General features: G+C 39.9%; 1 protein-coding gene and 2 non-coding genes across 6 annotated transcripts; 2 read left to right on the forward strand and 1 right to left on the reverse strand.

Annotated features, from left to right (window-relative positions):
* Window positions 1-4,951: 4,951 nt before the first annotated feature.
* On the forward strand, window positions 4,952-5,023 carry TRNAQ-UUG (transfer RNA glutamine (anticodon UUG)). Its single transcript has one exon. It is a non-coding gene; the product is annotated as a tRNA-Gln (tRNA).
* Window positions 5,024-5,340: 317 nt separating this feature from the next.
* On the forward strand, window positions 5,341-5,412 carry TRNAQ-UUG (transfer RNA glutamine (anticodon UUG)). Its single transcript has one exon. It is a non-coding gene; the product is annotated as a tRNA-Gln (tRNA).
* Window positions 5,413-17,961: 12,549 nt separating this feature from the next.
* Window positions 17,962-41,896, reverse strand: LOC131237499 (large ribosomal subunit protein bL19c-like). 4 transcript variants are annotated; one of them, XM_058235309.1, is made up of 6 exons: window positions 41,779-41,896; window positions 41,626-41,688; window positions 37,956-38,210; window positions 37,790-37,876; window positions 37,590-37,723; window positions 17,962-18,533 (listed from the first exon to the last, which is right to left on the reverse strand). In XM_058235309.1, the coding sequence occupies exons 1-6, from the start codon at window positions 41,809-41,811 to the stop codon at window positions 18,431-18,433; spliced, it is 675 nt and encodes a 224-aa protein (XP_058091292.1). In that variant the 5' UTR covers window positions 41,812-41,896; the 3' UTR covers window positions 17,962-18,430. The 4 variants fall into 4 exon arrangements, with proteins under 4 accessions (XP_058091292.1, XP_058091291.1, XP_058091290.1 ...); XM_058235308.1 differs by having other exon boundaries at window positions 41,626-41,699; window positions 41,779-41,892; XM_058235307.1 differs by having other exon boundaries at window positions 41,600-41,688; window positions 41,779-41,881.
* Between the last annotated feature and the right edge of the window lie 17,150 nt (window positions 41,897-59,046).

Consider the following 59,046-nt stretch of genomic DNA (forward strand, 5'->3'; position numbering starts at 1 on the left):
ATGCATGTGCCCAAAACAATACTTTGTTGAGTCATTTCATCAAACACTTGACCAGCAACATCAATATCAAAATAACCAAGTCACCAAGCTGATTCGATCCGAGTCAATTCAAGTCTCAAACTCAGATTGAGATTTTTTTGAGCTCCAAAAACCAGCTTGACTTGGCCAAGACAGTTGAGCTTTTCCAGTTGAGTTGAGCAAGCTGACCGAGCTAACTCGACTCGTGTATAGCTCAAGGTGCAGTGAATTCTATAGTCTATGCTGTTAGAGTTGTGTAAAGATTTTTGAATGGTTAGCTCTTTAATAAGTCTTGCCAGTGTGGTAGAGTCTAGAACGATTCTAGAGTATTCTTGACCATTGGATGAATGGCGCTTGGCTTGATCCTAACCATTGGTGTAAAGTAGCGAGAAGATTTCCAAGCCTTTATTAGGAGAGTCCCACAAGATGTAATATTTTCTCCAACAGTGCAGTATAAGCTTTTACATTCCAATCTACTGCATTCTCTTGCATCATAGGTAGTATTTGGAGTGGAAGTTGTTTGGCTAGTGATGCTGGCTATTGGTCGGTGCTCTGTGGGCCCCACCATGATTGTGTGTTTTATCCACTCCGTCCATCCAATTTCCATATCATTTTAGGGTTTCGGGCTCAATCAAAAAAGAAAAATAGAAAAAAAAAAGGAGGTAGGTCTAAATCTTAGGTGGGCCACACCACATGAAAATAGTAATGATTGAATATCCACCAATAAATACCTCTTAGGGCCCATTGTGATGTTTATTCGACATCCAACCTGTTGATTAGGTCATACAGACCTGGACAGAGGGAGAAAACAAACATCAGCTTGATCTATTACTTTTGTGGCCTCCAAGAAGTTTTTAATGATGGGCGTTCAATTAACACTGTTTCCTGTAGTGTTGCCCACTTGAGATTTCGGTCTACCTCATTTTTGGGCTCATGCAATAGACTGGTCTAGAAAAATGGATGGACGGTATGGATGAAACACATATCATGGTGGGGCCCACAAATCAGCAACATCAGTAGCCAAACTGTGGCCATTTGGAGTATTAACACATTGGTTGTGCATGTGGGAGATATGCTGATTAAAGTAGCGTTGGAGCATTGCATGAGTACTACTACTGCATAGATGGATGAGCTGAATTAGCTACTCTTTAATTTACTTTAAAAATCATGCCCAAATAGCCATTGGTGTGCTTTTCTAAATTAGACCATTGTTCTAGATAGCTATTATCGGGGTTCTATGACTGGGTTGAGTCTTATGCAACTCGGATGGACCATGGTTCAGTGATTTTAATTGATGGATGTAATGGAACCCACAGTGGATGGTCCATGCACTGAAAATCTCCAAAGTAGGAAATTCCACAAAGAAATGGTTAAGAAACATAAGGCTTGCCAATTGATCTATGGCTAGGATCTTTCTATCTGTGGGACTTAAGTTCATGGGCCATCCATGGTGGGTTCTATAATATCGAGGTTTTTCCTGGTGGGTCCTATCACAAATGGACCATACTTAGGAAGACTCATCAGATAATCCCATCATTATGAACATTAGTTGGGGGCCATTCGCTTTGGTACTTGTTGATTTGTAAGCCCTGATTGGATGGTTTGGATTGTCTGATTTGGGTTATTTCTGTGCTTTGGCCCATCCAAAGTAGGGCCCACCAGATGAGAAGTCTGATGTGATAATGTGTTATGGATTACGTCTTGAATTGCATATTGCATGATCTGATGTTAGGATGCCTACATTCGCAGCCACTTTACTCGGTTGGTATTTCACCACCATTTTCAAAATGGTTCATCCTCCTTACATGTGGCACATGTGTACGGAAATCTAGACCGTCCAAATTATGGTGGACACTGTAGAAGGAGCATATATTGAAACTCTCACTGATAAACCATTCCTAATCATTCAATTCAATTGGAGGATACCAAGTGGATGGTTAAAAAGTAAAGTAGTTAGTGGTTAAAATTCAACAGCGAAATCAGATGGTTACAATAATACGAAAGTGTGATTATTTTAGGTTACGGTCCATGAAATCAGTTCAATGATTTAAGTTTGCCATATACGATGGATGAGTCACCACCATGTTTAAAATGGTGGTAAACTACCAGAACGTCAATGTCCCCATTGGTCTAATGATGTATAAGTGAGATCCACTCCAACCATTAGATGTGTAATTCAATGTTAGTCCCTGGTAAAAATATAAGCTGAACCTATGATTTATGTAGGCTACACCAAGGGAAATAGTTGGTAGAGAGAGAGGTCAACCCTAATTTTTATAGGCTAACCATGGTATTTATATAAAATCCACTCCAATTATTAGATGCGACACCAAAATTTAAGCTTGAGGTAAAAAATCAGGCCCATTTATGATTCAAGTGATACGGAGGAAAACAGTCCCCAGAGTGAAGGTTGCCCTGTACAATGTTTCTAATCGCGTGGTCCACCTAAATCATAGAAGGGGCTGATTTTTCAACCTTAGGCCTAACAGGGGGTAACACCTGGTGGTTGAGGTGAATTTCAAATAAACATCACTTGTGGGGCCACCCAATTTATTAATATTAATTAATCACCAATATGTTGAGGTGCGATTGATTAGACCAGAGAGTTAGCAACGTCGAAAGTTTGGCACATACAGTGACCATTATTGTTTTAAATCATTCATTCATTCATACACTTCACTGTTTGCCACCCCCACTAGGGAATCGATGCCAAGACCTTGGTGTTGAAAAGAGGTATCTTTCACTCAGTCTACCACTTGATCTATGCATCTGGGTGACCTCGGTGTTTAAACCATTCATTCATTCATAGAACTAGGAGCAAGACTAGGTGTAAAAATCACACAAATGAGGTGATCCTAAGGGTTCCAACAACAGTATGGAAAATAGATGGCCAAGATTGAATAGGAACAAACTATTTCCAATTATCACCTTGAAACATTTAATGAATAAATCCTACTTTGCATTGCTTATGATTCCAAAGTAGCACTTTAATTTGATGATTTTAATTATATGATTTGTAGCTCATAAACAATGGATGATTGTAATAAATTAGATTCATTCAAAGGTTTGGGGTGATATGGTTGGCATGATTTCGCACAATAGCTTGCTGCTGTTGGTACTATCCTCACCAATGTACTTTTCTAGTGGAGTACAGTAGAGGAGACATATGACAAGAGAATAGAAAAGTTTTATGAACTCTTCGCTAGGGCTGAAAGTGGGGCGGGTCGGGTTGGTGCTCGACTCTGGCTGAACCCAAGGTTCCTATACCTCAACCATAACCTAACCTCAGGTTGGAAATTCTCAACCTAAGCCCAACCCAAGCAAGCTTAGTCCGGTTGGCCGGATTGGTCAAGTATATATATGCTAATATTTTCATTATTACATTAATCTATTATATTTTCAATACACGTCTTATTTTTTGTACCTACAATTTTATTAACTATATATGTAGTTATTTATTGTAAAGAAGTTCATTTTTTTGTCCTAAACAAACAAGCTAAAATATAGGACCACTACTCTTTTAAAAGTCATACTGTGTATCAAGCAATATATTTGGGAGAGAGAAGTCCAGCATATCTTGTTAGTTTGAATCATCGAAAATGATGTGAACCAATGAAACCAAACGGCATTGGAATTTATTGGGCCTTCAACATAGACGATATGCACTCAAGTATAATTAATTTATGAGAAACTTATATATTGATTGGGTTCGGGTTGGGCAACCCGAGACCTCAACCTAAGCCCAACCCAAGTTTTAACGGGTTGGTGTTTGTATGGCCCAAGCCCAAGACCAAACCTAATACATTTTGCCCAAGCCCAACCCAGTGTTGGGTTGGTAGGGTTGAACCCGCCAAACTTTTAGCCTTACTCGTCGCCAACCAAATTCTTAGAATTTAAGATAGGCTAGGTGTCATAGAACCATGATGACCCACATGTTACAATGTTCGATTTAAATTTGAATAACATTGCATGTCTATATTCATAAATTAATTTTGAATAAGGGCCTTGATTATGGAGAAGGCATGAGGCACCCTTCTCTGTGCCTATAAACATATAGTCTCAACTTTACGAGATTTAAGATTATTTGCATATTCTAGTTATAAATTATTACTTGAAAATAAGAAATAAGTAGGGTAAGAAATATAGCAAAACTATAGTACGTATATGAAAAAGGAAAATATAATAACATAATAAGCAAAAAAGCAATGTAAAAGAAAATCGTAAGTCGCTCAGATTAGTGGCGGACTTAAAGGTGTGAGTGAAGAACAAAGAACTTTGATATTCTTTTAAAAAAGAAGATGAGCAAAGCTCTTAAATCTCCAACTCTACTCTATAATAATAATTATTATTATTATTATTTTTAATAATAAGATAGTGGGACTTGATTGGAGATGCAAGTAGGGAAGGAAGAACACCATTACTCATTAGTTAAAAAAAATAATTTAAGCCCGTCAATCTGCACCCTACTTCTTAGTCATTTAGGATTGTATAGGGCATGCTTTTGGATGGACTTATATGAAGCAATCCTTTTGATAGGGTGTAATAAACTATTATATTATAGATTAGATGATCCAGTCCATCATTAATTTGCCTTATTCTTCATAGATATCCTTTTCTCCAAGCATGGATGAGCTTATTGTAAGTCTTTAAAATTATAAGCCTTACATGATGGATCTAACAAATAGATGACTTGAATTTTCGATTGAACCTATTTGTGTAAGCAATTTTGACCATCCATGTGGTGAAAATAAGACCATATGAAAGATTGGACACCATCGATCAAATGATTAAAGATCCAACCACAGACATATGAGCTTAAATTCAAACTCAGGATCTTCATCTAGTGACCTGAACTTGATGGCCCAAAAAGAGACGAGTAGTAAAAAAGCTATGATTCTTTATTAAAGTAATCTCTTAAAAAATGACGTAAAGATGTTCTATGGTGTAGTGGTTAGCACTCTGGACTTTGAATCCAGCGACCTGGGTTCGAATCCCGGTAGGACCTCTTATATTTATTTTTTCTTTTTCCCTTGCTAGATCCATGATGAACGGTCTAGATCGATTATCAATCCATGGGCTCCTCGATCTAAACCATTCATTTTAGATTATATTTTTTTTTACCGGCCAGATTTATTTTTATCTTTTTTCTTCCCTTGCACCATCCATGATGAACGGTCTAGATCCATGGGCTCCTCAATCTAGAGCATTCATTTTCTTAGATTTTTTTATTTTTTATTTTTTAAAATTTTTTTTCCCAGATTGGCTATCTCAACTGATTTTTCAAAGCATAGAATAGATAAATGTCAACCACACATTCAAAGGGGTTCTATGGTGTAGTGGTTAGCACTCTGGACTTTGAATCCAGCGACCTGGGTTCGACTCCCGGTAGGACCTTTTTTGATCCACTCGTGGACCCCATGATCAACGGTCTAGATCCATAATCATGTTTTGTTTTTTTTTTTCCTCGCCCACCAGAGTGGATCAAGGTGATTCTTAACAATCATGGGCAATCTAAAGGGTATGCCTATGATCAACGGTCCAGATTATTGATCTGACTTTCGTACTCTCGTCGATCTAGATCGTTCATTTTCTTAGATTTTTTTCCTGCCCAGATCGTCCATAACAAAGGTCGGTCCACCTTGATGGACCGTTCATATCAATAATTGAAACCTCTCCAATAAAATCGATTTGAACCGTCTACTTTCCTGACCATTGATGAAATGGATGGACCCAATTATCAAACTGCCATTTGAGATGCAGGGGCGATAAATGGTGGAGCAAACATGATGGAGAATCAACATCGAGCATTTCTCAAACCGATCAATCAGGACCGTCCATTTTCTTGTACTACTTGAGTTTGCAGTCCTCATGATTACAACTTGGATTGATAAAAAGATGTTTGGCAGTATGTTAATCCGGAGCATCGATTTTCGTACCTATTGATTGTATGGTTAGGATCGTCCAATCCAAGCGATTCTTTGGGGGCACTGGCGGCAAAGGTTGTACCACAATGTACGGTTCAGATGAATGGCAAAACCTTTTATAGGGTAACGAAGACCATCTGTTTTACTAGCAAAGGTTAGGATCATCCGATCAAAATGGTTTTTAGAGTGATTGGTAATCAAAGTTAGGACCCACCTTGTGCATGGGCTATATTGATGATGGGACATTTTCCAGTAATATCAAAATCAGGACCGTCCGTTTTTTGGCAATTGATTAAATGGGTAGAGTTGTATCATCAAAGTGATTATTGGGAGTCCAGATAATGCAAAGGTGGGGCCCACATAATGGATGGTCTAAATCATGATCAAACCTTTTTTCTGCTATGGCCAAAATGTACACATTAATCTGATTGGTAGAATCAAATCGATGGTTAGGATTTTGGAATCAAAGTGCTTCAAAGGCATACGTAGTAAAGGTGGGCCGCACATGATAGATGGTCCAGATCAGTAACATCATTTGCAGCGTATTCTATTTGGATCATCCATCCAATGATACTAATCAAAGTAAAGTCTTCAGAGTTATTGTCAATCGAAGATTAGCTCCATGTGATCGATTGCATTGAACAACGATCTGACTTTTTCCAGTATAATCGATCTGGATCATCCAGTTTTCCTGGCGGGATTGGATGGTTGGTATTACCCTGTTAAAGTGATATCTAATCACTGTATTCGTCTTTATACGGGAATTGTGTGGACGCTGACGGCAAGGGCCGCAATGTGGCAAGGAGTTGCCTTTGAACTACATGCCTAGCATGTTAGTTATTATGAGATTGAGTTAATGGAGTGAATTGCATAGGCTCCTGAACTGTACCCTTTATGGATTTTGATCCAAGTACTACATGTTTCGTCTCAGTGGTCGTTACTGTTGTTGGTGTTGTCCCCGCTCTGAGATGAACGGTGCGCCTTGAGCGAAGGTGGTACTGTCGTCATCTTCTATTAGATAGGGGGATGAGGATAACGTCATAATCGCTCTCGTATTCGGTAGACTCTTCATCCGCTTGATCCCACTTTTCTGGGCAGCCTGATGTGGCCAGGGAGATATTATCTCAACCCTTATTCCACTTTCAACTTATTCCCTGGCGCAGATCAATTGGATGAAGTTAGCATATGGATACAAGATTAGGTATCCAAATATACTCAAGTTAGTTGAGTGGAAAACCATGGAGATATGCTCTTCATGGTCGATGGGTGTTTTTATTTTGGCGGCCTTAGCTCGCTACCATCCAACGTAAGTTAATAAAGACTCGTTATTCTTTTGTCTTAAAGTAGTAAGATCCGCCCTTTTGGGTGTTACATTTAGATTATACGCACAACGTTTAACGAATGCTTGAGACATGTCTTCCCAAGTCCCGACTTTGTGATGATCAAGCGATGTGTACCAACTAAGAGTATTATCTCTCAAGGACTTTTGAAATGATCGAATCAAAATTCTGGCATCCCCTGTCACGGTATTGAGTTCACGGCAAAATGCTTTTAGGTAGGTGGTGGGACACCCCATACCTTCGAATCATTGAAACTTTAGGACTTCGAAATTGGTAGATAACCTGGCATCAGAAAAAGGATAAAGGTCTTTGAATTGGGTGGACAGGAGTTCAACCTTGTGTTGCTTCTGAAAGTCATTTTGCATGGCCCTGAGTTGCTCCTCGAAAGGTTCTCGGAGCCGATCAATTTCAAAGGGGCCTGATTGGAAAGGGTTGCTCATGCGGAGTGTGTATCGCTTCCTTCTCCCTTGGAGGAGAGACCTGGTTATTGCTCCCGTTAGGGGGATGTGTTGAATTGGAACTGGGATGAGAGATGGTAAATGAAAAGCAATCCTGGTGATGAGTGATGGGGTTTTTTTTCCCTTGTACTCGACCAGTCGTGAGCCTTACACGACCGATCGAGGGCTAGTACAGTCGTGGAGTCGAGTCTTGACTTGACTCAAAGTCCAGCGACTTTGGACTATTTTCTCCGGTGGTGCTCGACCAATCATGGGTGGCGCTCGATCGATCATGGCTTTGTCTCGATCGGTTGTGGTTACGCAGATTCGTTCTGCGATTTTGCGGATTGCGGAAATATGAGTCCTTTCGCAACTGGAATGCGGAAAGGAGTTTCCTAAAACTATAAATAGGGGTTCCTAGGGTTTTTCTATAGATATGAAAAACACAAGAGGGCTATTAAAGGTGTGAGAGAAAGAGAGAAAGAGAGAAAGGAAGCTTGTAGAAGGAAGATTATGCTGGTGGAGGTTATCTACTGTGCAACTTATATCTCAGCGCTTCTACGTCCTCGTAATCGGTGAGATCTCTCCGTTTTTTTTTTTTTAAATTTTCTCATTGTTTATCCACTCCTGTATGAGTGAAGAAGGTTGTAACGTTCTACTTTATAGTGGATTGTTGATCTGGACAAGGTCCCGTGGTTTTTATCTCTTTGAGGGTTTTCCACGTAAAAATCTCGTGTGGTGTGGTTTATGCTTTGATTTATTTCATTGCGTTATTATACCATAATTCTGGTTTGTTTCGGGAGGCTAGATCCTAAGGTTTTATGTAAGGACCCCAACAAAGTGGTATCAGAGCAAGTTCATTGAACGGGTAAGATCGGTTTGAATTATGGAAGGTGGCTCATTAAGGATTATCAGCCTCAATGGTTCTAACTATACTATATGGAAGGCTAAGATGGAGGACTTGCTTTATTGCAAGGACCTATATTTTTCAATTTTAGGCATATCAGCAAAATCCAAGAATATGTCTGATGATGATTGGAAGAAGATGATTTGAAAGGCAGTGGGGTTTATTAGACAATGGTTGGATGATTCTGTGTTCCACTATGTGTCTACGGAGACCTCAGCCGCTAGCCTATGGCTGAAATTAGAAGGGCTGTATGAGAGGAAGATAACAGTTAATAAAATTTTTCTGATAAGGTTTCTTATGAATCTCAAGTTCAAGAATGGTGGTTCTGTGGCCGAGTACATGAATGAGGTTTGCAATATAGTGAATCAGCTCTCTGCTATGAAGATGGTCCTGGATGATGAATTGCAGGCTTTACTATTACTTAGTTCATTGCCTAACAGTTGGGAGATATTGGTGGTGTCTTTAAGTAACTTCGCGCCAGACGGAAAGATATCCATAGAATAGGTGACCAACTGTCTCTTCAATGAGGAGACAAGGAAGAAGTCTCATGAGTCTAGTCAGCAAGAGACCCTTGTGACGCAGGAATGGGGGAGAGGAAAGACAGGAAGGGCGGGAAGGCCCGAGATAAATCAAGAAGCAAGTCGAGTACCAGAAAAGATGTTGATTGCTGGAATTGTGGCAAGAAGGGCCACTACAAGCATGAATGTCGTAGTAAGAAGAACGACAAGAAAGGAAAATGAAAGGAGAAGGAAGATGAATCAGATTCCACTGCAGTCGCTTCAGATAGCGACGTTATAGTTATTCTTTCAGGAGATCATGATGTTTGTCTCATGGCTACAAGTCAGGACACTGACTGGGTGATTGACTCAGGAGCTTCTTTTCATGCGACTCCACGCAAAGACTTTTTTATAAGATATAAGTCTGGTGACTATAGGACTCTGAAGATAGAAAATTCTGGCGTATTGAAGATCGTAGGGGTCGGTGATATTTATGTGAAGACCGATGTAGGCTGCACATTGGTTCTTAGGAATGTGAGGCATATCTCAGACCTTCGCCTTAACTTGATGTTGACGAGAAGGTTGGATTATGATAGCTATGAAAGCCGGTTTGCTGGTGAGCGTTGGAAACTCATCAAGGGTTCGTTGATCGCAGCCAGAGGAAAGAAGTATTGCACCCTTTACAAGGCAAGTGTCAGTGTGTATAAGGGTGGGTTGAACGCGGCGGAAGATTTAGCTATTGACATATGGCACAGGCATCTAGGCCACATGAGTGAAAAAAGGACTTCAGTTACTAACGAGGAAGTAGCTCCTTCCAGACGTGACAGGTATGCCTCTCAAAACCTGTCTTAATTGTTTATCAGAAAAACAACATAGAATTTCATCTATTAAATCTGCTTCTCATGTTAATAAAGTGCATGCATTAGATTTGGTTTATTCTGATATTTGTGGTCTTATGAGGCCAAAAACCTTGGGTGGGGCATTGTATTTTGTTACTTTTATAGATGATGCATCTAGGATGGTTTGGGTTTATGCTTTGAAATCCAAGGACGAGGTTTTTGGTTTGTTTAAATTGTTTCATGCTATGGTTGAGAGAGAGACAGGTAGATCATTGAAGAGCATCCGCACTGACAATTGTGGCGAATACATTGACGACTTTCATGAGTATTATAAGTCCCTGGGTATATGGCATGAACAGACGGTTTTCAAGGACCCCCAGCATAATGGTGTAGGTGAGCGAATGAATCGTACCATTGTTGAGAGAATCAGATGCATGCTATCCCATGTGAAGTTGCCCAAGACGTTCTGGGGAGAAGCAATACACACGACAATGTATCTGATAAACAGGTCTCCATCGGCCCCGTTGAATAGAGAAGTACCTGAGAAGGTGTGGATTGGACAGGATCCATCGTACAGCCATCTCAGGGTGTTTGGATGAAGGGCATCCGTTCACGTACCAAAGGATGAAAGGTTCAAGCTCGATATGAAGATCAGGCAGTGTGTGTTCTTAGGATACAGTGATGAAAAGTTCGGTTACAGATTATGGGATCCTACCGAGAAGAAGCTCGTCAGGAGTAGAGATATGGTTTTCTTTGAAGATCAGTGTATAGAAGACATTGATAAGACAGAAAAGAACTAGCCTAGTTCATGTGAGCTAGAGGACATGAATTCGATTATTCATCCTGTGGTGCCTGATGATGGGAGAGTACAATAAGGTACAGAAGATGAGGGAGTTCCTTAAAAGATGGACCAGAGGAGCAGCCTCCACTTGATCCACCTATTGAGCCACAGGTGAAGAGGTCATCTAGGGACAGACAACCGTTCAAGAGGTACTCGCCGCATGAGTACATTATGCTGATTGGTGAGGGAGAGCCATAAGATTATTCTGAGGTCCTAACTGACAAAGATAAGGAGGAGTGGTTGAAAGCTATACAAGAGGAGATGGAATCCTTATATAAGAACCACACCTATGACATGGTGAAATTGTCCAAGGGGAAAAAAGCTTTGAGCAACAAGTGGGTGTTCTGAAAGAAGGTTGAGTAGAAGAATTCACAGACGAGGTTCAAGGCCAGACTTGTGGTGAAAGGGTTTGGTCAGAGGAAAGGCATAGACTTCGAGGAGATATTCTCATCAGTGGTGAAGATGACATTCATACGGGTGTTGTTTGGGTTGGCGGCTAGCATGGATCTAGAGATAGAGCAGTTAGATGTTAAAATTACCTTCCTCCATGGTGACCTGGAAGAAGAGATCTACATACACCAACCAGAGGGGTTCGAAGTCAAAGGCAAAGAGCATATAGTGTGTAAACTGAGGAAGAGCTTGTAAGGGCTGAAACAAGCTCCATGGCAATGGTATAAGAAGTTCGACTCGTTCATGTTGCAGCATGGGTATGACAGAACGGAGTCAGACCACTGTGTGTTCATGCGCAAGTTCTCAGATGGTGATTTCTTAGTTCTGCTTTTATATGTTGATGACATGCTCATCATAAGAAAAGACATCAAGAAGATCGACAGGCTGAAACAGGAGTTTGGCAAGTCTTTTGCGATGAAAGACTTGGGCACGGTTAGACAGATCCTAGGAATGGAGATAACCCGTGACAGAAGCAGTAGGAAGCTTTGACTGTCACAAGAGCGGTATATTGAGAAAATCCTAGAGTGATTCAATATGAATGCAGCTAAGCCGGTCAGTACTCCACTGGATAGTCACTTCAGATTGAGCAACAGGCAGGGTCCCAAGACGAAAGCAGAGGTGGAAGAGATGTAGAAGATACCCTACACGTCAGCTGTAGGAAGTTTGATGTATGCTATAGTGTGTACACGCCCAGACTTAGCATATGCGGTTGGTGCTATGGTGTGTACACGCCCAGACTTAGCATATGCGGTTGGTGCTATGGTGTGTACACGCCCAGACTTAGCATATGCGGTTGGTGTTGTCAGCCGGTATCTTGCCAGTCCTTGCAAAGAACATTGGGCAGCGGTTAAGTGGATACTGCGGTATCTAAGAGGCTTATCCAGGTTGAGCCTATGCTATGGTGATGGAAAACCTGTGTTAGAGGGCTACACAGATGCAGATTGGTAGGCGACATAGACTCCAGGAAGTCTACCTCAGGGTTTATGTTCACGTTTGCAGGGGGAGCAGTTTCTTGGCAGAGCAAGTTACAAAAGATTGTAGCATTGTCGGCGACAGAGGCCGAGTACATTACAGTCACAGAGGCATGTAAAGAGATGCTTTGGATGAAGAGGTTCTTACAGGAACGTAGCTTGAAGCAGGAGGAGCACGTGGTCTATTGCGATAGTAAGAGTGCTATACACTTGAGCAAGAATCTAAGTCAGCATTCCACGTCAAAGCACATAAAGATTCGGTATCACTGGATCAGGGATACTTTGGAACAGAATGTGTTACAACTTGAGAAGGTCCACATGGACGATAATGAGTCAGACATGATGACCAAGGCTTTGCTCAAGGGCAAGTTTGAGGTTTGTAGAAACCAGGCTGGCTTGAAGAAGGCAAATCCCTCCTGGGTCAAAAGGGGAGAGATTTGATGAGGTTTTTTTTTCCCGTGCTCGATCGGTCGTGAGCCTTACACGACCAGTCGAGGGTTGGTGCATGACCAGTTGTGGAGTCGAGTCCTGACTCGACTCAAAGTCGAGCGACTTTGGAATATTTTCTCCGGGGGTGCTCGACCGGTCGAGGGTGGTGCTGGACCAGTCGTGGGTGGCGCTCGACCAGTCGTGGCTTCATCTCGACCGGTCGTGGTTACGCAGATTCGTTCTGCGATTTTGCGGATTGCGAAAATCTGAGTCCTTTCGCAACTGGGATGCAGAAAGGAGTTTCCTAAAACTATAAATAGGGGTTCCTAGGATTTTTCTATAGATATGAAAAACACAAGAGGGCTATCAAAGGTGTGAGAGAGAAAGAAAGAAAGAAAGAGAGGAAGCTTGTAGAAGGGAGATTATAGTAGTGGAGGTTATCTACTGTACAACTTATATCTCAGCGCTTCTACGTCCTTGTAATCGGTGAGATCTCTCTGTTTTTCTTTTATTCTCTCATTGTTTATCCACTCATGCGTGAGTCAAGAAGGTTGTAACATTCTACTTCATGGTGGATTGTTGATTTGGACGAGGTCCCGTGATTTTTACCTCTTTGAGGGTTTTCCACGTAAAAATCTCTTGTGTAGTGTGGTTTATACTTTGATTTATTTCATTGCGTTATTATACCATAATTCTGGTTTGTTTCGGGAGGCTAGATCCTAAGGTTTTGTGCAAGGCCCCCAACAACGAGATGATGCTGACTACTAGAATATACATGTCATGGTTGACTAACATGAGGTTGGCTCCCATTAGAGGGAGGATGTTGGAATAGATTGGTCACATACAAAGGCGGGATTTGAATCGACAGATTGATTGGATCGATCGACAATTGTGCAAGCATGCTTTGGTTTGATAGGGTGGCTCCGCTTTGAAGGAAGCAGGTCATGAGATTTTCTAGCTTATTCATGTTGATGGCTACGTCGACTATTGAAGAAGCAACCGCGGGTCGAAGGGTTTGCCACCTGGGAAACTCTAAGAGAGATCATGGACCGCCTCCTTAGATCGACATGGTCATTGATGTGCAAGTTCAGGTAGAATTCTAGTACATGTGGGTTGTCTTTGAGGGGTGATGGACCCGTAAATGATTTTTTTCTTAGCATTTACGAAACGATTTACGCTCTCTAAGATTGGTTCACTATACACTCTCTTTTTTGTCTTTCTTTTTTTGATTTTGTTGTTGTTTTTTTTTTAATAATTACAACTAAAAGTAAAGTGTGGCATGTACATATAGAAATGTAAATGGGACCAATATGTACTAGAATGAAGAATGCTCACGAGAAAGTAAAGGATGCAGTTTACACTAGAATGCATGATGATTACCAGAATAGTAAAAAGACCAGTATAAAACTGGAATAATGGATGATTGTTGGAAAGTACATGGACCAGTATGGAATTGGAATGCTATAATACTAGTAAATATTGAAAGTTAAAAGAATCCTCTAAAAGTGCATAGCCCAGCGTTTCGAGTCGGGCCTTGGCTAATGGTTAATTCCCCAGCGGAGTCATCATTCTGTGAACGTTGGCGGAAAATTTTCCCTTCGCCTGCACATTAGGTGTCCGGGTCGAATCGTTTGATGATTGCATGGGTCAAACGAATATATATGAATATTATATGCTCAGTTGATATGGACAATAGCATGTGAAGGCTCAGATCCGAAGTTTATCCCAATACAATGAAACCCATAATTAAGACCTCCATACCCGAACCTCACAGAGGGGCTGAGAAAAGAAGGTTAATGATTTTAGGTGCTTGGTTGATACGGGCAGTAGTGTATGAAGACTCATATCCGAAGTCAATCCAAATCCAATTAAACCCATAGCTAAGACTTTCATACTCGACCCTTACGAATGTGTTGAGAAGAGAAATTAATTATTATACTTATAACGTTCGTAACACTTAATGCAACATGCTTTCTTAGATGCTGAAACCCGGTGGGTGTGAGTAATTTGTAAACTCGATTCGATTATGTACTACCTTTCACAAGGTCAACAAAATGACATGTCAGCACTGTAGGAGTCGCTACTAACCAAAATGAAGGCTCATGAATCCATAGTTCGCTAAAATCCATAGAATCGCCAAGAGATTAGAAAAACCGAAGAATTCCCTAGTCGAGTGACTCTTGAATAGATCTACGCCATGATTCTGAGTAAGGGCATCGGTTATAGATAAGAAAGAGGTTAGGCACCCTTTCATCGCTCATATAAAACACAATTACCAGGTTGTACATTTTTAAAGAGGATTTAATGAACTTCTAGTAAAATACTAAGATTTAGATGCATGAACTACAAAAGATAAATTGAAAACAAAATGAAAATGTTAGAAAAAAGGATTTTTGATAAAAGTACGGAAAATAAAAATAACACAGAGTTTTAGGTTACTCATTTTAAGTCATGTTTTATTATACATAAGATTTTTAAGAGATGCAATTGTAGAATATACTTTACGTGATATCAGAGTATAGCCTACTACCTCATGTGTTCAAAGCAGTGAGATTATAAAATATTGATTGAAAAATGATATATCGATAATACAATGTTGGCTTTCAAGTTGAAATAAAATAGCGCTAGCTTTGAATTTGAAATAGAATGGAAGAGATTAAAAAAATGCAAAATATTCAGAGAATAAATGGGAAGCCGAGCTTCCTGGCTTTGGATGGTAGAGGTTAGAGGTGGAAGCTTTGTTTCTGTCTCTCACTTTCTTTCTTTTTCTGTCACGAAGACCTCCATTAAAACTCTCTTGCCAGACTCTCTCCTCCTGATTCTCTCACCAAACTCCTCTTTTGTAGGCATTTGGAGAGGGACACACAAGGCTGGATGATAAGATTGGGCTTTGATATCAATGCCAAGGTTGGCAAGCAAAGAAAGGATTATATCAAACGAGTTAAAGTCATAGCCAAATCACGCAAATGGGGCTACCACCTCAAAATACTGGGGTGTCTACAGGACCATATGATAGACAGTCCAGATAAATGATCAAACCTCTTTCAGTATGATCAATTTGGACTGTCCATTTGCATTAACAATGATCTGATGGTTAGAATCACCCAATCGAAGTGGTCAGGAGTGAGTGTCTATTAGAGGTGCCCGCATGATAGTTGGTCCACATAAACTCTGTGAGGCCCAGCGTGATGTGTGTTTTATCCAAGCTGTCAATCTGTTTCGCCAGCTCATTTTAGGCCATGAGCCCAAAATTAAAGCATACCCAAAGCTCAAATGGACCACATCACAGAAATAGTGGAGATAGAACTCCTACCGTTGAAAACTTGAGGTTCACAGAAGTTTTGGATGAAGCTGATATTTGTGTTTTCCCTTCATCCAGGTATGTGTGACCTTATCGACAGGTTGGATGACCAACAAACATCACTGTAGGCCGTTGGAAGGTTTCAAGGGCAGATGTCATTATCCACGACCTTCAGATATGCTTCAATTTTGGATTCATGGCCTAAAATAAGCTGATAAAACAGATGGAAGGTATGGATTAAACACATACATCACGGCAGGCCCTCACAGTCCTGCCACCATGAAATCCGCATCCCATTCACACAATACGGTGGACCACACCATAGAGAACAATGGATAACCAACCTCCAAATTAGTTGGATTTTGGGACGTTCAAGATTTCATGGTGGGCCGACCCTGCTGGATAGGTTAGATGCCATACACACCGTGGGCCCCACACGCAGCACTTGTAGAATGATCTTATTGTACAAGGACTTGTATAGGAACCGGCGTCCCATCAAAAAATTTTATTAAAAAAATCTACAAGACTGACCATTGACGATTCAAACCTCCCATCCATATTTCCAACCATCAGTCTTGTATACGGGTCGGATCCTGGTTGGGTCTGGGGCAACCCATATCGACCCGATTATTATTCAAACTCCAACACCTACATCAGGATTTTCAACTTTATACCCAAAAATCTGAGTCCATATTCGGATCCGAGTTGGACCAGGTCCATCAAAACGGTTCAGATTTCAGCAGACCTGCTATGAAACAGAAATCCCACCACGTTAGAAAATGGATCCTAAGGCCTGGATCCAAATCCTATCCACGATCGCACATGGGTCCAGGCCCAGATCATCCGCTGGGTGGGCCAGATCCATTGATGGTCCAGTCAGCAAAAGAATTGATGCCATTTAATAAATGGGTATTATTGGACATGGCTCTTCATTCAGCCTTATCCCACCATTTTGGATTGCACTTGCAACCTCAATCAGCTGCATCATCTGCTATTTCCAAGTCCGGGGCACCGACAGATTGACCGTGCCAGTCCCGATCCCGACGGCCCATTTGGTACACACTGAAAAATTAGCTGTTCTCATTTTAGTTAACAATAATTACGTATTAGAGATGTTCATATCTAACAGAGAACACTTTCTTGTTAACAGTAATTATTTATTTAGAGATCAGGATCTCTAATACATAATTACTGTTAACTAAAAGGGATGCGCTGGTGATGCACACAAGTTGTGAGGGGACGTCCACCCTTGATTTAAATGGAGGGCTCACCAATTTGTGTATATTAAATCCAAACCACTGCCATTTCAACCCTAACTACAATTCATCCACTGATTCTTCACCATTAGCCGGTTCGGACCTCTATTTAGTTTTGCCAAAGCTTCATCCTTGTCATGGACAGATCATTCAGGTTCGAGTCCATAAGTAGTGACAATTGGCTTCCCCTATGGCTCTTCACTTGACCAAGCCACTGCCTATGAGTCGCCGGCTAATTCTTCAACAGACAACACAGTCAGAGATTTCTCCTCCCACTGCTTGGGATCTAGTCTGGATGAATGGTCAGGTTGAAAACCAGGCGGCTTGGGTGGGCATCCCTCTCACATTGTTCCCTCTGTTGTGGCCCACTTGAGCATTGGATCAGACTTCCTTTTGAGGTCATATGGAGTGATGCATCTGATGGACAGGTTGGACGGACTTCATACATCACATGGACCCCACATCTCTGGTACCACTGTATGCTTACAGTGGTATTGGTACCACTCAAGCACACACCCTAACTAAAATGGGATCAACTCATTTTTAGCATCAACCAAAGTATGGTTGTCAAAAAAACAGGTTGGACACTGGCTCACCCATATCAAAAACTTACCCATGTTGAAACCCAAAGAAAATAATCAGAATCAGGTCCGGCCGGGTTCGGATACGGTCACCACATCCAGATCCAGTTGGTTATGCTTCTACCATGAATTAGAATTTGGAACAGGATTTCGAAGTCGGTCTGGAATCATGTCTAATAACCAGATTCAGATTCATATGTGCACTAGAAGCATGCTTGCAGCAAGTTTCTAAAATACCAACGTAATAAAATAAATAATGAAATTAAAAATAAAAATAAAACGTGTACACATATGGTGGATTCAGGTATCTGACCATATTTCTAATCAGATTTGAAGCATTGCACCCACATATAGACCTGATTAGATCAGAACCAACATCTGTGAACAGATTTAGAGATTTTTATTACCCAAAATTGACAGGAATCCGATCCAACTTAGGATCTGGATTCTTAATCAGACCCAAAATCTAGATGCAATCCGATGAAACCATATGTTAGGTATCTGTGGATCCAGGTACCATTTCCCTAGACATCTTGTGTGCAAAAGCATCAGCTGATGCATTCGAATAAAATATGGAAATTGATTCAATCAAATCCATTGGGAAGAAAAATCAGGGGGAGAGTCTCACTTGTACAGCCCTTACTTCCTGAGAGCATTCATTCTGTCCCTAAGGTAATACAGCTTTGCCTTCCTGACTTCCTTCTTGTCCAGCACTTTGAATTCCTTTATGTTGGGAGAGTATCTACAACAGTTGCAGTGAGAAATCAGAGATAAACCAAAAATAAATAGTAAAACTTTATAAGATGCATTGCTCCTAGTAGCATTCTGACATTCAGATAATCCAATTGCTTGATCTAGATTGTACACGTCCAACAAAATTTATTTATTTTTGGTGTGGTACCTAGCATTTGAAATAGTGAATGGTATGAAATGTAGCATTCACCCCTTGGAAGAGTGAGGCATAACCTACACACCACTAGATTTTTAATCAAGGCTGCACTTGGTTACACCAATTTCATGATATACTGTACCAAATTGGATTGATTAATAATGAAATTTAATAAAATTTCTTGATTTTGGTGCAACCAAACGCAAGTGGAAGTAGTAGGAAAAGGGAATGATTTAAGTTTCTTGATTTTGGTGCAACCAAACACAAGTGGAAGTAGTAGGAAAAGGGAATGATTTAAGTATAAAGTTAAAGAAAGAGCAACAGAATTGATTTAATGATGTTATCTTATTTTGCCAAAAGCATTGAAAATATTAATTATTTTTTATTGAAAATAGAAAAATATAACAAATCATTAAAAATATTAATTGATTTTAATGTTGTGGTGAAAAATAGCTTGTAATGTGAGCTACATGGCGTATAGTAAGGCTATAGAGCATGTAGCATATGCAAATTATTATGTGTAGGCTACATGCGACTCAAGCTATTTTCATGAGATATGTAGCGTTAAGGCTAAGCTATGCTCCATAGCGTAAGCTACACGCTACATAGCGCGAGCTATTTAAAACACTGGTGGTATCATACAAATATTGGACTAACCTGACAAACACTGGTGGTATCATGCAAATATTGGACTAACCTGACAATTGTACCTTTTTTTATCATAAGCCTTTAATTTGGACGGTCGAGATCATCTAAAAACAGGTCCTATCAACAGTTTCATTAATCTATTTGTTGGTTGCTTCAGATTCTAACAATCCCAACCATGGCTCAAAAATAAGGATGGTTACAGATAAGGACAAACCAGGGATAGATTGGATTATCCAATCAGTGTGATTTTTGCATGCTAGCCCACAAAAGATAATCCAGTCTTGATAGACAGTTCAGATTGATCAATTGGACTGTCCAAGCAACAGGTGCAACAAGAAGCACTATAACTTATAGTGCTCTGACAGCACTGGAGCATTTCTCTTTAAGAGAAGATGAAGACATTTCTATAAATGATTGGAAGAAATAGATCAGATTCCTTAATGAAGAATGTGCTAGACCCTATGATAATGCACCACCATTTAGAAATGGTAGTGACTCTTGAGCCGCACACAAGGCGTAGCTGTACAGCAGTCCAGGGTCCAGATTGCTGATTGTGGATGGAGCATGACCCGAAAATTACAGTGAGAAGATGAGAATAACCATCTGGTTTTGTTGTTGGAATTTGGACCATCGACTAATTTCACTTTTAATCAATCATTTGATAACCATTAATAGAATGGTTAGGATTGTGTCATTGCTTTAAAGATATGCTTCAATCATAATTTTTGCCACAATTTGGATGGTCTGGATAGCTGTATAGGAATGCATGTGCGAGAAGGATGAACTATCATAGGAGTCTTACGCCAAGAATAGTGCTAGGGTCCACATGAGCAGGTTAGCCTAATTGCCTTTCTAGGCTCAACCAAAAGTTGAACATTGTCCAGACCTAACCTTAAAGTCCCAACCCTAGCCAAACAATCTGTAAGCCCATGAGAAGTTTATTTTAAGATTTACTTCTAGTGGGAACTGTGCTCATGACCAAGGCCATATTGGCAGTGTCTATTCAAACTCCCACTGTACCATATGCCCTACTTTTAAAAAAAGAAAAAGAAAAAAAGAACAAAAGGGGGCCCTTACTCTTACCCGGGTGGTAGACTCCCGGGAGTTTCAACACCGGGTCAAGGGTTCGAGTACCCATCAGTGGTGAAATCCCACGGCGTGCGTGTGTAAAAAAAAAAAAAAAAAAAAAAAAAAAAAAGAACAAAAGTAAGAAAGACCGAAAGAAAGGACACAATTTCAACACTCACAAATGATAACCTAACTTGCAAATAGAGTAGTTGTTTGTAAAATGCATTAAGTGCAAGTCTTAAAATATGTTATCTTTAAACGGAATAAGATCTGCTACATAAACACTAACTCAAGAGGAACTCCATGATTTGCACCTTTTCTTTTAGCATGTCAATTACGAATTAGGTTAACACCCATTGCATTGTGTAATGTCCAAACATTTTCACTAATCCAACCAAAATACTGTAATAGAAAATAAACCCTAGGTGAATAACAGGCGCTTAATGAAACAAATATTGATTAGTGCATGAAATTGACGCTGGAATGCATCGACCCAGAATGTAGATCATGTTGACAATAGTACCATGTATGGAAAAAAAAAAGTATTGGGTTTTCATTTTGCATTCTAATTATCTGGTGGTAACTAGATATGGATACTGGCTAAAGATGGATATAGGAAACAGTTACAGCTCAGGTTTCTCAAAATCCCAGACAGGGATACCACAAGCATCCCATTCATAACATGCTATTCATGTTGAGTTTCTTTAACAGTCAACCCATTCTAGCATGCTAACCTCACATGTTAATGCTTACAGAATTTATACAGTTGGAAATATGACCATAATACAAGAAAGTTTTTGGGATTCAAAAAACAACAAACCAATTACAATAGGATTCACATGAATTATATTTAAAAGTCCAATGCATATGGGGTATTAGTACTATATTTGTTGTGCTCAACATGATACAAGCATATTCAAGTATCTGGGTATCTTAGCTAAACAAAAGATGGTGTGCAGTAAAAATATCGGTATGCAACTTGCATGTTTGGAGACATAAATGTTGCAAACATTTGACATACCTTGTATGTTACAAATACAAGAGAAGAATTCTATTGCAAACGCAACAAGATTACAGGAGGAAGATGACATCCCCTGCCAAGAGCTTTGAAATTGCGTAAGACGAAGAGACATGAATCACTTTTACTAGCTATGGCTTTATGAATCAGGTTGCCACCATGTAGATTCAACCAGCATTCGAAGTATCGGTATCGTTACAAGTTTTGTTGACCAGTGATATGGAAACAATATCGATATTTTTGATAATATCGCCGATAACCGGAAATGTAGGGAAACATGGGGAAAGTGGTGGAATTTTTCAATGAAACTTCAAGAGATGCTAAAATACACATTTGCATATTTAGGAACCAAAAATTTGCAAAAAGGATGCATACATAATAAGTCTCCATTTAACGGGGGCCTAAAAGCATGTGTTGTCGTAGGAAATCAGTTCAACCATCTCATCCATCCCATCTCATCCATCTAACCATCTATCCAACCTTCCATCTCAACATCCATCAATATTTCAGAATATTGACAACAAGATATTTCTCCGCGAAATCCTTGACAATTGGAAAGGAAATGAAAGATTGGGGTCTCGATATCGCCCATGTCGCGATAACGATAATATCATGATATTATCAATATTATCATTGACAAATCTAACACTGCATACAACCATGTGCCCCTAAAGAAATTTGAAATGATTTTTTTTTTTTAATAAATGGATTTATGGCGATATTATTGAAATATCGCCGATACACTAGTAATAAAAGTGGCACTCGGAAATTACACGGTAAAAAATATTGGCGATACATTGGCAATACAAGCGACACCTAAAATTTACACAGTCAAAAATATTGGTGATATTGATACATTGGCAATACTTAGCAATGCATCACTAATACCTAGAATTTATGATACTACCAGTGTTATCGATATCGCTAATAGCATTATCGGTATCGTTGAGTTGGAGATAAGGATAATATCGGAGATATTTCGATAATATCAGGGATACTTTGAACAATGGATCCAACCCATCTAACAAGTGGGCGCCACCATATATACATCCTTGCACAAGAATCAGGTTGAGTGGGAAACAGATAAATGGTAAGCTTAGCCAAGTATTATTTCATGCGTTGTGCCCTGCCTGATAATTGGACCGGCATGATTCGTGGTCTACAGTATTGACACGGTGAATCCCACCTAATTGATGACCAGATGCAGGTATTGGGGGACCCAGGACCTGCAGGCATCAGCCGTGTGGTTTTGGATAGCTTGGGTAAGCCCATTATGGATATCTCAAGCCTGGTGGGACACTGCAAGTGAACCGTGGGAAAAGCGGTTGCTGTTCTTCAGCGGGTTAAGCTCGCGGCAATGCCCTCCTTATCCCTTCTGATTGTCAAAAGTTACTCGAATCTGGTAATCAATTGGTTGAGAGACCGGCAACTGCCATGGATCAGTGTTTTGCCCTATCATTATTCCATACATATTGCACCCTTGGGATAGGGATACGTATCGGTTATCGTATAGGATAAATCGTTTGTATCAGGTAATGTATCACACTTTTTGAGAAATGTGGGGAAACATTGGGAAATCAGTTGAATTTTTCAATGAAACTTCAGGGATTGTTACAAAAGACATTAATATACACTTTTAAATCATAACATCACAAAAAAGTGCACACAATAGGTTTCCTTTGTATAGGGTCTTAAGCTATGTACTGTCTCATTGAACTGATACAACTATATTCAAAGTGAATTCATAACATTTATAATTATATTATAATAAAAAATCATCAACCACTCTTAAATGCTCTAAAAATGCAGTCAATACACCACTAATACAAAAGAAATTTTGGACCACCTACCCTCAAAATTCGAAATTAGAGTGTATGTGATGATGATTTCATCAAACACTTCTACGTACTGTTAAATTGGACCCAATTGACAGCTGATAGAAGTGAAATTTCGAAAAAGAAAAAAAAAATTAAAAATATTTTTTTTTTTTTGAAAAATCACAAAAACTTCATGAATTGGTATGGGATGAAGACTCATACATTTTTTATTTCATATTTAGAGTGTAAGATTGCAACCGATTTGGGAGAAATTGGGAAATTTTCAAATTTTTTCAATTTCCCTCAAATCAGAATCAGACCACCAACCCTCAAATCTCGTAATCAAATGTTCAAATTCTTGATTTTCCATGCAAAACATGAAGAATCAAGAATTTCTAACATTGTGGCACTGATTTTATATGATTTAAACAAAAATATGGATGGCAATGCAAAATCACTCATCGAATAAAAACAGGCCCCAAATCCGCAAAAATCTTGATTCTGATTTGAAATCTATATTTTTCTCTCCAAATATCGCAAAGGATGGACCAAAATCCACCCACAATGTGTTTAGATTAGAGAAAAATAATGGGAAATGATGAAAAAAATGAAGTTTTGAGGATTTTTTTTCGAAGATTGGTTGTGATTCTTGTCGATGTCGACAATAACTATCAATATCGACAAGTATCGTTGAAACCAAGTAACTTTTCTAAAGGAAAAAGTGCGAGATATTGGCAATATCTCATGATACATGCGACACCAAACAATACATTGTGATGCAATGCGATATTTTGCCTGATACTAAGGAAAACTGAGACTCCATGTCAGTTCATATCGCTGACCTGCGACACCGATAATATTGGCCGATATAATCGATTCTGCAATCATTGCCATGGATATATGCTAATCAGTTAGAAGTAGCAGATGTGCAGATGTGGTGGATTCTCTATCAGTTCAAATTTCTCATGTTCCAGAGTCCACCAATTCAAAGCGGATAGTTAAAGCCGATATTAAAACAGAGGGTCTATCTATTTCATTGTACAAGATTTTACTGGACAATTTTCTTCAGGCAAGGTTCTGATTTTATTTTACTTTTTCAGTTTTTTGTTAGAAATTGGTTTGCAGTTGCAGTCTTTTGCTGGAAGTTGGTGTTCACCAGACTTTTTAGGCAGTTTTTCCTCCAGAATTGCTGAGATCTGTTTGCAATGAAAGTTTTCTTCTTATTTTATTTTTTTTTTAAATGTAAATTGTTGTTTGGACGACCTTAATGTCCAGATTGATTAAAGTCTGTGTACGGTAATCCTTATCTTTAAGCTTTGTTAATCCAGCCATACGATCTTGCCCCTCTTCTTGGTTTTTCGTGACTTGGGATTTAACTATTATTTTGACCTTTGTTTTGATCAATATTATGTGGATTCAACATGGCCTCTTCATGAAGGTTTGAGACAATTGATTCAATCAACTCTAAGATGGAGAGATTTATTGCTCATTCTGAAAATCGTGGGTTGTAGATTACAACCCATAAACTTTAAGTCTAGTAATTATCTTCGATGGTCGGAAGCAGTTGAGATGTTTATTGAAGGAATACAGAAGAAGTTAGGTTATATAGATGGTGATCTACTAGAACCTACTATGTCAAATTCTTCTTATGGAGATTGGAAATCAAATAACCTGCTCACCATGTCCTGACTTCCAAATTCAATGGAACCAGAGGTTAATAAAGGCCTTTTTCTTATTATCTATTGTTTGAGAGATTTGGTTGACTGCTTATGAATTGTCTGCAGATCAGAACAATACGGCTCGGATTTATAATAGTTACCAAGAGATTGGGACTTTAAGACAAAGAGTGTTCAGTTTCTAATTATTATGCTAAGATGCATGGTTTGTGGCAGAAATTATCTTTCCTCGATGATCTCTAATTTACTCGTACCACTGATGCAAAGATATAAATCAAGTATTGAGAAAATGAGGATATTTGAGTTGTTAACAGGTCTTAGTTATGATTTTGAACCTGTGCGGGCTCAGGTTCCTAGTTCACCTACCCTACCTTCCCTAAATAGGGTTTATGCTTTGCTCTTAAGAGATGAGAGGCATTGTGCAGCTATGGGACCTGCAGTTGTTGAGGAATTTGTTCTTGTGACCAAGTTTAGAAAGTTTGATAATGCTAGTACTAGACGAGGTAGAGCTATTGGACAAGGAGGTCAAGATGCAGGACGTGGGTATGGTCGTGGTTGTGGTCATGGTGCAGACCGTTTGTATATTCTGTGGTTGATATGGTCATATTGTTGATTGTTGTTGGGCACTTCATGATAGACAACCTTGAGGCCATTTTGCTAATTCAGCCACTACAGATGATAAGACTTTCCGATACTGTTGGGGAAATGGCTCCATTGACAAAGTCGCCCGTGGTTCAACCAGCTAGAGATATGTTCTGTCTCTTACAAAATGACTATGATGCTTTAATAAGGGACACTACCCAGAATAAGACCTCTCCATCTACATCTTTGGCTAAAAAAGGTAATACATTTACTGCACTTTGCACTGCTTATGAGTCCAGTCCTTGGATAATTGATTTAGGGGCTACTGATCATATGATACGTACAATTATTTCTTTTTCTTTGTTTACCTCATATGCTCATTTAGGTCATGTGAAGTTAACAGATGGTACCTTGACACCTATTAAGGGAAAGGATATTGTTTCAGCTTCACCATGGTTTTCCTTGTCTTCTGTCTTATTAACCCCTAACATTGCTTCTAATAATCCATGAGTTAGATTGCAAAGGATCTAAATTGTAGCATGACATTTTTTTTCCTGATCATTGTGCATTTCGGGATCTGAAGATGAAGCAGCTACTTGGTAGTGGACTTAAGAATGATGGGTTATACATTCTTCATTAGAATTCTTCAAGTCGATTTAGTGAGTGTTTTACCATTAAAAAAAATGAGGATCTTTATCTTTGAAATTGTCATTTTGGTTATCCTTCTAATTCAGTCCTAGTCTTTATTGCGCCGGTCAATTGAGTCTAATGATATCAAGAAATTTCAATGTGGAGCCAGTGTTTCGGTGAAACATCATGGGTCTGTTGATCTCTCTATGGGGGAAAAAGTCTTCTTTTTTTCTTTTTCTTTTTTTTTGTTGGTTCATTCTAATATATGGGGGCCAATTCCAATTAACTCAGATGGATTTAAATACTTTCTCCTTCACTGACGATGTTTCTCGTATGACATGAATTTATTTGATGAAAAATAAAGATGGGGTTGATTCAATCTTCAAAGTGTTTCGTGCTTGGGTTAAAAATCAGTTTAATATAAATATTAGAACCCTTCATACTGATAATGCACAAGAATATTTTTCTCATTTTGGTATTACTGAAAGAAAGAATAAATATCTTCTCCAAATATAGAGGAAGACGAGATGGGGAAATTCGCTGAATATTTTTCTTGTTTAGTGGGACGTCTCCCGACTACATTCGTTGGCCTTCCATTGTGTATTGGGAAGCCCCCGAAGTCTTTATGGAATAAGGTTATTGAGATGTTCGAGATGTACCTAGCAAGATGGAAATGTAGATAGTTATCCCCGGGCAACCGTATCACTCTAATAAAGGCAATGCTTTCGAATCTCCCTCTATACTTCATGTCAGTGTTCAAATGCCCGGCTTCGATAGTGGCAACACTAGAAAAGTTAAGACGTGACTTCCTATGGCAAGGGATGGAATAGAAGAAATTTCACTTGGTCAATTGGAAGGTGTGCAAGCATGTCCAAGAAGGTGGGGCAAGCGTAAAAGATCTCAAAAGTATGAATTGGGCTCTGTTAGGCAAGTGGACTTGGAGGCTAGGGACCGAGAATGGAACTCTTTGGAATATGATTGTCAAAAGCAAGTATGGTCGCTGAGAGGGAGGTTGGTGGACCAAGGACTTTTCCAATGATAGAGCATCAGCTCTTTGGAGAGGTGTGGTATCCATAAAGGAGGAGGTTCTTAAAGGAATTGGTATTGCAATAGGGAATGGCGAAAACACTCGCTTTTGGGAAGACATTTGGGTGGGAGATGTAGCATTGAAAGAGGACTTCCAGAGTATCTTCCGTCACACCCCAAATCAGTCCATTGCATAGTTGGATGTTACTCTATAGTTGGGGGAGAAGTTGTGTGGAATCCTCTATGCAGAAGATATCTTCAGGATGAGGAGGTTGAAGAATGTGGCCCTTCTTAATCACATTTATAATTGCCAGCCGGACCGGTCCAGCGCAGACAAATGAGTTTGGAGAATTGATAAATCTAGTGAATTCTCAGTAAAGTCTTTCTCGAATTTATTGGTAAGGATCTTTCTACAAGAGAAGAGGCATTGACAAATCATGTATGGAAATACCAACTCCCACCCAAGATAGCGACCTTTGGATTGTTGGTTGGCAAGAAGAAGGTTCTCACAGTGGAAATTTTGCATAAAAGGGGTATGATTATCACAAATGTCTATCTATGCTGCATGGCAAAAGAAGAATTGGTAGACCACCTATTTGTACATTGTACTTTTATCAATCAAATTTGGCCAGAAATTCTAACTTGTTTCAAAGTCTTCTGGTCCTTCCCCTATTCAACAGGAGAGCTTCTAAAGGCTTGGCATGGAGCAAGATTGGGCAAACAAAGGACTGCTTTATGGAGAATGTCCCTCCTGGCTGTCTGGTGGTCCATGTGGGAAGAAAGGAACGGGAGATGTTTTAGTGGTGTTACCAACCCGACGAAGTCCATAGCTCAAAGGGCGAGGTGGTTAATTGTTGAGTGGGCTTCTAATGTCGAAAAATTAAAGGGTTGTAATCTTCATTTTATAGGACTGTAGCTAGTTTGCTATCTCAGCAGCTCGGCTCTCTCTATGTGGTCTTTCTGTTTTGTTTGATTAATAAAATCTTCGTCATCTTTCAAAAAAAAAAGAATAAAAATCTTCTCAAAATTACTCGTGCTCGTCTCATTAATATGTTTGTTCCCAAGTATCTTTGGTTGAATGATGTCCTTACTGCCTGTTATTTAATTAACCATTTACCTACTATGGTTCCTGAGGGTTAGTCTCCTATTCAATATTTCTCAGCATTCTACTTGACTACTGATATTCCATTGCGAGTCTTTAATGTGCTTATTATGCTTTCTATACGGATACTCATCAAAATAAATTGTTAAATTGGGCTATCAACTGTGTTTTTTTAAAATTATTATAGATGATTAGCTTCCCCAAAAGGGTGTCTTGATCTAGTTAGTAAAAAAACATTATATTTCTCTAGATTCAAGTTTTTTTGAATATGTTCTATATTTTTCAAAAAATCATGAAGAGCACAAGCAATGGTTCTTCCTATATACCTGTTCTTGACTCCAACCAGTTTTTTTGTCCCAAAGGCATGTTTTCCACCCAATGACGTTATAGATAAAGCAGTTTTTAATTCTTAGGCGACTTAACCCGGTTTGAAAGTATATGAAAGGAATCAATCTTCCCAAGAACCAACACGGGAAATGCTCCTTTGAATCTAGGCATTAATTGTATTCCTACCCCCTTGCCCGTTTATTCTTATCCATATTTAGATGCATCTCTTGATCAACCTAATGTTATTAGAAAGGCTAAAAGACAGTGTATTGCTCATCCTATTTAATGCTTTATTTCTCATAATTCCTTGTCTCTTGAACACAAGTTCTTTGCTTCTATTCTTGAGTATTTGTCTACTATTCTTAAAAATTATAAAGAGGCTCTCACTTCTCTATGGCATTAAGCTATGGAGGAGGAGATGGTTGCTCTTGAGAAGAACCATACATGGGGGATGACTACTTTGCCCATTGGGAAGACTTCGGTGAATTTTTGCTAGTTATATGCTCTTAAATACTACCCTAATATAAAGCCCGTCTAGTAGAGAAAGGGCTTTACACAGACATATAGTTAACATTATTCTAAAACATTTGCTCATGTTGCTAAGATGAAATCAATTTGTGTTATTATTTCTCTTACTATTAGTCTAAATTGGTCATTGCACCAGTTTAATGTTATGAACACCTTTTAAAATGGTGATTTGATTGAGGAAATTTATATGCTTCCTCCTTTCTTTTTCTTCTTCTTCTTTTTTCTCTTTTTTCTCTTTTTTTTTTTTTTTTTTTTTTTGGGGGGGGGGGGGGGGGGGTAAGATATGTTATCTTTAAAAAGCAATATATAATTTGAAGCAACCCCCAGAAGCTTGGTTTGACAAATTTGGTAAGGCCTTGATTGGTATTAGATTTACTCGTACCAAGTCAAACCACTCGGTGTTCATTAAGCGGCACATGTAAAGCATTATCATTATCAGTGTGTATACGGGCAATATTATTGTTACAGGTGATTATGCTAGTGGAATTTCTGACTAAAGGCTCTACCTAAGCAAGGTTTTTTACATCAAGGATTTGTGATTGCTCAAATATTTTCTTGACATTGAAGTCTCTCGTTCAAAGAAGGGTATTGTTTTGTGTTAGTGAAAATATGCTCTTGATCTTTTGACTTCAATTGGTAATTATGGTGTCAAACCCTTTAATTCCCCATTAGAGATTAATAAGAAACTTTAGGCTGATGATGGGGAGCTTCTTGATGTTCCTCGCATGTATCAACACCTGATTGGTTAAAAAGAACCACATTCTCACAGTAGATGAGAGGAACGCCCCTGACTAACGTGTGCCTTTTATGTCTCCAAGATGAATCGGTCACTCACCTATTCATCCATTGCTCCTTTGCGCGGGAAATCTAGTCTAGGCTTCTGATCTCAGCGAGAGTTGATTAGGTGTTCCCTTCGTCAGTTGGGGATCTCTTCCAATCCTGGCACGTGGGGGATGGGGGTCTTTTGGGAAAGAAGAGGTGGAGACTGAGCCTTTTGCGATTCTTTGGGCTATTTGGTATGAGAGGAACAATCATTGCTTCTGAGATTCCAGTGTCGCTTTGACATTGGTTTTTTCTAGGGTTTTAGTCTGTTTAGAGATTAGGCCCCTTAGTCATAGTTTGGGTTTCCCTCCCTTGGGGTTGGGTGTTGTATTTGCCTTGTTTTTGTGTTCCTTGCTATTAATGTTTTTTGTGTTTTTTGTTCCTCTTGTTTTCTTCTCTTTTGGCCCTGCCTAATAAAGTATTCATCTTTCCAAAAAAAAAAAAAAAACTATTACTCGTCATGACTTATCTCATGCAATCGGTCTGGTAAGCCAATTTATGTATGCGCCAGACCTCACTCCAGTCATCCATAGGTTGTTTGTCACATACTACGCTAAATCAAGTCTTCTCCAGGACGTGACATTCTATTTAGATGCATATGTTCGCATACTTCATATGAATTTTGAAGGTTATCCCGATGTAGACTGGGCAAGATCTCCTAATGACCATCATTCTACGACAGGATATTGTATTTCAAGAGAATGTTAGTGTAAAGTGTGTATGTTAAGTGGCTCTTTTAATGTAAGTGCATGTGCACACTTTCTTCTTCTCTTGCAATGTACTATATGTTATATTCTAATAAAATATTGTGTGAGGGCATGTTGCCTACACACAACATTTTCTCCAAACTCTCTACTTCTCTCTCACTCTTCTCCACACCCTAGTCATCAAATCATCTCCTACTTAGTATCAGAGCGTAGATTAGGCCATTCTGCATCATACCAATTGAAAGGCGACACGTCAGCTTGCTAACATCAACAATCGTATGACTGACGTCAGCATTGTAGAGACGCATGAACCCCATTTGAGTTGAAAGTTTTGGGGTTTCATAGACCTTGATTTTAGAGGATTTGTCATGATTTTTTTTAGAATTTTTGAGACATTTTCTGTGGTGTTTTGGTTGGAATAGAGAGATTCAAAAATCAAGCCCCCCAATCGGATTTTCTTCGATTTATCTCAAATCAGTAAGTTTTTCGCCAATTTCTTTTCTCATGACGGAACGAAATCTTCCTCCCAAGCTAATCATGGAGTTTTCAACTAAAATTGATGTTTGAGTGGGTTTTACCCCCAAACAGACGTGTGGCCAAGTCATTTTTGGCTTATTTGAGTCAGATATGATTGAATTGTGTGTTGTTTTGGAGGATTGTTGTTTGTTTGAGGTTTGCTTCTCATTCCCTTAAAGGATTGAGTAAGAGAGTTGGTTGAAGAGGTTTTTTTTTTTTTTTTTACTTGGAGCCCCCCTAAAGGGCACTCATCTCTTGGCATGGGCTCTCCTGAATCCAACCCCTCGCAAATCACCCCCATTAAGTTGAATGGTGACAACTATCTTCAATGGGCACAATATATAAAAGTGTTCTTGGGAGTCCGTGAGAAGCTGTCATATATTTTGGATGATCCTCCAAGCTCTACAAATGCCACCTACAAGTCTTGGACAAAGGAGAACTATCAAGTTATTGTATGGTTGTTGAATAGTATGGATTCTTCAGTTACCCACTCAGTGATGCTTTTATCCTTAGCTGAAAGCATTTGGGATACACTTCATGATATGTTCTTTGAGTCTTAAAATTTTTCACGGGTGTTCCAGCTTATTTAAGAAATTGGTCGGTTCCAACAAGACTCGAGATCATTAAAAGATTATTATTCGACACTTCGAGGCATGTGGGATGAGTTGAACTTATATCAGTCTCTTCCTTCCAAATGTAAAAATGATCATCAACATGCACGTAAGCAGCAGAATGACACTCGCATCATGTAGTTCCTATCCAGGTTGAACTCCGATTACCTCAGTGTTCGGAGTCAAGTTGTCGTGAAGGATCATCCCCCCCCCCGTTGACAATGGTCTATGCCATGTACCAGTGTGCTACTGTCTTCGCTTGTCCTTCACATTCATTTGTGCCACCAGAGCATTCGGCATACCTTGTTGGCGATCGATATTCTTTTCTTGCCTTCGGGCACCATCTTTGAGTTCGGTGCGCAGTTTTGGTTATAGTGGTCGTGGTAGAGGCCGCAAAGGAAATCGCGGTCAAGGTGGTCTTAATCTTAGTGGTCGTGGTGGACGAGGACAAGGACGTGATGGTTCCCACATCTGTTCGCATTGTAGTGGAACCAATCACACTATTGATTATTGTTGGCAGCTCCATAGTCGTCCAATGTGTGCCGCCGCTACTATTACTGCCACAATTGCTCCTGATGGACAGCCTCCCACCCTTGCAATTGAGCAACCTTCTTCAGAGGAGCATCTTATCATTTCTTGGGCTGCATGCGGCTTCATGTTCGTGATGTTCCTAAGCCTCCTCATGCAGCTTCGGCCCAGTCAAGTACCGCTCTTCTTACGTCTTCCCCTCTTACCTCCTAGGTCATAGACTCCAGAGCATCCTCTCACATGACTGGTAAGTCACAACTCTTTTCCTCTTATTCTCCTTCTCACCCCTCTCAGTATGTTACTATCGCAAATAGAACCCAAACTCTCATTTCTGGGATTGGTTCCATCTCTCTTTCTACTTCCTTGTCATTGTCCTCGGTCTTGCATGTCCCTCGTTTTTCATTAAACTTACCGTCAGTAGCTCTCTTACTAAGTCATTGATTTATTCCATTACCTTCTTCCATTCTCACTATCTTTTTCAAGACCTATAGACGAAGAGAGTGATTGGTGGGGGGCAAGAGCGAGTAGGCGTTTATCTTTTCAATGATACACATGTTGCTGCTTCTAGTACCATTTCTCTACATCGAGAATCCATGACATGGTGGCACTACCGCTTAGGCCATCCATCATTATATCTAAATTGAGACTTTTGTTTCCCTCCTTATCTGTCACTAAACATTTATAGTGTGATATTTGTGAATTGTCTAAATATCATCGCACTACATTTTCTCCTAACTCTTCTGGGAGGAAACCTCGCCCTTTTAAACTGGTTCACTCGAACGTCTGGGGACTACCCCCAGTTACCTACACTTTTGGATTTAAATATTTTCTCACCTTTATCGATGATTATTCCCACATGACTTGGGTTTATCTTTCGAAATCTAAGAGTGACCTGTTTGATGTGTTTAAAGTGTTTTATCATGAAGTGTGCACTCAGTTTGGATGGTGGCTCAGGTGATTCTCCTACATCGAGTCTGGATCTCCCCACTGCCTTGCGCAAAGGGTCATGATCTTGTACTCAGCACCCCATTAGCAATTTTGTTTCATATGTTCATCTTTCACCGTCCTTTCAGTCGTTTGCAGCTTCCATTCCGTCACAGACTATTCCTCGATCTCTCTCAAATGCTCTTTGCAATCCTGACTGGATGAAGGCGATGATGGAAGAAACGTATGCTCTTGAGAAGAATCATACTTGGGAGCTAGTTCCTCTTCCTTCGAGGCACAAACCTGTTGAATGTTGATGGGTTTACATATCAAGTTCCTTCCAGATGGCTCCACTGATCGTTATAAAGCCTGGCTTGTTGCTAGAGGCTACATGCAAACTCATGGCATAGATTACTTCGAGACATTCTCTCCGGTGGCTAAGCTTAATTCTATTTGTGTGATGATCTCCTTGTCAGTCAATTTATCCCAGCTCTTGTTTCAGCTCGATATTAAAAATGCATTTCTTCATGGGGATCTTGCAAAGGAAGTCTACGTGCATCAACCTCCTGGCTTTGTTGCTTTCCACAATCCTACGCTTATATGTCGATTTAAGAAGACTCTTTATGGACTCAAACAATCCTCACATGCATGGTTCAAAAATTTTAATCAGCTCATGAAATTTGGCTTTGTTCGTAGTCATGCCGACCATTCCCTCTTTTAATGTTGTCGATCGACATGCATCATGGTTCTCATTGTGTATGTGGATGATATTATATTATCAGGCAATGATTCGATTGAAATAGGAGAGGGCAAAGAATTTCTGGAGACCAAGTTTGAGATCAAGGATCTTAGTCCTCTTCGCTAGTTCCTGAGAACTAAGGTTGGTCGCTCCACACTTGGGGTGGTCTTGTCACAACAAAAATATGCTCTTGATCTTCTCACGGAGACCGGTATGTTAGGATGTAAACCTGCTAGTACTCTCATGGATGCTTCGCATAAGATTTAGCCAGATGATGGTACTCTCATTTATGATCCTGGGATGTATCGACGCTTTATAGGTTGGCTCATTTACTTGACTATAACTCGCCCAGATGTCTCCTTTGTGGTGGGCGTTGTTAGTTAATTCATGCAAGCTCCCCTTTCTTCACATCTCACAGCTGCCTACCGCATACTCCGAAATCTTAAATCAACCTCGTGCCTTGGCCTCTACTTTTAGTCTCATGGTCATCTTCATCTTTCTGGCTCTTCTGATGCCGACTGTGCAGGTAGCATCAATGATCGTTGCTCTACATCCGGCTTATGTACCTTCCTAGGTGGCAATCTTGTCACATGGAAGAGCAAGAAGCAACCGTTTGTTGCTCGATGGCTGAAGCAGCATATCGTGCTATGGCTTATGCAACGTGTAAGCTGGTGTGGATTTACACCCTTTTTGAAGAACTTAGCTATTCTCCTTCGGCCCCTATTCCTCTTCATAACGACAACCAAGCGGCCATACATATTGCTCGTAGCCCTGTTTTCCATGAGTGCACCAAGCATATTAAGGTTGACTGTCACTTTATTCAAGAAAAAGTTGCCTTTAAGGAAATCATCACTCCTTTTGTTCGATTCAGGGATTAGCTTGCTGATGTTCTTACAAAGTCTTTAAGTCAAGATGCTCTTCATCATGTTCGTGACAAGTTGGGCATTACCAACATCTATGCTCCAACTTGAGGGGGAGTTTTACATGCATGTGCACACTCTCTTCTTCTCCTGCAGTGTACTATATATTCTATTATAATAAAACATTGTGTGTGAGGGCATGTTGCCTACGCACAACATTTTTCCCAAACTCTCTTCTCCTCTCTTTTACACACTAGTCATCAAATCATCTCCTACAGTACTTTTTTTCCAAGAAATTTTGTTATAAGAAGATTAAGAATCAAACTATTGTTACAAGATCCAGTGTTGAGGCTGAATATCGAGCTATGGCGAATACTGCATGTAAAACTTGTGGTTGAAAAGCTTTGTTGCTGAATTGGGATTTCTAGTGACTACTCTCGTGCCCATGTACTGTGACAATCAGGCTCTAATTCATATCAATTCCAATCCCCTTTTTCGTGAGCATACAAAACAAATTGAAGTTGATTGTCATTTTATTCGTGACAAAGTTACTGCCGACATTATTTCTACTCCCATTGCCAGGTCTATATAAATTAACTTGCCGATATCTTTACCGGGGCCCTTTTAATTGAAGACGGAAGGTATATTCAAAGCAAGCTAGGCAACTTTTTTTTAACACATGCACACACACCCACCACGTGAGCACTCAAACCCATGACCTTAGTGTTTAACGCACTTTGTCTACCACTGAGCCATGGGTTGGAACCCAAGACAAGCTAAGCATGGTTGCTATCTATGTCTCCGCTTGTGGGGGAGTGTTATAATATACATGGGTCTGTCGTGGGCCCTTGGTTTGGGCTATGGGCCTTAAGGCCTATTTAGTTTATATTATTTCTTAAGGTTATCTCCTGTTTCCAATGTTGCCCTTTTACTTAGGGGTATTTTGTGTAATTTGCAAATTTCGTCTAATAAATACAATAGAGTTGGACGTCCAACCCTACTAGCCTTTTCTTTCAATGCTTTTCCTACTTTACAAATTCTTAATAAATTGATCCATCATAAAAAATGGCAGCCAAATGCTCTACACACTTACGATGGCACGTGTGAGGGCCAAGCAATACACACGTGTGGAATTAACAAACCTCTATTCATATACAGATATACCCTAAAAGTAGGCAGTAGCATGTGTTTCAAGCTTCCTCCACTTTATTCAAATCATTCTATAAGGCTTCTATCATATTCATCTAGGAGGTTGGTCCAGAATGGATACTGCTAGAGCGAAATATATGTAAAATCTCAAACTACATTGATTCTATAAGTTACCTAAAATGTTAAGACTATTTGGCAATGCCTGGAAATAAATAGAAATGTTCATGAGCAACCACAACAGCAAGAAATGCAAGGAAAAAAAAAAAACATTAGCCAGTAGGAACAATAGGGTAAATGGACAATGACGATGCATACTTGCCAAAATTTCATTGGAAATGCAGTTCACGGCCTGATAAAGTTCCACGCATGATCATGAATAAGATTCATTTTACTATTTTTCTACCTTTGCATGCCTTTTGTCCTTAGGTCCATACATAATGTATTTTTTTAACTATAATATCCTTATACGCAGTGTTCAAAATATCGGTATCGTGTTACGGATCGCATCCTTTGGATATAGATACATATCGGTTATCACACGGCATAATATCATTTATATCGGGTAATTTATCACACTTTTTGGGAACACATGGGGAAAATGGTTGAATTTTTCAATGAAATTTCAGTGATTATTAAAAAAAAACTTTAATACACACTTTAAAATCATAACATTTCCAAAAAGAAGTGCACATAATAGGTTTCCTTTGTATAGGGTCCTAAGATATGCGCTGTCTGATTGAACTAATGCAACTATATTCAAATTGAATGCATAACGTTTAGAGTGTATGTGATGATCATTTCATCAAACACTTCTAAATACTTCAAAATTAGTCTCAATTGATAGTTGGTTGAAGGGAAATTTCGAAAAAATAATATTTTAATAATTTTTAATTAAAAATGATTTTTATTTTTCGAAAATTGAAAAAGACTTGACAAATCAGTAGAGCAGCCCTCATACATGCTTGATTTCATGTTTGGAATGCAAAATTGTGAATAATTTGGAAGAAATTAGGAATTTTTTGGGTTTTCTCCAATTTTTCACAAATTGGACCACCTACACTCAAATTTTGAAACTAGAGTGTATGTGATGATCATTTCATCAAATACTCCTAAATACTTCGAAATTAGTCTCAATTGACAGCTGGTTTAAGGAAAATTTCCAAAAAAAAAAACACGGAGAACATGAAGAACCAATGAATTTCGAAATCAAAGCTCCAACTCCATGTTTCAAAAAAAACATGGAGAACATGAAGAACCAATGGATGTCGAAATCAAAGCTCCAACTCTATGATTTTTCATGCAAAACATGAAGAACCACTGAATTTATAACCATTTGACACTGATTTAACATAATTTCAACAAAGAAAAGGGATCAGAAATTAAAAATGCTCACTGGATCGAACATGTGGGATATATCGGCACTAACTGTGCATTTCGTATTGCACAGGTGGGATACAAGATATATCGTGGGATATATCGGCCAATATCGCCGATATTTAAAACATTGCTTATACGAATGCCCAGTGTATCAGGTCACTATGGCTATTTTGCCAAGTAATATAGGTTCATAATAATAATAATAACCATATGATTTCAAGAGAATAAAAGGCAAACCAAGATGTGTTACTTACAAAGGGAAAACAGATTCCACTCCAACACCTGCTACCAGCCTCCGTAATCTAAATGTTGTATTCAGACCAGCATTGCGCCTTGCTATAACAATGCCTTTCAGAATCGAAACTCGACGCTTGTTCTCAGGCACTTCCTGTTCATATCAGGACTCAGAACAGGAGACAGTAAACATAACCCACAGTCAATCACAGCAACTTACCACTTTAAGCTGGACAGTATAACCAGGCTTTATGTCAGGGATCTCTCTATCTGCCTTTACTGCCTCCACTGCTTCCTTGTCCAAAATCTACAAGGAAAATAGCACAGTCAACAAAGAAGGCATCAAATAAAGAAGAATTTTATTCATGAGATATGATGATGAATGCCTGCATTATGTGCCTGGCTGTTTTATCGGGCCTTTTGAATTTGATGGGCCGAACTGTCTCAGGGCTAACTGAAGAAGAGTCCTGTGCAACAGGTTCCGCGGCATCACCCATGGTTGTTAAGAACCTGATGGGGGCACAAGACCCAAACATATTGGGTCGAAATAGCTCCTGTCCAGGGCTTTTGTAGAACAATGATACCAAAGGTCTGCCATTATAAGATGTTGAAAATTCGTTGTAAGCACCAGCTACCGCTTGCTGAAAAAAAAAAGTTAAAAAAGAAACGTCAAATGTAAGACTTGCACCTTTATCTTCTAATCTGGATTAAAAGAATCAAAATGGGTGTGAGATATCTTCATGGCCTTCTGCACATATCTTATTTGTGATCTGGAAAGCCCACTAAATGCAGGTTCCATTTTCCACAAACACAAATTAGGCCTTACAATTTTAAACTAGAGGAAGCAAAAGTTAAGAGCCATTGATATTGCAGCAGTTAAAGAGAACCCACTCTTTCCATATTACATTTGTGAAATCAAAGTGCTTAGAGAGTGAAATCCACTGTGTTTCAGATTCCCTCATTTTTGGATGAATTAATGGCACCTTCTACCCATGCATATGCATCGAAATGAACTCACATGAGCATGATTAAGGTTTCTTTGCAACTTCTTTTTTTTATTTCTTTAAAGATAAAGGGATTTTTATTAAGAGTGCACCAAACTGGCGCCCAAAAGCTTACAACCCTAAGATGGAAAAAAGCAATATACAATCCTTCAAACTAGAAATATGAGAAGCCCAATCGGCTACAAGAGATTTTGCCCTTTGAATAACCACCGAAACATCATTATTAATGTTGTTGAAGCATCTCCCATTCCTTTCCCCTCACACAGCCCACAGGGCTGCACACTCCTTCTGAGCCCTAGACCCAATAGACACTCCATGATCCGCCTCCAAAACACTTTCCACCATCACTGGTTGGACCAGATGTGCGCTTCCTCCCAACTTAATCCAATCTCCCAACTCTCCTTTCTCAGAAGCACCCCTATCAGTCCTAAACCCCTCTCTTCCCTTTCCCCTCCCCCAGTCTCTAGCGCTGCCTCCGTCATCAATGCTCCCTCCTCCCCTATCACTCTCCTGCAACACCACCCTTTTCCCCCAGTAGTCTCTCTCCCCCTCTTTCCCTATGGTCCCTCTTCCTCTATCTGCCCCAATATCTGCTTTCCTTCCTCTCCCCCGATATTGTCCCTTTCTCTGCCCCACTGTTCACTTGTCCTCAACCTACTCTCCCTTAGTACACTCTCTTCCCCTCGATCTTCCTCTGCTTCATTGCTCTAAATCTGTTTCGGCTCAGTCTTCATCTTCGTCTGCTTTGTTATCAGCAAAACCTGAGGTGGAGAGGGTTATGGCATGGTTGGGGGTAATCTTTGTCTTCTTCTAGGTGAAGAGAGTTATGGCACGATGGCGTGAGTGTTGGGGCTTGGACAGATAGGGAGAAAGTGTAGGGTTCAGGTAGAGAGGATGGTAGACATAGGGTATGGGGTTTGAGAGAGGAGATAGACAAGAGAGTTTGCAGTAGAGAGGAGGTAAAGAGTTCCAATGGTTGGTGGGTTATAATTACAAAAGTAACTAAAGTTTGTAGGTTATAGTTACAAAGTAGCTACAGCTGATAGATGCTGACATAAAGCGGTTGGGGTGTTTTCCTCTTTTCAAAAATACACTAACATCTCGTGACATTAAGTCATGTCGGGGTGTTTTTATGACTAACAGCAAAAGGGGAGAGGGGTTTTTCCGTAAGGGAGGAGGTTTTGTGGATATTGGCCAAAAAGGGGGGGGTTATGTAAAAAATAAAAATAATAAAATAAACCCTCCATTTTAAGGTTATGATTGTTATTAATTTATAGTTGGGATCATTTTAAACATAACCAACTAGTAACAGTATGCTATTCATGGTCATTATCATGAGAAAAGCAGGCCTATGATATGTTGACGACGACGATGATGATGATGATGAATTACAATATACTTCTGGATAAAATATTTAATTGATTAAACATTTGCAATGTCATTTTGACAAATTTGACTTCTAAAAGCCACAATGTTGACACCCCATATCAATGTCCAAAAGCAATACACATCCATGTCCAAGTTACATGGTGTACTAAACATGAGGTCTGAAAATTTTTTGAATGAAGTTAAGCTTGCGCCTGAATCCAAGGCCAGGGGTCGCCATAGGTCATGCTAAGACCAACATTTCCAGGCCAACTCATGAGATGGTGATGATGGTGATGATGATGATGATGATGATGATGATGATGAATTACAATATACTTCTGAATAAAATATTTAATTGATTAAACATTTGCAATGTCATTTTGACAAATCTGACTTCTAAAAGCCACAATGTTGACACCCCATATCAATGCCCAAATGCAATACACATCCATGTCCAAGTTACATGGTGTATTCAACATGAGGTTTGAAATTTTTTTTGAATGAAGCTAAGCTTGAGCCTGAATCCAAGGTCAGGGGTTGCCATAGGTCATGCTAAGACCAACATTTCCAGGCCAACTCATGATATGGTGATGATGATGATGATGATGAATTACAATATACTACTGAATAAAATATTTAACTGATTAAACATTTGCAATGTCATTTTGACAAATCTGACTTCAAAAGCCACAATGCCGACACCCCATATCAATGTCCAAAAGCAATACACATCCATGTCCAAGTTACATGGTCTACTCAACATGAGGTTTGAAATCTTTTTTAATGATGCTAAAGCTTGAGCCTGAGTCCAAGGCCAGCGGTTGCCATAGGTCATGCTAAGACCAACATTTCCAGGCCAATTCATGTAGGGCATGGCCTAGCCCAGCTCCAAATAATTGCCACCCATACTCTCAAGAGTTGGAACTCGGAAAACCCAGGCTTGGAAAGTTCCCTACCATAGAGGTCACCTTATAGTGCACATGGGAGATCTTGAAAGCATTAACATAGATTTTTATCAGTAAACAAGGAAACATAAAGAAACACTGACACTACAAAACAAAAAAAAAAAAAAAAAAAGAGGCATTACAATGGCCACATGCAATTCCAAGTTGATATGAGCATGATCCATGCTATAGTTAACTAGTTTGTCCACTTTCAATTTCCTTTGCCTATGGATATGAGAAATGAGAAACATGGCCCCCAGAATAGTTTAGCTTAGGGAGAAACCCACAAGAGATCTCCTTCAATCCACAGTTGGTTTCAGTTAGATCTTGATTCTGGCCACTGGCCCACTAGTCAAAATGGCGGCACAAAGGAACAGAATAGTTTTACTTAGGGAGAAACCAACAAGAGATCTCCTTCAATCCGCAGTTAGTTTTAATAAGATCTAGATTCTTGTCAATAGTTAAAATGGCGGCACAAATGAACATGGAATAGTGTTGAAAATCATTTCATGGTCCATAAAACATTAAATATCTAACCATGAACTGCAGTGCACCTTAAAACCACTGCATGAAGAGCCTATCAATTGTGCATTCAGGTTAATGTGGAAGCATGGTATCACATAATATTGCGTTCTTAACAAAGGCAGGTGCATGAAACATTTAGCAAAAAATAACCAAAAATAAAAATAAAAATTACTAAGCACGAAGACATACTGATGTAGCTGAAGAAGAAGAAGTACACTTAAGTAGCAATGGAAATGGGCTGCCCTGTGAGTAATTAGCTGGCTGTTGAAGAAAGCTTGCTGCAGTTCCCCTCCCAAACATAGGCACATTAGGTTCGAAAGCAAACAATCTAGGATTGGAACTTCTACATTTATAATTCATAATCTTACTCTTGGAGTTGGTAAAAAGGCTTTCAATGACATGAAAGCTTCTGCAAAAGGGTCGCATGTTTCCAAAACTGAACTGCATCCAGAATAACAAAGATTGTATTATCCTGTATTTGATCAAATGTTGCAAAGAATATATGATACTTCAAATTTAAGTAAACATTGTGGAGATTAAAATACAGCAAAACATCACATCCAAGCAGTATTTTGTCAATTAAAGGACTATAAAAATATTAAAAAGGTATAAAGAAAAATGAACAAGACTGGACTTGAATAAATCAGAACGCAGGAGAATACTCAATAAGGAGAATGCAAAAAATAAAACAACAAATTGAATCACATTAAAAGCCTACAACACAACTCCAATCTAAATAGAGTTATTTTTTTTTTTTCCTTTAAAAAAAAAAAAAAAATCTACATAGAGAAGTTTCAATGTCAAACCAACAGAAATACTAACACACACACACACTTAGTATACAAGAAAATTACTAACTTGTTTTCACACCATACAGTAGATTGAACACCAAAACTACTTTCGATTCAATAGGTCAGCTACATTACATTGTTTTCACACCATAACAGTACAATCTTCAGGGAATGGGAGCTTATATTCAATATCCAATAAATGATGGACATGACATGCTCAAAAGCAAGAAAGTCATGTCTAGTCAGAACCACTAAGAGTCCCACATAACCTCTGCAGTTTCCTGCAAAACACATGTCAAGGAGTTGAGGGGGGAGTACAAGATATCGATGACATGGTTTGATGGTCCTATAGACATGGACATGCTACTTTAATGAAAAATGATTTTATAAATGTTGGAGAAGTAGTGTGTGTGTGAGTGTTTGGATGTATATGGGTATTTTTGTAGTGTGCGCGCGCATGCATTTCCTATCTAGTGTTCCCCACATAAACCATTCTCTTTATGTTAATTTGGGTTTACAATAAAGATTAGGGTGTGTGAGATTATAATTCTATACACAGCCCTCTCCCTTTAAGCTTCTCATCTTCCCTCACTATGTGATTAATTACAGGTACCAGAGAAGGTTCTTTGAATCTACAATCCAAGTTCCAGATCCTCATCTTCCCCCTCCTTTTGCCCTCTCTTCTTTCTATTTCTTTTCTTCTCTTTCCCTTCATTTCTTTCTTCCTTCCTTTCTCCTTTTGCCCGTGTTGTCTCCACCCAGCACACCAACAGCAGCGCTAGCCAACACAACAGCAAATTTTGCCAAGTCCATGAGATTACCTAGTGAGCAATGCTTTCCTAGCAACAAAGAATCCCCAAGTGCTCCCAATTTTGCCAAGTTCACAAGAACATTGGCTTCATGGGGAATGCGAAGAAATTCAAAAATGAACCAGAAAATAATATCACGAATTTCATCAATGACAAATGATTGTGATGTGACACATGTAGAGAGAGAAACCAATCATTTTTACTTATTTATCTATTTTTAAGAGATGAAAATTTTGTTAAGGCTGCGGCCAAAATAAAACAACAAGGACAACAAAGAGCAAAGCAAAAAAACTAACGGAACAAAACAGCCCCAAGGTTGGGAACCCCACCCAACAAAACCTCAAGGGACCCACTCACTAAGAAACTGGACAGCCCTATTGAATACCCACTCTGAAGAACCACACTTATCGCAGAAACATCAATTGTTTCTTTCTCCATAGATGGCCCATAGGGTAGATAAGAAAACGTGCCTCCATCTTTTTTTACCAAGCTTTCCCCGCCTCCTATATGCCAAGAATGAAAATGGTCATCAATAGAGTAATATGCCAAGAATGAAAATGGTCATCAATAGAGTACGGCACCACCCAAGAAACCTCCACCAGAGATGAAAAACTGGTCCAAATAGGTGAAGAGAGAGCAATTAAGGAAAAAATTATCAACAGACTCCGCATCAGCGAGGCAGAGGCGCAAAGCAGATGTGTTTGGAAACATGAGGCCTCTTTTATGAAGATTATCTATCGTAAGCACTCAATTCTTCCCTGTCAAACTGGCGAACACCGTGATCTTCAGAGGAGCTCTGTAGGACCAGACCAGTATGGCAGGAATCACCAGAAGACTCCGACAGTGACAGGATTTTGTAAAAGGATCGCACCCTTTAAACTCCCAAACAGTCGTGTCTCCAAAACAGAGAATCCTCAGCTCCATGAGTCAGCCAAAAAACCTGCTAGCGAGAAAGGAGAATGACTAAATCATCTATTCCAGAATCCAAAAGATTCCTCCTAAATAGAGGAATCCACATTACCCCTTAACCAAGACTTGAGAAATAGTCAGCAACTAAGATGTCCCTAATTGGACAGAATTAGCCAGGGACGGAAAGGAAGCTCTTGGGGAGGAATCTCCATACCAAATATCCTCCCAGAGCCTAACTCTCTCCCAGTCACCAATAGAAAAGCCCAGACCTTAGAACACCTAAACAGCCACACAGGCAATTTCCTTCCACAAGGCAGAGGAACGATAGAGATATGAATCTTTTGTCCACCAACCCATCAGCGACAAGCCATACTTAGCAGCACAACAGAACGCCACAAATTGGAGTACTCAATACTGAATCGCCAGGCCCATTTGCCCAAAAGGGCAGAATTAACTAGATCAAGACGTTTAACCAAAGTAATCAAACCAATCATTGCAGGAAGTTCCTAACCAAAGCAAAAACTAAAAGGGACCAACGATGGGCCTGATTGTATGGTCAAAATCTAACCTAGTGTAACCCATTAAAAAAATAATAATAAAATAAAATTAAAATTATTAAAAAAAGAAGAAGAAGAAGAAGAAGAAGAAGAAGAAGAGGAAGATCTGAACTAGTGTGGACCACTGTGGTTGTAGATCCTGATTGAGGTGGGCAACCCCACATAACTCCCACTCGCTTGAGAGAACTCAACTCTGAAAAGTGATAAGTAAATGAACTTGCATTTGCTCAAAAAGGTCTGAATCAATGTGCTTATCTGGCAATGAATGATTCTTCCACTCAACAAGGTACTTGTGTTGTGATATCCACCACACGTAATAAAAAAGAAATGATCATCGAGCACATCTTCACTTTCGTCACAAAATCCTCACTCGAAAGCGGCAAGCAAATGAACATGTATTTGCTCATAAAGGTCCGAAATGATGTAGTAATTTGATTGCAAATGATTCTTCCACTCGATAAGGCACTTGTGATATCTACCATACCTAGTCAAAAAGATCTGATCATCAAGCACATCTTCAATTTCTTCACAAAATCACTTTGACACTAGTGCTTCAACACTTGTTCATCAATGCCATACTTTTCATGATGACCATGATAAATGGTAAAGTCCTCTATGTTGGATTGAAGATAGGACCAACATATGCAGATAACCATCACATGATTTTTTTTTCTTTAGATGATAGTATTATTAAACAGGGCAGAGGCCAGCAATATACAATAATGTACGGAACCCAAGGCCACAAGCCAGCAATTTACAAAATTTTACAGCACATCCAAACAGGAAGAGAAAAAGAGAACTCTCTCAACGAAGGACAAACCGCCTCCCACTCAATTACAGAACTTTTGGCCTTACAAAAGACCCCCAATATGCTTCCTGATAAATTGTTGAAGCACTGATTATTCCTTTCCCGCCAAATCTCCCACAGCCCCGCAAGCAAAGCCTACCTCTGGACACACCTCCCAACCTTTCCAACCACTTCACTGTGCCACGCCCACAAAAGATCGGGGACTGACTGTGGCATCACCCGCGATATTCCAAACAATGACAAAAAAATATTCCACGCCCCCCTTGCAAACAGGCAATGAATGAATAAGTGATCAACCGACTCGTTATCCTTCCAACAAAGAGAATGCACATTGACAATGTCTAACCCTCTCTCACAAAGATTATTGATGGTGAGGACTTTGTTCCAACCCACCAACCAAGCGAAGATCACAACCTTCTTAGGGGCACCATAGGACCAAATAAAAGAAGAGTGAGCCAGTACTTCACCTAACGAGGATCCGCTTAACAACGAATAGAAAGATTAGATTGAAAATGAGCCCAACTTATCTAGGAGTCATTTCATCAAATCCCTTTCCGACCTGAGCCCAATTCTCGAAACCTGCTTCGAAAGAGCAAGGAATTCAACCTCCTCTTCTTCTTTCAAATGTCTCCTACAAGGTGGAGTCCAAACATTGGATGAACCTTGTTGAAAAAGCAATGGACAACTGATATACCCAAATCCGAAGATACCGAAGCCAACCTTGATATACCTCCTTTAACAAATAGTTCCCCAACCATATATCATGCCAAACTTTATAAGATGCCCATCACCAACTGAAAAGCCCACCCCTACCTTAAACTTTGCATCCATATCCACAATTGCCTTCTGCATCACTGTATCCTATACATCGACGATTTTTAGGCCACGAACCCGACTCCCCGGCCCCATATTTTCTCATAATGATCTCTTTCCAAAAACTCTCATTTTCCCGTCTGAATCCCCAAAGCCATTTTCCTAATAGCACTTTATTAATGGTTACCAACTTTGGTCTGCAAACATCGACCCATTTCGTCAAATGAAATTTCCTCTTTTCCTCAGCACCATTCCAAAGAAAAGCCTTCAGCTTTTCCAACTTTTCATCACCTCCATAGGACATTTGAAGAGAGAAAAAATATAGTGGAAGATTTGAAAGGGTGGCATTGATTAATACGAGCCAACCGTTGGAGGACGCGCAGAAGAAACCCCAAGTTAGAATCAAACAATAAGAGATCAAACAACCAAGCACACATAGAACACAAGGTTTTACGTGGAAAAACATTGCGGGAAAAAACCACGGCACATAGCGACAGCAAATCCACTATGATAATCAATGTTTGCAAGAGATGGAAGAGCTTATCGATCCAAGAATACACCTTGAACACCACAAAAACCCTAGCTTTGAACTCCCTTTACTCACCAAAAGACCCTAAGCACGTTTCAATACCTTAAAAAACGGATTACAAACCCTTAAAAATGATTAAAACCGAAATGGGAAACAAAACCCGCAATTCCAAAAAACTGCGCAAGTCAATCAATGGGAGCTTTGACATATCAAGTGTCATTGACGTCCCATCAATAGGATCGAAGCCACCTTCGATCATATCGATTCGGACCAAAAAATTGTCCAACGAGCAAAGGCTTAAAATACGGGATTTTCTCGATGGGATCAACAACTGCTCGATGGGATCGAGTGGCCTATCGATGCCATTAACAGACCCGTTTATAGATAAATTTAAAACATCTAATAACAATCTCCACCATGCCTTCAATTTATCATGAACCACAGCTCCAAGCTCCATCTCTAATTGCCTCCATCATAGCTCCACCATCATAGTCTCATATCATGCACACTCCGCCTTCATTAAGACTTCGCCAAGCCCAAATGAGTCGCATAGAACTTGAACTTTTTCGTAAGAACCACCTTTGTAAGCACGTCCACCAGATTCACGCTTGTGTGGATCTTCTTAAAAGTCACTCCACCTTCCTCAAGCACCTATCGGATAAAATGATAACGAACATCAATATGTTTAGTACGAGAATGACAAACTGAGTTCTTCGCCAAATTGATCACGCTTTCGTTGTCACAATTTACTAGCATGGCTTCCTGCTGAAGCCCAAGCTAATTTATCATCCCTTTCAACCAAACACCTTCTTTGAATGCTTCCATTACTACCATATATTTTGCTTTGGTTGTGGAAAAAGCCACCACAAATTGAAGCTTCAACATCCCAATTGATCACTCCACCCACTAGCACAAACTAGTAGCCGGAAGTCGATCTCCTGTTATCCACATTACCTGCGTAATCGACATCCACATAGCCTACCAACTTCTCCTCTGACTTTCAAACGTCAAAACGTAGTCCATTGTACGTCGAATATGTTGAAGTAACCATTTCACTGCCTCCAATGTTGCTTGCTGGGGTTAGCCATGTATCTACTTACAACACCCACTGCATGTGAAATATCAGGTATTGTAGAGACCACGACATACATCAAACTGCTAATAGTACTTAAATAGGGCACACGAGACATCACCTGCTTTTCTTCATCTGTAGTAGGACATTGTTCAGAAGAAAAAAACATAAAGTGAGCAGCATGGGGTGTGCTAACCGCTTTCGCCTTATCCATACCAAACTTAACCAATACCTTCTCAATGTATTCTGCTTGTGATAATCATAGCCTGCTTCTCTGTCTATCTCTATGAATATTTATGCCGAGAATTTTCTTTGCAACTCCCATATCATTTATTTTGAATGTCCCTGACAACTGAGTCCTCAACATATCGATCTCAGACATGCTATAGGTGGCAATAAGCATATCATCTACATACAATACCAATATGATAAACTATCTATCATTCAGTGTCTTGCAATAGACACGATGATCGTACTCACTCCTAGTAAATTGTTGACCAATCATGAAAATATCAAACATTTTTTATCACTGCCTAGGCAACTATTTCAGGCCATATAACTACTTCCTTAACCTACAAACTTTATTCTCTGCCCCTTTCACTTCAAACCCTTATGGTTTCTTCATGTAAATATACTCCAACTCACCATAAAGGAAAGCAGTCTTCACACCCAGCTATTCCAATTTCAAGTTGTATCGGGCAACCAGCTCCAATACAAATCTGATTGACACATGCTTAACTACGGATGCGAAAATCTTGCTAAAGTCGACACCCTCCTTCTGCACATACCCTTTCACGACCAATCTTGCCTTGCATCTATCCTATTTCTTCTTGTAAATCCACTTACAGCCGATCACTTTACGCCCCACTGAAAGCTCCACCAGCTCCCATGTCCCATTCTTATTTAGAGGATTCATCTCGTCATGCATGGTCGTTATCCACTTCTCAACATCAGAACCATCTAATGCTTCCTGCAAGGTAGACGGATCCCCCTCATCCATAATGAAGGCGAATGCAACATTCGAGTCATCCACGTATCCAACTGGCAATATGCAATCTCTTGGTGAATTTCCTCTGAGAGGTGGCTGCTCCACCTACTCTTGTACCTCTGACTGCAGCTCAAGCTTTGCCTATGTATCTTCTTTTTCAATCTCGACATCAATGATCATTAATTTCTCCGGTTCCTTGCATTCGTCCTCGTGGAATAATAAATCTTCATCGAACCTGACATCTCGACTAATTATGGTCCTCCGTGTGACTTGGTTATACAACCTGCACCCTTTCACACTATCACTACAACCCACAAAAATACACTTCTTAGTCCTTTGGTCTAGCTTATCTCTCTCAACTGACGGTACATACCAAATACCCGCAACTGTGAGTCATCTACCTCATGACCACCATATTCTTCTTCAGGAATCTTGCAGTTTATTAGGGTAGACGAGGACTGATTCACCAGGTAAAAAGTTGTGTTAACGGCGGCCTCCGTCTATAACTCCTTGCCCAATCTAACATTACTCAACATGTTTCGGACTATCTCTAAGAGAGTCTAATTCATCCGTTTTGTCACTCCATTCAGCTTATGGGTGTGCCTCATTGTATTGTGCCTCACAATCCCCTCATCTTTGCAAAACTGGTTGAATTCATTTGCAGTGAATTCACCTCTGTTATCAATCCTTAATTAATACCTTCATTTCTGCCATGTATACCTGTCAACCATCGCCTTCCACACTTTAAACGTGGTGAAAACATTGGATTTATTTTTGAGAAAATAAACCCAGACTTTTTTGGAGTGGCCATCAATGAATGAGACAAAATACAATGACCCCCCAGCAGAAACAACAGGCAACAGGCCCCATACGTTTGACTACACATACTCAAGCACACATTTACAAACATGTTTTCCAGTTTTAAAAGTTAGCCTTAATTGTTTACCATATATACAATGCTCGCATATACTAAGTTCAATACTTTTAAAGACAGGAATCAAAATCAAGCAACAATAAAAAAGTACCTTCATGTCACAGTCGCTCATGTGGCCTAGGCGTGCATGCCACAATCGTGCCGATGCGGATTCCGCTACAAACGCTGCAGCTCCACCCATTTCAATGTTTCCAATCAACTTGTATAGATTATTGCTCCACTATGCTTTCATTACAATAAATGCCCCTTTCGAAACTTTAAGGACCCTGTCATAACCAGTGAACTTACAACCAAGTGCCTCAAGAGCCCCTAAAGATATCAAATTCTTCCTGAGGTCCGAAATGTATCAAACATCTATAAGAATACACTCCAACCTATCGAACATTCTGATGTACACTGAACCGATTCCAACAACTTTAAAGACAATGTCATTGCCCGTAAAAACTTGTCCACCGTTTCTCTCTATGTATGGTGAACCAATCCCTGTGAAAAGTCATGTGGTATGAGGCCCCCGAATCTGAAATCCAGTCATTACTAAGGTAACCAGATTTGGATGCGATGAAGACGTCACCACCATCCACCTACTCGCATGATTGTACTGTGTTGGATTCTTTTGGCACATTCTTTGACTTTTCTCCCTTTTGAGCCTTAGGGTTCCTACAGTCCCTCTTCATATGCCCTGTCATCCTACAATTCCAACACTTCATGTTGCCATTCTCTTTCGATTTGGATTGCGATCGAGAATCGCCCTTCTTCCTTTCAATATTCCTTCCCCTGACAACCAACGCATCTGTAGAGGTACCTCTGTTATTGTCTTTCTTCTCAATTGATTCTCATCAAGGGTTGAGATGACAATCTCCACATCAATGGTATCCCTACTATGGATCAGTGTGTCTAGTAGATTCTCGAAAGATGGTTGAAGCAGATTCGAGAGAATCAATGCATGATCTTCCACTTTGATCTTAACCTCCACATTCGTTAGTTTATATAGCAACTCGCTGAAAGTGCTCATGTGTTCATTGATGTCAAACCCCTCTGTCATCTTAAGATTATAGAATTGTTTCTTAAGATACAAGCGACTAACCAGGGATTTCTTCATGTACAAACCATTCTGTTTTGTCCATACCCCTACGGCGGTCTTTTGTTCCAGGACATTATATAGGACATTGTCCGCTAGACACAATTATATCAAAATTGTAGCCCACTTGTCTAGTTCATCCCACTCTTCATTAATCATAAACGTAAGACGCTTCGCCTTGCCGAGGAGAACGTGTTGCAATCCTTGCTGAACTAGGGAGGCATCGCATCTTAAGCTTTCATAGTTCAACATTATTTCTCACAGTGAACTTCGTTTCATACTTAATATTAATCCTTTAGAAGACATGTTTTCATATATTAAAATTTAAATTAAAAAAAAAAAAAAAAAAACTCAAAACCCCAACATTATCTCTAATATCACTTGAGGGGATGGGCGGAAGCAACTCCGAGTTAGAATCAAACAATCAAGCACACAGAGAACACAAGGTTTTGCATAGAAAACCCCTCACGAGAAAAAACCATGGCACAAAGCGACACAAATCCACTATGATAATCAATGTTTACAAGAGATGGAAGAGCTTACTGATCCGAGAATACACCCTGAACGCCTCAAAAACCCTAGCTTTGAACTCCCTTTGCTCACCAAAAGACCATAAGCACGTTTCAATACCCTAAAACATGGATTACAAACCCTTAAAAATGATTAAAACCAAAATAGGAAACAAAACCTGCAATTCCACAACACTGCGCAAGCCGATTGATGGGAGCTTCGATCATATCGAGTGGCATCGAAGTCCGATAGATAGGATCGAAGCCACCTTCAATCATATCAATTTGGACCCAAAAACTGTCCAGCAAGCAAAGGCAAAACATACAAGATTTTCTCGATGGGATCGAGTGGGTCATCGATAGGAACAGCAGTTACTCGATGGACAAATTTAAGACATCTTATAACACCTACCACTCAGTGATAAATGACATCACTTCCAAGATGAACTCTAATACATAATTACAATTAAAGAAAGTGGGATGAACTCATTTCCAAGTGGCACCAAATGAGGCCCCTCGGAATGATTGAAGAAACAAAATCTGTAAAGCCGACCCCAGACACTTGGGACAAGGCTACAACAATGATGAGATGAATAGAGGATTCTACCATAGTAGTTGTAATGGGTTCAAGAATCGCCCAAAATAAATTTAAAAAACAAAAATCAAAAGCAATGGGCATCACAGCTCAAACAAATCAACAAAACAATGGGAGAAATTACAGGCGCCAACTCATCAGTAAATGTACAGTTCACTAATGGTTCAGCAAATGTCATGCTCGACCGTGGATGGAAATTACCCCAAATATCTCCTAAACGAAAGATCCTTACTCTTTCAAACTAACACGTTCAGCAAATGTCCTGCTCGACCGTGGAAGCCTGTAAGTTTTTTAAGTTGTAAGTTACATGTAACCTACTTACAGGTGAAAGAAAATTACAGGTAAACCTGTTTGGGTGTAAGCTGTAACTTACTTACAGGTAACTTAGTTTCTATGTTTGGATAACCTGTAAGTTAGTTAAAGGTAAGATGTTGTACATTCACCCCAACCTGAGCTTGGAGTATGAAATTGTTTAAAAATTAAATTGACACGTAGAAAAGCTTGGAGAAATGTGTGTAATTTTATTGAGCCCATCTAGATGAATAGTTGGACCGATTCTTAAGCTAAACTAATCATTAGGTGGGTCCTAAAAGTGGGCCCGCGTATTAAAAAAACATGTAAAAGTGGGCCCACTTATATGTAACTTAAAAACTTCTTGGTGGCCACAAGTTTAAAATCAAACTAATATTTATTTTTCCCTTCATCTAGGTCTTTAGGACCTAATCATCAGGTAGGACGTCAAATAAACATTACAGTGGGCCTTGGAGGTTTTTAATTGTGAACATTCGATCATTACCGTTTTCCTACGGTGTAGTCCACCTAAGATTGAGATCTACCTCAGTTTCCTCATGTTAGGATCAAGCCCTAAAATGATTTGAAAAAATGGATGGATGACATAGATAAAACACATGCAACATGGTGGGGCCCACAAAGCACCAACCAATAGCATCTAGTTTTTGGCTAACGTCACTAGCCAAACCGGAGTGGATCCATCAAGGTGGGTGGGATCCCAGATTGTGGAGCCCATAGTGATGTATTTTCCTCACATCCACGTCGTTCACCTGTGTTGAAAGCTCATTTTAGGGGACGTGGATTGTGTCCTACCCCCGTCCGTCTCTAGCTGCGAACGAGCAGTTTTGTGGGTGGGCCCACCATGGTGTATCTGTTTATCCATGCCATCAATCCATTTTCTTTGATCAATTTAAGATATGAGCACAAAAATGAAGCAAATCCAATGCTAAAGTGGACCACACCACAGATGACTCTTACATTTAATGCAACACAAGCTTATTATTTGATGTGTTCCACTTGAGCGTTAGATCTAACTCATTTTTTGTGCACATATCTTAAAATAATATGAGATAACGGATGGACAACGTGGATAAAATGATACATCACGGTGGGCCTGCCCATAGAACTGCTCGGTCATGGCTAGAGACAAGCGAGGTGGGACGCAATCCGCCTCCCATTTTAGGACATGACCCAAAAAATAAAAAGATCTTAATCTCAGGGGGACCATAGTATAGGAAACAGTAGTAATTGACCATAAAAAACTTCGTGGGCCACAAAAGTTTTTGGATCAAGATGATATTTGTGTGGTCTCTTCATTCAAGCCTTTGTTACCTTTTTTTTCTTTTTTTAAAGCATCGATTTCATTAAGCAGAAAAACAAGATGGAACAAGGAAAACAAGAAAAACATAGAGCAGAAAAGAGAAGCAGATCTGCTAAGATAGCAGAAAGCCTCTAACAACCTAGAAAACTAAGATTACACAAATGTAAGTCCTTAACATTGCTAGCCCATTCGATCAACATTCTTTTAGCCCTGGACCCCACTGCCCTAACTGTAGAAGAAGTATCATTAAAGCATCTTTCGTTCCTCTCTTCCCAGACGAACCGCTAGATTGCAAGAATGGCCATGCGCCAGATGGTAGATCTAAGCCTTTGTTACCTTGTCAATAGGTTGGATGGAAAATAAATATTCCAGTGGACCCATGAAGTTTTTAATGGTAGGGATTCAGTTAAGATTATTTCTTGTGGTGTGGCCCACTTGAGATTTGGATCAACTTCATTTTTTGGATCATACCCTCAAATGAGCTTTCAATATAGATGGATGGTGTGGATGTAAGGAAAGTACATCACGGTGGCCCGCTATCAGGGATCCGAAACCGCTCCCTACGCAAACAGTGCCCATTCCACACTGATGCAAAAGAAAAAACATGATGAAGAGAAAAAAAAAACAAACAAATATATATATATATGTATATTGAAAGATAACTTTGATTAAAAAAGAGCGCAAAAGAGGGAACAAAAACAAGAAAGGAAAAAAAAGAGAAACTACAGATTTGCTGAGGAGGCAAATCGCATTACACGCCCAAAAAAATGAAGATTATAGTCCTTAAGGGACTCGACATGCACAGCCCATTCTACAATAAGACTTTTAGCTCTTGAGGAAACATGGCCTGCTGAATTGGCGGTATCCCTGAAGCACCTGTCATTCTTTTCCTCCCAAACAAACCACCAGATTACCAAAAGGGCCATTTTCCACAACCTGGACCGCTGCTTACCAAGCTTTGCCCCATGCCACACGTGAAAAAGCGAGGCAACTAAATCATGGAAGCACCAGATGACGCCAAACCGGGCGATGAAATCGTCCCAGATGGAGGAAATGAATGGACAATGGAGCAGCGGGTGGTCCACTGATTCTTCCGACCTCATACAAGACAGACAAATGTTCACTAAACACATCCCTTTCCTCCTAAGATTATTGATGGTCCAAATCCTTTTCTTCGTGACCAACCAACCGAAGGCGATGATCTTGGGCAGGACCGGGTACTTCCAAATTTGCTTGCAGTGGGAGATATTGGATGAAGGAGGTCGATCCAGCTAGCTGTAAAATGATCTCACCGAAAATCTGCTAGATTTGGAGTTCGTCCAGATCAAATTCTCTTCCATAGAGGGATCAGGGGAGGCCTTTTGGAAGCAATCTAAGAGGTTCACGAATTCCGGGATCTCCCAGTCTCAAAGATTTCTTCTACATTCTACTGACCAAACGATTTTCCCTGCTACAACTGAATAAGAATCAGCAACCGAGACTACCGGATTTGGAGCAAGGGAGAAGATATTCAGAAAATTTTCTTTTAACGAGACAATATCCACCCATCTGTCAGTCTAGAATTGAATGTTGTTTCCCTTACCCAGTTGAAACTCGACACCTTTAAGAACTCCTCTTGCATGGCAGCTATACCTTTCCAAAGGGCCGAGGCCCTGTACCGGGACACGGCTTTGCACCACCAGCCACCTTCAGATCCGCCATATTTGCTTTTGATAATTTTATTCCACAGACTATTATCTTCCGTGCCCAATCTCCAGATCCATTTTCCTAGCAAAGCGCAATTCATGAGCTTCAAGTTTTTTATTCCCACCCCTCCCTGTTGATAGTGTTTACATACAGCTTTCCCATCAACCAGGTGGAATTTTTTCTTCTCTCCCTTATTATGCTAGAGAAAATCCCGCCTCTTGCTATCGATAACCTTCAGAACTGTTGGAGGACATTTAAATAGGGACATTAGGTAAATGGGGAGATTTGATAGGGCCGCCTTAATTAAAGTTAGGCAACCCCCTAGCGATAAGAACCTGCATTTCCATTTAGTGAGAAAATGATCCAATCTCGAGATGACTTTATCCCAAGAAGACTTTGGAGGGGTGCCCAAACACAGTGGGAGGCCGACGAAAGTGGATGGCAGGGAAGTAGGCAAACAACCTAGAAGGACTGCCCATCTTCTGGTCTCCTCTTCCTCCATGTTGACCCCTATAAGCTTGGATTTAGCGAGGTTAATTGTCAGCCCAAATACTGCTTCAAAACACCTGATGATGGTCCGAAGATTGCTAGCCGTTTCTTGCATAGCCTCACTGAAAATCAGAGTATCGTCAGCGAATTGAACATGCGAGATGGGATCAGCCATACCTTTTATGCTTATGCCCCTAAGAATACCCGCTTCCTGCCCTGTTTGAAGCATCCTTGACAGCGCTTTAGCTACTATTGGGAAAAGAAAAGGAGAGAGGGGGTCTCCTTGACGGAGGCCCCTTGAACTTTTGAAAAATCCAAAGGCGGAGCCATTTAGCAAAACTGAGAATCGGGCAGATCTAATGCATTCCCCAATCCAGTTGCGCCACCTGGTCCCGAATCCCATTCTGAGAAGCATGTAGTGAAGGAACTCCCAGTCTACGTGATCGTAGGCTTTCTCGATGTCTAATTTGCAGCAAATGGACTTCGTAGTTGATCTGAGGCTGGAGTCGATGCATTCATTTGCAATCAGAGCACAGTCGGTGATCTGTCTTCGGGGGATGAATGCGCACTGATTGCCAGAAATGATGCTACTGATGATTTTTGACAGACGGGAGAATAGCACTTTGGCCAGGATTTTGTATGGGCCCCCAAGTAAGCTGATCAGCCTGAATTCTTTGAAGGACGCTGCCCCTGCCTTTTGGGGAATGAGGGAGAAGAAAGTAGCACCCATACCAGTAGAGAGTCTGCCTCTATCGTAAAATTCCTGGAAGAAATCCAAGACATCCAAATGAATCATATCCCAGAAAAGTTGGAAGAATAAGATAGGGAATCCGTCTGGGCCTGGAGCTTTGTCTCCCCCGAGCGAAAAGAGCGCTCGCTTAATTTCCTCAAGGGTGAACGGGGCTTCCAGGGAGGTTGCCTCAGCTGCTGAGATTGAATGTAGAGCTAAGTTGTCCAATCCAGGCCTTCTAAGATGAGTTTAGAAGAGAACTGAAATGAGCAACAGCAGCGTCAGCAATGACCTCTTTGTCTTCAACACGAACGTCGGCAATCACCATACTGGTTATCTTATTTGAACGGGCTTGCATGCTGGCCATGTTGTGGAAGAACTTAGTATTTTTATCGCCCTCCTTTATCCACTAAACTCAGGATTTTTGCTTCCAGAAAAAGAAAAAACAAATATGAGAGAAAGAGGGAAGGAGACGCTGAGAGAGAGAGGGGGAAGGAGACGCTGAGAGAGGGAGAAGGAGACGTCGGGTCAGAGAAGGTAGGTGCACTTTCCATGCAGCTGCGTTTCCACCTCCCTCTCCCAAATTCGAAATGGATAGCCATTGCCTGTAACAAAGTAACCTGTGACTTGAAAAACACCTAATTCCCCTGTTACATTTCTTGCAATCTTCCCTGATAGAAAGTTACAGGTTGAGACTTTGTTACCTATAACATTTCTCCCCCAAACACAAACTGTAAGAAAGTCAGGTGTAACTTTCTTACATTTTACAGAAGTTACAGGTTGATGTTGTCCAAACGGCCCCCTAGTCTAAGCCCAGGTTGATGTTGTCCTCCCACTCGAACCCATTTTGAGCTAATGCTTACTATGGTATTCCAAGAATCAAGGTTTTTTCTTAAGCATTTTCGCTAACACCTGGTCTGCATCACCTAAACTGTGAAATCTTCTAAGAATAGACATCACCAATTGGAATTGTGTCAAAGACATGGTATCTACAATTCGTGATAACAGATTTTTCATAGAATTAAAATAGCAAAAACCCATAAAGAATCATCCAAATTTTAAAAGAAGAAGAAGAAAATCAGAAAGAATACCTCCTATCGAGAAATGCCGCTGGAAAATAAAATACGCAGTTCTCTCTCTCACTCTAACAGGGCTTTGCTTCGAGGGTTTTAAGAGGAGTAATACTCTGGCAGAGTATGATACTTGATACTCAGGCATTCAGAGATTTTACACGTGGCACACGTTAACTCAAATTTAAATCGATTACATGGTAAATCACCGTTGCTAAGTCAAATTCCCAAAATTAGATTGGTTGAACGATCGTAACCTCTTATACATGGACTCTTGTTCGTTGATACCGGGTTATCTGAATTTTATTTTATTTTTCATTTTTAACCGTCTAATAAATGTCCACCCATTCGTTAGCCAGATGCCAAAAATAAGTAATGTTTAATATATGATGGACGACTGCGTACCGAATAGTTATAGGAAGCGGATTGACTGGTGTACCTCACTCCAGTTATATAGATGGTGTACTGATATTTACAAGTTTTGTGGCTCTGATCATGAGTTATGTGTTATATCCAAACTGTCCATCCATTTGATGGGCTCATCTTAAAGCTTGAGACGAAAAATAAGACGGATCTAACTATCAAGTGGACCACACCACGAAAAGTAGTGGGAGATTGAACGTCTACCATTGAAACACATTATGGGTCACCGAAGTTTTGGATCAATATGAATTTATTTTTTTCAATTTCATCCAGGTCTTTGTGACCTTATGAGCAGATTGGGTGGAAAATAAACGTTATGGTGGGCCCTACGAATTGAAATCATTATCTCCACCGTTATTTGTTGTGTGGTCTAGATGATCTCTGTATATGATTCATTTTATTTTTTTTTGATAACGCTCTAAAATGATCTCTAAAAATAGATGACTGTGTAGATATAATAAATACATTACTATGGGGCCAATGTAACTTTGATCTCCTTTGAACCGTTCTAATAGCCATTAGTGCTCGTCTTCGACACCACACGTACCTACAGCAGCTATATAGCTGGTGTGTTGTACACCAGCCAATCCACAGCATACTAAGTAAACTCTGTGGGGTCCACCGTGATGTATGTGTCTTATCTATATGGTCCCTTCCTTTCGTCCGCTCATTTTAGGGCATGAAGCTAAAATATATAAATATCAAGTGGACGGAGATACTGATGTCCACCATTGAAACCTTCATAGGGCTGATGGTGATGTTTATTTGTTACTGACAATACAAAATTCAGCTTGATCCAAAATTTATGCGCCCCTCTAAAAAGGGTAAGCATTAAATTCTTACTGGTTTTAGTGGCGTGGCCCACTTAAGTTTAAGACATGCTTCAATTTTCAGTTTATATCATAAAATGAGCTGAAAAAGTGCATGGACGGTGTGGATAAGACACATACCTCATGGTTAGGCCATGAAGTTTACTAAGTAAGTCTAGGGGTGTACATCGAGTCGAACCGAGTCGAGCTGGCCTCAACTCAACTCAGCTCGGCCACTGGTTGATCTCATCTCAAACTCGGCTCCGCTCGGTTCGGTCAGCAGCTTGGGCCGAGTTCAAGCCAAGATCGAGCCGGGTTCACCATTGAGGCATTTCCACAAACACCAGAACTGCAACTTCAAAATCCCACTGTTTCACAAACAGATGCAATGGTTTTACAGGTATTTTATCAAACACCTTCTAATT

Source organism: Magnolia sinica, chromosome 2 (assembly GCF_029962835.1).
Source record: "Magnolia sinica isolate HGM2019 chromosome 2, MsV1, whole genome shotgun sequence".
In the NCBI taxonomy this organism is placed as follows: domain Eukaryota; kingdom Viridiplantae; phylum Streptophyta; class Magnoliopsida; order Magnoliales; family Magnoliaceae; genus Magnolia; species Magnolia sinica.

Coding starts and splice junctions, on each gene's coding strand:
- LOC131237499 (XM_058235306.1), bottom strand. CDS start 41,857: ATGCAGTTCAGTTTTGGAAACATGCGACCCTTTTGCAGAAGCTTTCAT. Junction 37,724..37,789: donor ATACTGTCCAGCTTAAAGTG/GTAAGTTGCTGT, acceptor TGATATGAACAG/GAAGTGCCTGAGAACAAGCG. Junction 18,534..37,589: donor GTGGAATCTGTTTTCCCTTT/GTAAGTAACACA, acceptor CAACTGTTGTAG/ATACTCTCCCAACATAAAGG.